The 72089-nt window shown below is 41.1% G+C and overlaps 2 long non-coding RNA genes across 2 annotated transcripts; both read left to right on the top strand.

Moving 5' to 3' along the window:
• The first annotated feature begins 5083 nt into the window (after nt 1-5083).
• LOC128811523 (uncharacterized) lies at nt 5084-13894 on the top strand. Its single transcript, XR_008438373.1, has 4 exons — nt 5084-5209; nt 9617-9731; nt 11408-11519; nt 13819-13894. It is a non-coding gene; the product is annotated as an uncharacterized LOC128811523 (long non-coding RNA).
• Nucleotides 13895-15813: 1919 nt separating this feature from the next.
• LOC128811522 (uncharacterized) lies at nt 15814-71047 on the top strand. The gene is made up of 6 exons (XR_008438372.1): nt 15814-15989; nt 17703-17818; nt 19324-19459; nt 52828-52899; nt 68809-68998; nt 70643-71047. It is a non-coding gene; the product is annotated as an uncharacterized LOC128811522 (long non-coding RNA).
• The last annotated feature ends 1042 nt before the right edge of the window (nt 71048-72089 follow it).

Genomic DNA, 72089 nt, shown 5'->3' with positions numbered 1-72089 from the left:
TGACTGACAGTTTAATATCTATTTATTTTCACATCTGACTCTGGTATAGACAGGCTGGCATCCTGAATGTCAGGATATTGTGCTGACAACTGTGTTTTTTCATTACTACGGAGAAAAAAAAGGGATTCTTCATAAGTAAAGAGGTTCTTTTCAAGCTCAGCAACTGTAATAAAGACCAAATTATACTTCATATAAATTTGGTAGTAACAAGTGATATGTTATGTGTACATATTTATGTAGGAACAAGGGCACACAGCTTTCAACTTTCTGGTAATCTGTCTCTTCCATCCTGTGAAATGCCATGTAATCGTATTGTTTAAATAGCTGGAACAACTGCCTTTACCACAGGCTCTCATAAGCAGCACGATCTTTGCTTAAATTAGATATTTAAAATTGCTCTCTTATTTTGATCCAGTTTTGTTTGCTTTCTAAACAGAAACAAGTGGCTTATCCTATCTAAATTCTACAATATTGGAATTATTTAAGAGGCTATTTTGAGAAAAGAGAAGTTTGTGTGTTCTGGTGAGGCTGTGTTGATGTTTAGAGAAAAAAGGGTAAAACTGCTTTCGTATTGGGCACTGGCCAAATGGCTGATGACTCCGTAATAATGTTCTCCAGATGTTAGGCAGTTAAACCAGACCAAAATGCTGTTGCTAACTTATTGTTATTCAGCATTTACTATATAAACGGAAAATTTGTATTTAATTCCATTTTAGTTCAATGGATTGTGATTAATATTGTAATTACCCCAATTCAGAGAACTTTTTAGACCAGACTCCTGGTTTTCTCAGAGCATAGCACACCATACATCAGCCCTAATTATATGGTGTATCTGACTGGGATCTGCCCTGTAATCACATGCCCTAGTGTTCCCTGAACTACTGGGTGTTGTGTCAGCAAGGAGGAGACACAACTGCACTCTGTGAAACATTTCAAGATGCTGCAATTAAATTGCATCTTATCTGGGAAAAAAAAAAAATGCTCTCAATATTCACAGCCATTAGCTGGTCATCAGGTGACAGGAAACCATCTGAACTTATTTGATTTCTCAGCAGTCACGGCATTAATTACTTTCATTAATGAAACACCTTGCTTATGATTTTTGAAGATTTTTCATCCTGCCTAAGTGCCTTATCTCTGATTCAGGGTGTAGTCACTCTTACTCCACCACGTCTGGCCTCCCTTGCCCAGCCCTGGCTTGGTCCGTGCACTCATCTTCAGCCTGGCCTGTTGCTCTTGAGCACGGGTAGAAATCTAGGCTGGATTGTCTTTAAGGGTGGAAATCCAGGATACTCCTGCTGCTGGAGAGGCACATCAGTGCCCACAGTGGGTTTCTGCATTGCACTTCCAGAAATCATAGCACAGCTTGCACACTTGGAGAGCCTTGGGGGTCACACATGCCTTCAGGAGCCCGCTGGAGGTGACAGCATGCCTCGCTTTCCCCACTGTGCACCTGGGACTGGGCACCTCACTGCTCTTAGACACTTCAAAATCCTCAAAAATCACTCCTCTGGCACATGTTGGGTGCTTTGCTGTTGCCACGCTGTACAAATACAGATGCACAGAGAACCACCTTGGTGGTCAAAGGTAAAGAGAACATAGTGTTTGTACCTTGTGGAGTATATAATCATCAGGGTCAGATTTTGCATGACAAAAGCAAAACTGGTTTCTGTGCAGCCAATCAAAGGGGCAATATCTTAAGCCCTGGTAAGGGCTTTGTGCTCTGCTTCCATTTACAGCAATGTCAAGAGTATAGCAAGGACAAATGGGAATCATGCGTGATCATAATGTTCCTATTTATATACACATAAAATAGAACAGGCTTTTAAAAGCCAATACAATTTTCTATTATAATGATAACCTTAATAACAATATGGTTTTACTGCAAAGATATCAACAAATATAATAGAAATTGAGATAATGCCATAAAATGGATGCATTATTTTTGGAATTTGAAGGACACCTGCCAGAAAACATTTACCAACTTGTGCAATCCACAGCAAATGAAATAAAAACTTACCTTCTGCTGTTGCCTGGTTATGACATATTTACTGTGCAGTTTTCTTATCACTGTGGATTTCTAAGATAATTAGTTGTTGTTGTTTAGTGCAAAATATCTGACCTAGAATTTACCAGGACTCACTAAACAAATATTGAAATAAGAAAAGAGATAATACTCTTTTTAAAATTCATTGGAAGATGCAAAACTGATAAATAATACGTTTCCACAGTGGAACCCTACATGAGCTAGATATCCTATGATTGTCTCAAGCATTTTATTGAAGTCTTCTGTTTAGATTTTGCATGTACTTTGCTGCTAGCTCAATTGAAATGAACTGCAGTACCAAAGTAAAAATTAGGTTTGTCTCCTCTAATTGCTAATGCCAAAAGTATTGTGAATTAAGGAAGAGCTCACCAAAACACATCCTGTGAACATTGTATCTATGTATCTAGAATGTGTTTTTAGAAAATACTACAGATTTTGTTTATGACATTAGCCTTCTTCCACTTATGACATAATTTCTCTCTATCTTTACTTCTTTTGCTGAAATCACAGAATACTAAAATTCTCATAAGACATTGGTTTTCTTTGTAGCTTTCATTTCAGTTCTTTGCTGATTGTGTATGTGTTCCTTTTAATCAGCTAGCAGTCTTTTGTCACATTTATGGCCAGTCTTTCCTCTTGCATTATGAAATACCATAACCATGAATGCCAAAGTGGATTGCTGGATGATGTTTACTATCATGTGTTACTTTACCATGTCTTTACTTTCGCACATTCTTGGCACATTGGTAATTTGCTGATTTTCCCTCCTCTCGGCGCTGAAGGATGTCTGGGGAAAAGGACCCATCTCCCACAGATCCCAAGGTAGCTGAGCTGTAACGTGTGGTAGCCAGGGGAGGAAGGTCCAAGGAGTGGAAAATGCAGGGTAAGAAAATGCAGAATTTAAAAAAGTCAAGGATGGCTTATGTCTTCATTGTTGCTGGGTGACTCCTGCTTTCTGTCCATTTTAAGGGTGTCAGAACTTGAACTTCTTCCTCTTATGCATGACAGGAGCAAGAAGGAATGAGAAATGTTTGTTTCTTGTTTTCTCAAGCATGGTTTATGATGCCAAATACATTTGGAGGTGTGCTTGGAGTATGTGGCAGGGGATGGAGGACCTGGAGGCCAGAACTGTCTCACCAGTGTAGGAAAATTGGCTCTGCAAAGAGCTGGAAAGGGAGGAGTGCTGAGTTGCTGTGTCTGCTGGGGGTCTGGGGCAGCAAGTGGGGTGTCAGGGCACAAGGCTGCACACACAACCCCTGGGGCAGCAGCCAGGGCTCCAGCACACCAAGACACACTGCTGCCCTAAGCAGTGGCAACTTGGGCACAGCTGTGTCTGAAATGGGCCCTGGGAAATGGTTGCAACATAGGCAGAATTAATACATCTACCTTTACTTGAGTCCCACTGCCTTTCCCCCGCCAAGTAATGTGTGGGGTTTTTTTCTGGTGCTGCCAGTTGTCCGGATTTCAGAGATTATCAGGGCAATATACCATAGATGCTTTCATTACTATAGGAAAGGCAGTTACACATGTAAAATGTCAGTCTGAATGCTTCCTTTACCTGTGTGATGGAGGTTTAAATCTTGAGCAGGGCATATGATTTCAACTTGCCTTGAGTGTAATAAGGGAGTAATTACTCAGCTATTGAGAAAGGTCCTAATATCATTACAGATAGCCTGAATGTCTAGGCAATATCTGCCTATTATTTGAAATGGTTTCAAAATACTTTGGAAGAAAAAAAACCCAAACCCTCACATTCAAGTCACATGGGGAGAATACGAGTTATTATAAAAAAGTGTTATGAGATAATTCTAAATGTCAGTTTAGCATATTTTAGCCTATTGGATCTTTATATTGAGTTGAGTAACATCTTCCATGAAGTAAATGTCTTTTTGGTAAACTGAAAGGGACAATAATATTTAAAGGTCAGTTAACATGGAGAGTTGGTTCTAGTTATTATTATTAAAGATCCAGCTGTATTACCTTTACACAACATTACCCCACAAATCCTTATTAAAACTGCAAAAGCAAACCACATCTTTCCTTTTTTTCCTCCCTGCCCCTCCTTCCTGCCACGATCCTGAGATCCTTGATTCTGCCTTCTCTTTATATGTAACAATTTCTCTAGTGAATAGCACTGGATGATCCTCACCCTGCTTCTGCCACGCTGCATCTGAAAGAGTCATACATTTTAGTTGCTGTCAGTGCTGCCAACCAGAAAAAACCCTCTCATTTCTACATTACATTTCAGCCTCCCACGTATGACATGAGCTACCCTGCAAACAGTTGTTTAATAGTTTTCAGCTGCTTAGGAAATGGTAGTTGATTTCAAAGGGGTTTTTATTCAAGAAGAAGTTGCAGTAGTGTGTTGTGTGACTGCTACTGTGTTTAATTGGAAGCAGGCAGGCTGTCTGCCCATTGCACTGCCCACCCAGCCGTGACCAACTGGTGATAATAGGCTGCACAATGAGATGGTTCATTTGTGCACGAGCACCCCCTTTCCAGAAAACTCTCCTGGGAGGGTTTCTGTCACAGGGTGCGTGTCTCCCAGGGCTGGGGGCTTGGGGGGCTGTGCTGCAGGCTGGCAGCACGGGGCGGGCACAGGGCTCTGTGCCCCTACATGCCATGAGGTGACTGTCCTGGGGGTATGGCTGGGGGCTTCCTCCCACAGCCCTCTGCCGGTGCTCAAGCTGTGCTCTGCTTGGGTAGGTCTCCTCTTGTCTCTTAGCCACTACTCACAGTAGTGAGCTGTGAGGCGGGTCTGGTGCATGGGATGGAAGAGTTTGCTCTGTGTTGATATCTGCATCTGGACTCTTCTCTGGGCTGTGCTCGCAGCCCTTTTGTTACCAAGATGGCCTGAACAAAGAGGCAGTTAGCTGGTTTTGCTGAGGATCCCAGAGGGGAAGTTGCTGCCAGGGTTTGGTGCTGCAGAGGAGATGTTGGTATGAGTGGGGTAGCTGGCCAGGAAATGAAACAGAAGTGGAAAAGCAATGACCAAAATATTATTATTTTTCTTCACAGTACTGGAGGTAGAGAAACCCAAGTGATTTGGGAGCCCTTTCAGTCAAGGTGAACACAGAGCAGGGCTGGGGCTGGCTGCTTCTGGGCATGCAGAGGATGAGCAGCGACAGGATGTGCCAGGCCCTGGTCCCTACATCCTAAGATGTAAGCCTCATATTTTAACATATAGAGAGAGTTTAGGTAAAGACATGTGAACCGTGCTGTGTCTGATGGTGGCAGTGCATGGGGCAGCCTGGCAGCCCTTTCCTGCAGTAATGAAGATGTGTGTGCCCAGAAACAGCCAAGGATGATTGCACAATGTTCAGTTCAGAGTATTTCTCTGTGCTGAACAGCTCTACTAAATGCAATATGCAGTTGGTAAAAGGGCTTCCATGGAGAGACTGCAAAAGCTGAGTGTCAGATTTTTTTATCCTAAGAAACCTCAAAAAAAAATGTGCCACAGTTTCTAATTTCCCAGAAGCAGAGATGTGATGTTGTACAAACAGAATGGTTTGCTGCAAGCTGTGGCTTTGATGAGACAAACCCATGCCGTTACCTAATGTCTTTTTACTGCTCATGTGAACATGAGGATTTGATGGGTAGTGAACCCATGACCAGGGACTCCAGGGTTGTTGGTCAGGGCAGATCACCACTTTGCCTGTAAAATGTTTTTCCAGGTTCAGGACAGGTCCTTGGATACAAGTTAATTACCCAAATTGCCTCATGGTGACAACCAGGAAAATCACCTGCTTGGAAGAAGACCCTGTAGACCTAGAGTGACTGCTTTCATACAGTCTTGTCCAGGAGCTGATTGTGGCTTTGGGAGAGGGAGGAGGACTTGAGAGCTTCCAGGCATCTCCTCTGCTCCATCAGATGCCTTGCTTCCCCAAGAGCTGCCTTCACATCAGAGAGCAGTCTGAAAGGTTTGGTCTCCTGGACATAGCAGCTTTTGAGTATCAGGTGAACACATCCAGGCCACTCTCTGGGCCACACAGGACACTGAGTGCTTGAGTTGCTAATGCCTGTACTGTGCCATCTCCAGCCAGCTCTGCTCCTCTCAGCACTGCACAGCAGCCAATTCTAGCCTGAGCACAGGCTGCTGTTAAGGCAGCCAGGTTAGTGGCAGGCATGCAGGTAACAACAGCACAGGCTGGGCAGGGTGGAGGGCAGCTCTGTTGGGAAGTTATTCGCCCTCAGTTACTTTTTACACACCATTAGGCTTGAGGCTGCAGAGATCCAGAGTTAGCACTGGTGGGACACTGCAGAAATATCCCCTTTCCATTGCCGTGGGAAGTTCCAGAGTGCAAAACTTTGTGATGCGACTCTAGTAAACAGTAAAAGCATAGGGAAGCATTCAGTCTCCTGTTTTTCACTGTTCTGGGCTCCTTCATGACCTCTACATCCATAGTTATACCCCTGTAAGAAAATGTGCCTTCCTGTTTGTTTTGTTTTCAGAGCATCCTAACTTCCTTTCTTTCCTTGTTTCATTTCTGGATGAAAATCCAAACCCACACAAGCACTTAGTTTTCCCTGTTTCTGGTGTCCTTGGTTCTCTCTAAGTGAAAGGCTTTAAAAGGCTATCTTCCCAGTTTAGTATTCTCTCCCCTCTTGTGCTGGTTCACTGATGACCTCTGTGGTCTAAATATAGGCTCACCTCCCCCAGGCACAGGAGAGCAGGGCCACACTGCAGCTGTGGAGGTGATGGAAGTGTTGCCTTCCCTTTTACCAGCTATGTTGGCTTCCATAGCCTCACCTTCTCCAAGCCTGCTGCAGCCAAGGTTTCGTGCTGCAGAGCAGGGTGTCTTCAGAAGTGCTCCTGCCCTGCCTTCGTGCCCTGGCTGGGGGCCTGTGGCAGGCGGAGGTTTGGAGCTGGCCATAAGAGATGGATGGGGTGGGAAGGCAGGGCTGGGGTGGGACGTGTCTGCCTGCTGGGGAGGAAGGCTGGCTGCTGCACAGCTCCTACAGGAGGAGGTTTGTGGTGGGGAAGGAGGTGGGGACAGCATCTCTGGCGCCTTGGAGGGCTCTTCTTCCTGAGGAAACACAGAAAGCTGAAAGATGCTCCACCTGTTCTTTACCCCTTCAATAAATATTCTGCCCTATGCCCTCTAGATGTGAGAAAGAAAATGTGATTTAAAAGGTAAAATGCTTTTATTTGTGAAATATTAGCTTTGTGTAATATGTATTCAAAAGCAGATACTAATTTAAAGGTTATATTTAATATAGCTCTGCTCCAGTTTTTCTTTTTTATTATTTTCTTATACATCTTTTCACTTTCTAAGGCAATGCTCCAGTGACTACTGCAATATAATAGCTGCTTTCTCTCTCAGTACACAATTTGACAGCATTTATTCTTTCCTTCAGTGAACATAATTACTTCACATATGGAACCTGTGATAGCCTACAGGCATCTGAGAGAAACCAGAATCATACAATCTGTCCCCTTTGTGAGCTTAATTTACATTCACAAGTGTCATTTTAATAGTGCTGGCAACATGTAGGATAAAAATTACAGGTCAGCTGCAGCATGTCACAGGGAACTGTGCTTAAGTCAATAACATGGTATTATTACATTCTGGATAATTTTACAAGGTAGATCTCACAGAAGGAATTTGACCCCTATTTCTTTAGTTTTCTGCCTTTTGGTTTCCTTCATAAGGTAATTCACTTAGAAATGGATGTTGCAAAACTGCAAACATGTTGACAAAGAGGTTAGACTGGAGCAGGCATTTCCAAATCTGAAAGCAACACCTTTCCCTTGCTGTAACTTGTAGCCGCGCTTAGAATTGCCATGCTCTGGCATATTTAAAAATTTGCACCATTAATTCTTGAAATTTGTTTTCCTGATCCATGTAGTAAAAATACTGAGGGGCATAGCCTTCTGCCTTCTCATTTCATACAGTTGACAGAAGTTTGAGCTTTCTGCAAGTGATTATTTTTTAGCCAGCAAAAGCAGTCTCCAGCTAGGCATCTTACAGACATTTTGTACAAGAAAAATAGTGACTGCCACAGAGACATGCTGCATACAGACCTATGTGTGATTAATGATTTAATGTATATATTTATAAGACCTAAAAATAATAGCTCATTTTTTATATGGGCATCTGTAATATAGATAAAGGTGCAATAAATAATCTAGTAAACATCAGGTGATTTTTTTTTTTGGTGAACACTTGTTTTGGGGAAGAGCACTCAATTCAAATATAAAATCAATCTTGTTTTCTGTTTTTACAAACCCCATAATTTACTGCATTTTGAGCTTTCAAAGTTAGTTTAGGGCTTGGAAAGTTTGCCCATAGTACTATGACATTGAAAAAGTCCATGTGTACACAAACAAGGCAAATACACCCCCAGGTGCCCCCCTGCACACATACCCAAACACATCCATTACCTGAACCACAGCCATTTACTCCTCCTGAAATTTGCATCCTTCTCTTGCTGTAAGCGTTTTTAATCATTTGAGAAACACAAGGGGGAAAACATCTTTTATATAACGATTTGTTTTCATATCACTGACAGTGTTGGAGTTTGAGTGAGTTTTTTAACTAAGCCCACGCACCTGCCCCACTCCCCCCAGCCCTCAAAAATAAAAGCATATTTTTCCTGTGAGGACATAGGTAGAACATACTTGAATCTACAGTAAAAAATATGATAAGCTAACAGCAAGGAAGTGGATGCATAAATACCTAAATGTAGTTAATATGCCCACTACCTGAATACTTGTAACATGGCTGAGAATGAAGCAAAAATGCATATAAACCCCTCAAATAATTGAGGTTAAAACCAGGAAAATTACAACTTGAGTACATCACATGTTTTTGAGAGTGAAGGTAGTTAGGCACAGAAGAGGATGCCTTTTAGGACTTGTGGAATGCCTATCAAAACTTTGTGTTTTTCTAAAGGATGTGTCCCACTCAACCAGTGGTCTGACTTGGGAAGTCAGTTTTGTTTCACTGTCTATGTTTAAGTCCACCCAGGCCTTAAATCCCCTAAAGCACACAGCCAACCTCTGAAGTCTAATGTCAGCCTTTACTTGGGAAAATATGTATTTGGGGCACTGGGAAATGTTTTCATGTAAGGAAAGTGTGTATTAGTCATGTTCTTCAGAGTCTGGCATAGGAGAGTGTTTGCATTTCACTCTTTACCCTAGCAGGAGGCTCTGGTTTTGTTTCAAGCTCTCAGTTGCTGCAAGGGTGTAGGCTGGGAAACAAGAGGCACAAAGGGCAAGCTGGAGGTGTTCATTCCACCTCTGGAGCTCTCCCACACACCCATCTTAGCATAAAAACTTCTGTCACTGATACACATGGCAACATATGTGCAAATATTCATGTTTTATGTGCCTGATGACTTGTTGATCAAACTCTTTTACCAGTGGAGTATTTGAAACATGACAATTTTCATTCTTTATGAGGAACTTGTATGAGCTACAGTTCAGTTGCAGAAAAGTCTCATTCCACTGGAGATTTGCTGGAGTGTCTTGTCTGCCTCTCCTCAGCTTCTGTCCTCTCCCTCAGCTGATATGAAGTTTATTATTTGATTGATTAATGATTGCCATATCTGTTTTTTCTATTTTAGATGAAGAAAAATAAAAGAGGGGAAAAAGAGTGTTTACAGGGGAGACTTTGCAGACAGAAGGAAGCTGGGTGCAAGGCCCTATCTATGAATGGAGATTACTTCTGCTTCTTAAAAGGTAAGGGATCAACAATCAAGTTTTTGGCCTGACATCCTCTTTTCACCAGCAGAACACAATTGTGCTGATAATGTTTGGTAGAAGAGGCTGAACATGCCTAGATGAATTCTGATGATGAACATGAATAGATGAATTCTGTTCTTTGGCCTAGAACTTGAGCCTTTGAGCTCTCTCTTTTTGTCAGCTTGTGATGCTGGGCTCTAGAAGTCCTTTTTCTGTGACCTCCTGTTGAGCGGATGTTTATTGGTGAGAAAACTTATCTTAAGAGCTGTTAAGGTTTCATCAACATAGTTTGGAAAAAGGTTTTGTGTTTCATCACCAATGCTTTTGAACAATATTGAAATCTTTGTGGGTTGGTTTCAGGGAAGTTGCCAGGCAACTAGGAGGTTATAGCTTGTAGTCATACCTGCTGGCTTGTGGATATAATCAGTTGTTTTTTATTTGCAAAGTAAAGTAAGAAATTGCTATAGTAAGATTACCCAAAACGGAGTTTTTGCCATATTGGGAAGGAGTTCTGTGCTTGGCTGGGATGATGGTGCTTGGCCATTCTTGCCCAGTGGCACCTGGGGCTCCCTCCATGTGCTGCAGGCAGCACAGTGCCTCAGTTCAGCCCCTCTGCCCCAGTGTGCAGCATCAGGACAGATGCAGGAGCCTAGATTAGTGCAGACAGTCTTTCATATTACATTTTCTGAGTGAAGGGTAAAGGAGCAAATCTACAGATTGCATGTGTGCTGTTTTAATTTACCACTTAGAGGATGAAGCAGAACAGAGTCTGTGGTTAATACAAATTTTAAAAAGATAATGAGATGTTTTGCCTCCCAAGCTGGCATAGAATCTTATTTTCTTTACTCCTCCTCTTCCAAAAAAAAAAACCCTACCAAGCTCTTGTCTCCGATTTGTTCATAAATACAATATCAAACACCTCCTGTGTGCCTCTGATGTGCGCTCGAAGCGTGTGCCACTGTGTTGATTCATCTGGAGGATGCCCAGCGTGTGAGTGGTTTGGCACAGTATGGTACAGGGAGGAATCTGATAGTGAGAAAGGCAGAGGCAATGGCATAATTATGAAGGATTTCTTCCCCTCATACTGCTTCTTGTTATTTATTCTTCTCTCCATGTTTCCCCTGGTTATTTCTCTTCCTGAAATGAAAATAACCTGGCAAGAAAACAATGTTTCCACTCCCATCATTTTTAGGCAAGGAACACCAGGCATGTATTTTTTTTTAGCGTTGCTAACTGACGGATGATTATTCACCAATATTTTTTGTTGAAGCAAGCAGGCTTGTTAACTGTGGTGACATTTTTAGTGATGCTATGATATCCCAGTGTCATTGTTGCTTGATTTATCAGTGTCTAAAGGATTATTTTGTTGAAAAACCTACCATGGATCTTGTGTTTAAGGCTGACTTTATATGCGTATGACTACAAGTGTGTGAATTTGTATGAAAATAAGGAACAGAACTGTTAAGATGCTTCTTCTGTTTTGGGCTTTTGGCTCTGTGTCATAAAATACAAACTGGAGCCTTGAATTTCTGTGCTTTAAAATGGCATACTTAAACTGAGAAATACTGTAATTGAGATCGGCTCAGCCATAGCCATCCTACAGTTTGCATCTATTTACTCCCCATCTTCTCCAAATTCCTGACTCACCTTCTCTTATTCCTATACTTCTACAGGACTATTACTTGCAACCTCTGCCCCCTCCAGCTATAGACACAGGCTATCCTTGACCTCCTCAGCTTGTTCAGCACCACCTGCTAACCAGGCACACCCGGACCCACTGCTGAGGTTTGGCACGTGGCTGCTGGGGTCTTTGAAGGGTTACAGCCAGCGTGGCTGGACTAGTGGGATGCTGGGAGTCTGTGGGGTCACCCTGACTAGAAAGGGGTGAGGACAAGTAGGAATCCCATTCCCTTGAAGAGAGAACACTTGGTGAGAAATCCCTTGGAGCAAAGCATTGCTGAAGGGTTGGGGACGAGAAGCCCAGGAGCATTACCCTGCTCCAATCATTTCTTACACAGGAATGCAAGGGTACAAGTCTGTGGGCACAGCTTGGTGCAGCCCTGGCAGCTGGAGTCTGAAGCAGTGGGTAGGATAATGTGAAGCTGGGTATCTGCTTGAGATGCAGCAACCGCAGACGGTTTGAAAAAACAAAAATTCAAAATGGAAAAGATGTGACCTTGATGCCTTTTAAACTCAGTGAAAGCGAATGTGCTTAGATTTCCTGGGAAAAAGATGCTATGGGAAATTCTGTGTAAGTGTAAATATATGAAAGCCAAAGGAGGTAAAGTTTTTTCCTAATTAGGATAATTAAAAAGAAAAGCAGTCAGTAAATTGAATGCCAGACAGAGAGCACCACAGCTCCTTTGCTAAAGCAGGAGCAGATTTATTCATGGAGAGATGTGTCCTGTTCCTTTTCTCTCTTCTGTCACCCTGGTTGCCCTACCTGGGCAAAACCTCTGCACTCTAGGCTGTGTAGTCCAGCTTGGGTTGTACAGCATTGCTGGTCAAGATTATGACATTTCCCCTTCTTTCCCCCCACTCTTCCCCCCTCCTAATTTTAGAGTGACAAAAACATGTGGTTCTGTCAGTCTTACTGTGGCTCAGCTCACCCATCACCTCCAGGTCCCCCAAAACTCTCTGGGAAATTCAGGTGCATTCCAGCTCTATGAAGCAGGTCCACAGGGTTTGAAACTGTATTAAATCCAGATCACAGTGTTAAAGTTACATAGATAGAAGGGACAAATATGCCTATTCTGGACAAGCCTGCAAAATCAGATCAACTGTCAAAAAATTGTTTTGTCCTGAAGAGAGATGGCAGAAAGGAAAGGCAGAGCACATTTTAGGGCCACTTGGGAGCCCTTTATGTGGGTTCTGGCCATTTAGTCTTCAATAAAACATGAATGCTAACCATAGCAACCACATTAGCCCCCTTCGAGAGAGCCTCTGCTTGAATAGAGATGGGGTTCACTGAAGAAAGCCTAACACAAGTAGACCTTTTACAGAGCTGTTCAAGAAAACAATCTGACTTGAAGGAGCAGACATATTTTCCCAGGAAGCATGTAAGAGGTAATGCAATATGCTGCTAGCTTTCCCTGCCTCTGCTCCCTGCCTGCTCCAGGGAATTGCTGCTATTTGGGTGGTGCAGGGGGGTACAGTAATGGCAAAGGGGTGGACAAGCCCCACGGCCCTGCTACCTGCACTGCTGGGAGGGCTCATGGCCCAAAATGTTTTAGATCCTTGCCCATTAAAGCTTCTCCCAAAGTCCACACATGCACATTGAGTCACTGTTTTCCTGAAATCTTCTGCCTGGTAGGTATTTTCCTGAAGTGCATCCTTTTGCTTTAATCCCTGCTTAATCTTACAGAAAGATGCGAACAATTTTGTAACATCTCTGCCTTGGGAAGTCTCAGGGAGTTCAACAAACTCTCCTGTAGCTCTTAATTCACGTGCCCCAAGAGCAGACTGGGGTCCCCTCCCAAGTCTGCAGGTTTGGATATAAAATACAACTAGATCAACCTTCTGGAAAGAGGATGCTTTGATTTGTAAAACTGGAGAGAAAATATTTATCTGGGCAGTATTAGATTAGTCACAGATTAATTACAATTGAAAAGTATTATTCATCTGTAATAAGAGTGAATTCTTCACTCAAGATTCATAGCAAAATAACATTATTTTTCAAATAGAAGTAATTTAAATTGAAGTAAGACCTTCTAATGCCACCATCTGTACAAGTAAATTACTTCAGAGTAATTAAATATGCATATCTGGGCTGTGTACTGTACTGATGAACCAAGTTTTATGGAAGCAATATGCTTAAAAATCCCTTAGGTATTAAAGATGAAGAACCCATGGCATTTTGCATTCATATAACCATGAATAAGAAAAAATATTTTCTCTGCTGCATAATTTTGGGGAATATATTTTTATTAACTTTTCCAGGTTAATTAATACTTTTGCCAAATAGCAAATACGATCATCATATTTATTAGTCTGACATTTCACAGGGACTTAAAGCTCTATAAGAAGATGCAGCACTGTGTGTGTCTGAATTTATGATTGTGACACAGTCACTCATCTTCTGCAGATTCCCAGGAAGCAGAGCAGTGCAGTGAAACCGAAATCATTATGTTGACTGAATTCATTACTGCCGGACTTGTCCCTCCATGAAATAGCACTGCTCAGCCAATTGGGATTCATGGTCACAACCCTTCATGGGATCATCAGGGTTTATAGTCCATAACAAATACAAATACAGCCAGGAACAATAACAGTCTGATACACCTGATCTATTTCCCCACCTTGTGAGACTGTCGCGAGGACCAGAGGCAGCGACCAACCGCGTGTTTTCCCTTGTGCAGATGAATGGCACAGCCGTGGAAGCAGAGGCTGTGCCTCAGAACACAGCACTCACAGCGTGCTCTTCGGTGACTAAAACCCGTCTTTATGCTGGCAACACAATGTTTGTGACTGGCGTGTAGGAAAGCTTTGAACATTTGCTGGAAGCATCTGAACACTACAGAAATTCTTGGTTAAAGAAATACCTGAAGTCAGTTCTGTGGAGCACTTCAGAAGAAGTCTGAAATCCCAGCTCAACCCTTTCAAAGCAGCAAATAGAGCTGTCTACATGCTACCAAAATGCAAGAGCAAATTCAAGCATAAAGACACACAGTCGGCACAATCTCTGCAAGTCAGCCACTGCATGCTGCATCTGATATGTATTTTATGTCAATGTAACATTGCTTATAAAATGTGCAGAGGTTCCCCGACATCAAGAGATTTAGTCAACCTGCAGCACTTTCACAAGTATCTCCTCAGATTAATTGCAGGAGTCTGACAACAGATGGAGGGCAATAGATCAATTCTTCCTGCACCCCAAAAGTGAAATAAGAAATGGTGACCTGAAACACAGAAAAGAAATGATGAAAGCTTCATTTCTCTACTCTCAGCCCCGTGCTAACGCATGTGAATTAGTATGTTGTGTCCACCCTTTGGGACCTGCTTATGTGTGTTGTAGATCATGCTTTGTGATAGATGGAGATGGAGTTTATGTAGCCAAGAGGAGAACCATTAGAAATGTTCTAATCTGGGAGGTATTGAAGCTTGGATGATGTAAGTTCTCACTTAGTATAAGGCAGTAGTTTGGTGACAGGTTCAGGTTCATTAGATCCAGTCTGATCGTGCATAGATATAATGCTGGAGGTAGCCTGTGTGAGTTTGCTTAAATTCTCTTTGGGTGTCTTGTCACCTTTGTCTCTTTTCTGTCCCTGAACCTCAGTTCATGCCCAGTCTGCAAACCCCAGCATCTGCAACATGCTCTGCTTTCAGCAGTTCATTTGCTGCCCCTACCACTGGAAGACAACACGTTTTTTAGCAAATTTTCTGTGAGGGTTGAGGTTGAAAGAGGACAAAAGTGGGAATTTAGGTGTGAAAGTGCTGAGTGAATCTTTGACAAAGGGGCTTTTGGCTTTGTGGGATGGCTCCTAACAGGGTTGCATATGAAAGGCTTTTATAGTACTCCTGAGAAGACCTGATTTTCAGGTCAAGGTTTGACCCGGAACAGACAATATTTACACAATGCTTATTGCTTTTGGGCAGCAAATTGCTTTTGGGAATTTAGGAATTATAGCAATAATGCAAAAGAAACTCTGCATAGTCTAAAAGAAACAATTGAAATGTGACTCAGTTCAGCTTCTGAATGAGGCCACTTTGCCACGTCTAAGTCTGTGTTTATGCTAAAACAGACTAGCATTATTAGCATAATGTAACACATTTCCCAATAATTGGAAAGTGGATCTTCCATGTGTTTGAAAATGACAAGGTAGGACAAGGACATTAAAATCATCTTTTCTTCCTGTGTAACAGTGTCTTGTGTTCAGTGTGTCTCCAATTCTCAGAGGCTGGAGCATTATTTTTCACACCCTTTTCCCCCCATTTAGCTTCTAGTTACTTAGACAAAATCGAGAGAACTTTTTTACTTGCCATGCTTTTAAAGCTTTAAAAGCTTTTGCTGAAAAGGTACCTATTTTCTTATCACTTTTTTTTTCTTTCTCTCTAGAAAAGAGCTTAATTTGAAGTTCTTTTTTGGCAGCTGTATTTCATTGTGATGCATTATGTCAGGGCACATCAGTCACATGAAGATTTATGGAAAAAAACATACCCTTTTTAGATGTCCCTCTCTGCAGTCCTTTCAAAACACGGTGTTTTTTCAAGAAACTCAACAGAAGCTATCAACAGTGTTATGATTCTTGAAACATTGTGAGTGTAACGGCTTCATCTTACTCAATTATATAAATGTTACTTGAAGAACAAATAGAGAATTTAATGTGGTGAACTTAGTAATTCTAAAAAGAATTTGACCATTTTCACCTATTAGTGATGTTTACTTTTTAGTGTTTAGCACTAAAGGGCTTCTCTTCTTTGTAACCAAGATAATCCTATGCTGTTCCTTATTTTACCATTAAATGAAATACATTCTGAATTCAGATGAAAATGAGGTACCTTGATGAAAGTGGGCTTCAGGTGTCGCACACTAAGCATTGTACATTTTTCTTTGCTCTGATCCTCCAGCACACATAAGATTTCACCTCTTCACCTTTGAACAAGATTGCACTAACTTTGATCTTTTCAATTTTGTTCAACTCCAGGGAAGGAGCAGATACTTGAAACATGTTATCATTTAGACTTTCAGAGGTTCTTTAAAAAAAAAAAAAAGAAAAAAAAAAAAAGGAGGGGAAAGAAAAAAAAAGCTTGAAAGCATGAACTAAAAGCTGTAGATTTTTATCTTGAGCATCAGCTTTTGTAGCTAGTGCGTAATGGTTTAATATCAAAAACAGTCTCCACATAGAACAAAACAAAATATAGATTTTAAAAGCACACAGAATTATTAAATACAAATTTCATTTTCAGTAAGCATTTTCTGCAGTAGTGATGTGGGTATCCTTTCCTAGGTCAAGGCATAAGCTTTGTGTTCTTGTTCTTTCGCCTATGGCTTAAACCTATTATTTGAGCCTCTGTACTTGTGTGATACTAATTCATGATACTGACAGTTAATCTATTTTTATAACTGTTATTATCAGAGCAAAATAAGGTTCTTCATTTTCTCTTCAAGTCTGAGAGCATGTAACAGTGGGGAGTAAAGTTAAAAGTATGATATTTTCAAGATCTTACATGGTTTAGCAATATTCTTAAAATGATTGTCACCATATGCCAATATAGTAGTTATTTTCCTATTATTTCAATATTATTTGGGTTTATATAGGTTTTTTTTGCCGTTACAAGACAGATTTTTCACCCAAATACTTAAGAATTTTAAATCACAGAACACTAGTGTACCAGCCCCAATGTGGCTCTAAAGTCCTAGGAAGTTTAATCAAAATTCTTAATGATTACTAAAAGTTTACATTTTTTTCCCATTGGCTCCTCTTTATTCTTGCCTAGTTTACTCAGATGTGCATTATTTCATCCCTGTCTTCTCTGCTGAGACTGCAGTTGTTTAGGGAGGCTCATGATAAGTAGCTCTTTGTGTCCATCCTCTTGCTTTATTTTGAGGTTTGCTTTGCACAACAGTACAAATGGGGGCAGTTTCTCCCTTCTTGGATGTGATTCTTATTGAACTGGTTTCCATTAACAAGCTGTTGGAAGCAAGTTAATGCCACATTAATTTACTCTTACATCTGATTTGTCCTGCCTATTCTAAGGGTTGCTTAGACAACAGATCATCCCCTAAATATCTCATAAAAGGTCTGAATTCCACTCCCTGCAAAAGTGGAATTATGATTAATAATTCAAAAGAATAATTTATACCACATTAAAACATTAATGACAAAAGAAATAAAAAAGATGTTGGCATGCAGGTGAAATTATTGGCAGAGCTGATCTCTGCAGAGATCCTTGACATGGTTACTCAGAGGGACTAAGTAATATATTGCTATTCATCAGCTGTTTATCCACTTTTCTTTTTCTTCACAGTTTTCTAGGTGTCAGACAATCCTGGAACTAAGAACCTCCAAACACATTTCATCTTCTGGTTTCCCTGAAACCTTTAGTTACACCTTGGAGTTACTGGAGTACATGTTCTGTTCAAGGTATTTGCCTACACACTCCTCTTCAAGAGCCTTTGAAGTATTGTGAAGTGAAGGTTCATTGAGACTTTCGTTTGTTACTTTTCATAACTCTGATTTCTTGAGGTTAATCAGATAACTTATTTTGAGATGTACTTGATTTTCTAGCCTCCCCATCAAATATGCCTTTTGCAAGTGAGCTTCAATTCTAAGCAACTTCTATAACAGCCAGTGCCTCATGTCACCACTTGACTGCCACCTACTCAAACATCTCTGTGGGAGGTTTGTGGTAAAGCTGTATGGGCTCTTTGGTCATACAGGACATTGGCAGGTGTAGCAGAAAACTTCAGCTTCTCTAATGATGATGGGGTTAGCACCAGTGTAAAATCAAAGTGGAAATGTCCTAAAGCAGAAGTACTGAAAGAGATATTAATCACTGCCAGTTCTGGGGAGAAAATATGACACCCTGAGAGGGCTGATCCTTTTAGTGTTGCCCAGGTAGCCAGCACAGCAGTGTGTGGTGAGAAATTACCTGTGAGTGAAACACAGGCTATTGCTTGTAGCCTTCAGGGCCAGGAAAATCGCTCATATCCCAGTGTCTGCTGGCTGTAGTTCCAGGCTCTCTCAGTGTTACAGGAGCAACCTGTCTTTAGTGTCCTTCTCCAGGCAGTTTGCTGCTGCCAGGAAGCACCCCCAGGAAGCACTGACATTTCCAAAGCACTCAAGCAATAAGCATAGCTAACAAACTCATAGATTTGTAAGGGTTTGAAATAGATGTCCCCATCCAGGTTTAATGACATCATTCTGCTCTACTTAAATGCTTCCATTTTCCTAATTTTTTCAGGAAAAAGGACAAACCCAGAATTTCAATCCTCAAATCAAAGATTTCTCATTGCAGAACAACATGAATTTTTTTAAGCAATACATTTGAATTTTAATTTTCTTGAATATATGCAAAACAATATAATTGTAGTATATTATAGGACAATACCTATCTTAAAGAACCTATTTTCTAGATAGATTTTCTTTTACAGTAGTTGGTAGTTGAAAGCTGTCCTTATTGCACCGAGGGAGTAAAATCCACACTTGTTAGGCTCTTATTTCATCCTCTTTCCTATGGTCTCACCTTTTTGGCTCTGCTAACTTTCATGTCCATAATGAACTCCATTTAGCTTCCCTGCAGCAGGACCTTGTCTTTGTTAATCACTGACCCAGCGGTGTGAAGCTGCATAGGAGAGCAGGTTATTTTTTTTTTTTTCTGGATTTTCTCTACTTCCTTCAGCAGTTGTAACTTCTAAGAAACTGCAGAACAAACAAGTATAAAAGATCAGGAAGATAGCCTGAAAAAATAATGTTTAAAAGATGTTTCATTGTACTCAGTTCTCCCGTAGCTGCCAGCTACAGACTGATGGCTGAAATCTTAGGAGAAGTTAATGAGATTAGGTCTTTGGCAACTGATTGCTTAATGCTGTCTTCTCATTGAGTGGTGTCATGTTTGAGGGTTTTTTTACTTTTTTTCTCTTTTTCAGTAACCATATATAAAATTGTCATGGAGATCAGCTGAGACCTCATGGCAGAAATCTCATTTGAAACAACTGGAAGTTACTTCACCTTGGCTCAAGCCACAGCACAACACATACTTTCTCCTCCTTCTCCAGCCCTGCTGTGAGTCAAAGACATTTTCAGGGCTGCTACTTTTCTGTGCTGAACAACCTTGAGCCTCTTCCTGTTGCCCCATCTTACTTGGCTCAGCATGTGCATCCCTTGCTCTTTTAAATATGTCTGCATGCTCACCTTTGCAGTCTTTCTTTTTCTCCACAGCTGAAGGTATTGGTCCTTTGTCAGGCTTTGAGACTCACATGTTTTAGTTCATAAATGCCTATAGTAATTCTCCATGCTTTTGATAGTGAGGATTTTTTCAGCTTATTAAAAGAATGTTGGTATTGTCAAATGCATAGTGCTTGCCTACTAGTATGTTTCCTCTCTGCCCATGCTTGCAGTGCAAGGGAAAATTTGGTAAAAAAGTAGAGTAGTAGCATTTTATACTTGTTTTGTTGGGACATAAATTTGCAGATTTGTGAAGCAGGGGAGAATCAGCCCACTGTGACTCACAGCACAAACACAGCACAGTCGGAAGAGCCCAGCTTGGGTTGTGTGTATCCTTACTAACAGGGAAAGCTGAAATGCTAATTGATGTTGCAATCTGCTTCAGGTCAGGTAAAGGTCATCAAACCCCTGCAAACGCTTAATCCTTCCCATAGAAGCTTTGTGGGATTCCCAAGGATACTACAAAAATAACCTTTATGTTTGTTTACGTGGAGAATCTCTGCAGGAAGCAGAGCTAGCAGAGTGGTGGCAGAGAGGCATGGAGATGACAGTGGTGTCAGAGAGATGGTGAGGCTGTGCAGAATCATCACCCTGTGCTCTTTTTTTCGTGTTAAACACCATGTAAATACTTTTGTAAAGCAAAGCTGCCACTCCTTGCTACCAATCATCTCTCAGATCTTCAGCCTTCTTGTAAAAGGCTGCATCAGCTTTTCCCAGAGATGAGCACTAGGATAGACTCAACCACAAGCTGAATGTAACAGGGTGTAAAATGGGGTAGACACAATACTGAGCACTGTGCAACTTCCAAACAGTGTGCTGAACCCAGTCCATAACTTCAGCAAGGTACTCTAGCACATGCATAACCTAAAAGCATGTCTTGCTGAAATACAGGGGCTGTGTATACACATACATGTGAATGCTGAAGTGTTCTGCTGGGTCGAGGCCAGGATGTTCAGCACTGTGCAGGCTTAGCCCTTCCAGATGTCTCCAGAGATAAAATGGAAAGAAAGTGACAGTCAGTCCCAGTTACATGGAACACAGCCCGGCTTTTAAAAGGCTACTTTTGATAATTAGGTATTCTGTGTACTGTGGCAAGATGTGAATTCCAAAACCCCTCATAATAATGTAGTTCAGTCAGGGTGGTCTTGAAATTAGACCCCTAGCAGAGAGGTTGCACTGCATAATGATAGTACAGTACCATTTGTTTCAACACATTTAGCAGTTCAGAGTGGGATTTTTTTGTTAAACACCAGATGTTCTAGTGACCCGAGTGCTGACTCTAAAAGAATACACAATAGAATAGTATGTCAAGGTCAATGGCACAAATTAATCTGTATTATCATGCTGTCATACTATACTGTATGCCCCATATGAGAAAAATCTATGGCTAGTTCCTTCTTTACGTGCAACTGTATGGGGTGTTGCAGTACACAGATTTTGAGTTTCCCAAGCCCTTAAACCCCCCTGAAAGAAATCTGATTCTTGCTTTGATAGTTTAAATTGTAAATGTGACATTCTTACAGCGGGTGAGGGCTGTGTGGGTATGTGACTGTAATCTCACAGAACCAGAGAGACGCGCAGAAGCACAGTGAGAATTATGTCTGTTAATTGTAAATTCTGCCTTTAACGACATCAAAATAATAACCTAGGTAGCTTGGTTTTTCCTTCTTAGGTAGCTGCATTTTTCCTTTGACTTAAAAATGTGATAAGGCACAAATGAATAATTGTTTACAAAATTTTAAATGATAGTTTATCTGCAGTAAATACTTTTGTCTTCATGAGTCCCCCATATCCCTTCTCCCTGCCCTGTGACTTCTAAGCTATTGCTGCAAGATGGCAGGATGTCAATGCCCCCCAAATTGAACCTGTGATTTGTTTTTCTTTGATTTATGGGCTTGTAGTCAATAAACTTTATAAAGGAAAGTATCAGACTGAGCAATCAATCAAAGATAAGCAGATTCTTGTCCTTTAAAAGCATTTCACCCCAGTAAGCAAGGGTCTCATTCATCTTTTACAACCACTCTTGCAGCTTTCAGCTGAGAAAGGACTTGCTGCTGACTACATTCCCTTCTGCTGAAAACTCCCATGTTCTGAGCTGAGATTTTTAAAATTCATTGCAGCAGTACATTTCTTTCCCATGTTATTTGCTATCTCTAAAAGGGCAAATTGTTTGCCTGTTGTTACTAAAGGTAAATCTCCTTGCTCTGTAGATAAAAAAAGGCTTATGTTTTAAAGTATGAGAGGCGTGGACTGTTGTTTTACAGAAACAGTTTATTCATTTTCTTTGTTATTTTACAAAACAAAACATAAAAATAGGTTCCCATTTGTTTTTTAGTAGTATCTGAATTTCATTTTGAGTAAGGCAAATGTTATCCTGCATGTTTTGCTTCTCTGAAGCACAGATGGTGTGCATATGCAGATTGGTGATTTTTTAATCAAAACAGTGACACTTGGGAATATATGTAAGTATTGTAATAATGCATTAGTCAGGAGTGATGTTGTAACACACTGAGATCATACACATAAATCTAAGACACCATGTCTAGACACCCCAGGGAAGATGGCATGCCATGGGTTAGAGCAAGCATTAAGGAAGTGCAATATTTCAAATATGATGGGAAAATAATGCAATTTGCAGACTTTAATAAAACCATTGGGGAATTAATTTTACTAAGGACACACTCTCTCAAAAAACATCTATGTTTCTACATTTGCTTCGTAGATAATCAGAAGGCAAGACACTGTACCTGCTATCTCAGGCATAAGCACAGTATGGTATCTATGTATTGTGCTGTATCTTTAATGCTGAATATGAAAATAATCCCTTTATAGTGCTTTAGTAGTACAAAACTGCATTATGCAAACAATGCACAGACAGCATAAACCTTGGAGATTCAGAATTTGAAGAGCTTTTAAATTAATCTCATAAGTGTTGATTTGGGCATGTTCAGGGAGTGCGCTCAGCTGTAAAACTTGACTGACCTAACCCTCCCAGTTTTAATTATTAGCTTTTTGATTATCAAATATTAAATGAAGAGGTGCAATTTATGACTTATGCATGTATAATTTTGTCTGTAAAGGTTTTCTAATTTTTTTTTAAAGAATCCTTGCTGTCTTTGGCTGATTTTTGTTATTTGTTGTCTTGTATACCTCTTGGCATACAGTTTTAATCAGCCAACCGCCTTTTAAATTTTTGCCAGCTGATAACTACTCACAAGCAAGTAACTTGCAGTACTATGCCAGGAATGTTGTGATAAAAATGTCAATTTAAACCTGGCCAAGGATGACAATCATAACTATTTCCAAGTGAGAAACTTGAACAGAATACATAATACAATAGCACTTTTTACTTTCTGCTAGTGTAATACATGCAGGAACTTTAGAGATTCCCATAATGATAACCCTCACAGTCAAAACCCCACTTAAAAATTGGCTGCATTGGTAGCTCCATCAACCTCATCATCTCTTGTCATCTGAAAGGCTAATAGTAAAAAACCTTCAATACAACTGAACATTTTCAATTAAAATATCATCAACTCAAATGCTGGCTGTAATCAGTCCTGTAAATTCAGTAGCTATAGAAGTGAGTGAATGAGGGAACTCAGGTTTTGCCAGTACTGACAGTGGTTTATATCCTGACCAACTGAACTCTGTTTTAGAAAACTAGGTGCGTATGTTAGCATGGAGTAAACTCAAGCAATTCAATATTTGCCTTCCCCTCATCTGTCTTTTCCTCTCTGGGCTATAAAAAACACTCATCCAGAATCCTTTATTAGGACAATAATCCAGTGGGAAGACACTTTGAAACCAAAACCTGAAACATGATGGGTTGGGGCATAAGGGTCACTTTGAAAGTGTCAGGAGATTCTTGGAAAAGATGAGTTCACAGAGTTGGGGACAACACAGCGTGGTTGCAGTGTTGTGAGGCCTCTGCACACAGCCCACCTCCTTCTACAGAAAATTGTAAACCACCCCTTGTATTTAGCTCTTCCCATTTTAAAGCTAGATTTCATCTTCCAGGACATTCAGGAAATGTGAATGGGCCTCAGGGCTTGTGCAGGAGTAGAAATACGTCTGCAAAATAATAATAATTAGCAACTTTCAAAATCTCCATGGAGATTTCTTCCCTTTGAGCATCTTCCAAGGTCTTTGCCACAGTCAGGGCAGAATATCTCTGGTTTTAGACCAGTCTTCCTGTTGCCCTTTGCCTCTTCCCATCTAGCTAGTGCTACACAAATATTACTAATGCATATTATATTTATTATATATTCATTTTTCTTTCTCTTTCCTTCATATTCTCTTACTCTGAAACTTGATCTTTATTGAATTTCTGCTGTTTCCACCAGCACTTCATCTGTGTTATTTTTTGTCATCCTTTATATTACAGTATTACATCCTTCATTCTTTATAATGCATTCTACCCAAAGTCTACCCACTTTAAACAGTATCACATAAAAATGCACTCATGTTGTAATTTCAAGATGGTGTTGCTAATATCAGTTCTTGTGAATGAAATGTATTAGAGTCAATAAATATAATCCTTACTGTTTGCTAGAACAGAACCCAAATCCTGGGTTCTTCTGTTCTGTGGAAGCTGCTGCAGTTTACTTTTAGCATTTTCCCCCGATTAGATGGATCTTTTCTCTATATCTTGGTACATATAAAGAGGTTCCATGCAGCAGCTCTGGGTCAGGTACATTTTTCTTTATAACTCCTGGCTGCATCCCACTATGGCTGATCTTCAGCAGCACACTTGGACTGCTCCTCCTCCTCATGGAGATCCACAGCAGAGAGAATGGGGTGAGGAAGGTGGGCTTACCTTCTCTCCTGGTGCATACCCACGTGTGGTTTGTCAGAACATCCTATAGATCTAATTCTCCAGCTGTGGGGGTGTAGATGATGGCACTGTGGTTAGACTGAGCTCAGCAGAGGGTCAGCCATGTTTGGGTGCGATGGGGACGGGCAGCTCCCGGTGCCTCCCTGCTGTGAGTGCACAGCCTTCACTGGGCAGTCCGAGATGGTCATTGAACCTGGCCGTGGAGAAGAGCTTGTCATCCTGCAGGAGTATCAGAGCTAGACAGACCACTTTAACCTTGCTTAACCTTTCACTGTGCTCCTCAGCTAATGAGATGAATGAGAGTTTTATTGGTGTTTCTTGACCTAGATCTTTTACATGACAGTTCCATGTATCTGAGCAGCCTAATGCCTTATGTTTTGTAAATCAATATAGCTTTATCTATTTTTTTAAAAGCTAGAAATGTTTATTTTAGGCCTACTGTCATATCCTATAAATAATATTGATTTTGTTTAGCCTGAAAAACTATTTAATTTTGAATTGGCTCACCTTGTTAGTCAAATACAGTTCTTGGGTAAGTCCGAGCATGATTCTCATTAGTTTTATCCCTATGGTGTTTGAAAACCTGGTGTCAATAAATTGAGACTGGGATTTCCTGTGCATAAACCACATCTAAGTTTTCAATTTATGGAAGTTTTTCAGACTCTGGGATTTAATGGGCAAACACAAGAAAGCAGTTATAGCAGTTATAACAGACTGCACAGCCTCATGTTACCTCAAATAATGCAAATGTCATAGGGCAGTGATGGGAATGTGCAACATTAAGCCAGCCTTTCATGGTGTTATGTTAATTGCACTGGCTCAGCTAAAAAGGAAAACTTAAAAATTTATTTTATATTTACATCTTCAACCCACACTTTTCCTAGTTATTATTTTGCTTCTATCCTTCCATCTTTGCCATCCTTCCATTGATTGAAGTACAAATACTCTCATTGCCATTTGCAATGCTCTGAAATGAAGATTTCAAGACAAGAGAACAAAATAGTGGTACTCAGGGTTAGGGTCATTGCTCCATCTGTTGTCTGCTGTGTTTGACACAACCAGTATTGTACTGCATGTGCAACTAGAAAGGACCAGTACAGTGATGTTTCTTGCAGGTTCTTCAGACACTTCTAAAGGCATTTTTGAACAGAACTTCTGACATTTCCTTCCCATGTGTTCACGACTTCTGTACCAGTACTTTTTCAGTTTCTGTTCTGAAATAAATTCCTATCTATTTACATGCTTGATGTAGGTAAATAAGATTTTCAAGACCGAGTTAAATGAGACAGTATATTAAAATGCATTTTTCATTGTCCAACTCTGTGATAAGATTCTTACACAAGCCTTTGGATTTCAGGGTAAATAGATACCCATTTGATCTGTTCACATATAAGACACAAAATCTGATTCAATTATGCTTTCATAGCAAAGGTTTGACACCTTAGGTACCAAATAGATGATACAAAGGTTGACTCTGAAAGTACAGGCTGAATTCATATACAAATGCAGGCATGATAATGATTTTCAGGCTCATTTTTTATGTTAGCATTACACAAATGCAACCAAAGAAGTGATTAGTACATTTCTCTGTTGAACTTCTGAGACATTAGTTTATGTATTATTACTAGCAACTAGATTTTCAATTTTACTATTATTTGCCTTTCTCACTTGGTAAGGACAAAATATCAGATTGATGATTTACATTTTATCTGGCAAAAAATAGGAACTGTGAGAGGTTGGTCTGTGAATTTTTGTAGAAACATCAGAGAAGCGAAACAGCTCTAGCTCTTCAGTTCCAGAAATTAATGTATAATATTATTTTCCAAAAATACAGTATCATCTCATGGCTTTAAAAATGACTGTGGGAAAAGCACATAAGCCTATTTTGTATAAAAATGAAACAGAAAGCATTAATTTCTGCTTGCAAGGATGCCCATATGAATTTGTGATAGGCGCCTAAATGCGGAGGTGAGTAATAAGCAGGTATTGACTTCTATTGAGATCAGTATCGAGATTTGTTGACCCAAAGAGGTTACAATTGACTGAAGAGTGGGGCAGTAAATCTTGTTATTGAACAAAAAGCTAAAGTCAATATATGTATTATTATAAACATTTTTCTTTTAGAAGAGATAATAAGGGTGGAGGGGTTTAAGACTTTAGATTTATATGGCCATGATAGCATACAGTTCTTTTTTTTAGTCAAAGGAGAAAAATGCCTGGGGGGAGGTTATGGTGGGGATTTTTTTTGGTGTTTTTTTGTGGGTTTTTTGGTGGGTTTTTCTTTTGTGTGCCTTTAAAAAAATAGTATTTATTTATTTTTAATACAGCTTCACCAATCATACCAAAGCAGTAAAGCCTGCATCAACTTTCAGATCATAAACCCTCATTCTCATTGTTTTATAACTCAGCTATAAAGGTTATTTTCAGATTGAAATTTGGCCTGCAAGCTCTTTGGCTAAGAATCATTTTTTCCCCAGAAGGGTGAAAGGAATAAAGATGATCTATTGAACTATTTATTGAATTTTAGAGGAGCACAGAAAATACGTGTTGTGATTTTTATATAATTCAAGATTTAGATTGTATTCCTTATTGAATATTATTTTCTGCATAAAGCTAGGATTTACTTGATCATAAAGGTGGGGGCTGAAAATGTTCTTTCAGTGCTTCCAAACACTTGCTAATGTTAATTCATGCCTTGTATTGTAGACAAGTATGATTTTTATATTTTAGTCCATTCTATTATGCTCTGGTCAGTACATTATATTTTAGGTTATTGCTTGAAAAAATGAAGAGGAGACAGAGCACAAAAGTAAACAGAAATCCATCCATCTGAAGACATTAAACTTATTAATTAAAATCACATACATCCTATAGTGAGTGACTGACTGATGAAATAGATGTTGAATTGCAATTTAATAACATTTATATATGTTAGTATCTTGACTGCCAGTAAAAATGATCCTTCAGTAACTCAAAAATCCTCTAACAAATATAATTTGTTGCTTTCCATTGCAGAAACCATCTGCCTCCTTCCTTAGTTCACAAGACCCTCTTATGTTTCTCTAGGATTCAGGAACTTGTACTAATTTAGGAGACTCACTGAATCTCTTTAGCAGCACAGGCTACGATAAATGCATCAAACATCATCATCTCTGCTCTTTGCACTGGTTTGCTGTGGATTTGAAAACAAACCCCAGGTTGGCACCCTTGTCTTGGAGCCATTTGCTGTCCTGGTGTCAGTGCCCAGGGGCTGCCCCAGGCTCGCAGTGGAGCCCTGGCTGCACCCAGCATGGCTGCACCGCGCTCTTTGGGGCAGGAGGGGAGCTTCCTTCTGCAGGGGGCAGAGAGGAATAACCACCCCATCCAAACCCCGGGCCCCAGCTCTGCTCTGCTGCCTGGTGAGGTTCTCCCTGCTGCTGGCACTTGATTCAGTTCCCTTCTGTGCTCCCACCCTGATGGCATCACTTGCAGTGGCATTCCGAGCTGGGAATTACTGCACTGTGGCTAATGGCCAGGACCTGTCCCTCCTTGGAGAAGTTTTCCTGCTGTCTCTGTATAACCTCATGGAAATATCAACATGGAAATAATCTGTTCTTCTGTCAGACCTCACTATGGTGGAAGAGACCTTGAGAAGTGTACCTCCCACAAGAGCAATATTTCCAAATGACCTGCAGAAAAAAATAGACTTATTTTGAATTGAATGCTATTTCCTCTCTCTACTTATGCAGTTTCTGTTCTGGAAATGTGTAGGAGGGAAGGGTAATTGTCTCATCCTCAGTTTTGCCCCATTTAAAATATGCATGCAGATAAACACTCTTTCTCTAACTAAAACTATGTGACCTGAGGCTTAGCTTTCCACAAGGCTGACCATTGCTTTGGGTCTTTTGACTTTTGTCCTTTAAGTAGCAAAGAGTGAAAACACAAAAAAACCATTTTGTAATCCCTAAATATGTCATAGCTACATTTTTCTCTATAATGTGGAGTGACCATTGTGCTCACGGTGCACCAGTAGTGCATCTGGCTGGGGATGCTGGTGGTGGTACACAGCGCAGTGGCCTTCCTCCCAGACATCAGTGAGAAGCTCAGCTTGCACTCTTACCCAGTATGGTCAAGCAGACTGGGACATTTTTGCTTATTTCATCACAATTAAATTAATTACTCTGTTTGAGTTGAGCCAGAGAAGGTTGCTATGAAGAAATTTGGCTTAGAGTACCTTAGGCTCCAATTGCCATCAACCAAATCTATTTGGTTGGATTTTTATGCTTTGTCTGAGGCATTTCATTCGCTGCAAGATAATGTACTTCCACACTGTCTCTATAGTGTATGAAGGAATATTTTCTTTTCCAAAGCACGCATGTCTCTGGAAGCATGCTTTCAGAAACCACAGCATCTGGCTATACTTTGCCCACCTTATTGCAGTTTCCGTCTGTAGATGCTGATGCATTTAAATTAGTTGCCATTTCAAGCTATTATAAAGGCTATAGATGAAAATCTTCTATAGCTACAAAGTGCCCACAGATTTATTCAAACCTACTGAAACTTCATTCATTTCCATTCCCAAGACAGTTTCCAGCCTTCCCCTATGGATATGCATGCTGTTTAATGGCACATGAATTAGCATGTCTGCTTGTTGGCACCAGTGTGGTAATGGTGGCAGTAGCTGATAAAGCTCATTAGATGGAAATAAAGGATCTCAAGTAAGTTAATGGTGAAAAACATCTGAATTTAATAGGAGCAGATCTGTGAACATAAAATGAATGTGTAATATATTGAGCTTCAGCATGGTCAGGCTCTGGCTTGTGGCTTCTTCTTGTGGGAAGATTTTTTTAAATTCAGTTTTTATGTAATTTTATTTTAGAAAATCACCTGCTTTTTGGTGTATGAGCTGTCTAAAAACTTTTCTGTTCTCTATTTAAAATGTGCTTATAGCAAGTGAATTGGAAGCTGGATTTCTGAAGTTGAAGGGAAAATCTACTTATGATGACATCCTTTTCCTAAAGCTTGTGCTGGCCAACTCTGCTGCTCCTGAATGAGATACACCTTTTTGAATATATACTATTTAAGCACAGTATTGTCAGATAATACAAAAATACATATTCAACCAATAAGCGTTAGGCTGAATGTCCCATGTGAAAATGACAGCTTCTTTTCCAGTTTGAAAATAGTTCTTCTGCACTCACTTTCCCATAAGTACACCTTTGCCTTCTTTGGTCATACTGAACTATTTTTTGTTTACCATACAAGGTAATATGGTGTCAGAAAGTGCCATGCCTATCTATAATGTGGTTTTTAGAAGAAATATGCTCAGGTGATTTATGTGGGGCTTATTAGTGATCACAAAGACAGCCAGATCATGATTGATTCGATCATAATTTGCTCCTTCTGATTTTCCACTATTCAAAAATTACTGTGTTTAAGCTAGAGATGTGCTGCTCTCACCACTGTTTGCCAGAGTGGGATTAATAGTAGAATAATGTCGAGCCAGACAAACTTAAGTGGCAAAGTTACTTACTTTTTAAAAAAGAGATGGAATTAGTGGGTTATGTGGGTGAAAATATTCCAGTATCACAAGCCTTGTAAGCCCAAAGAACATTTTTATTATAGTCAGTGGGGGATGTTCAAACAATGAGAAGTTGAAGAGCAAAATGTGATTCTAGCTGATTCTTGATCTTGCTGGGGGAGGCTGTGCTTTGATTTCTTTCAGGAAAGCACAGTGCACACCTGTGGTATTACATAAAACATTACATAATTATGAGAATAACACCCTGAATTTTCTCCCTCCAGCTCTGGCCTAGTCCACCTCTAATGAAGCAGCAAGTGTGTGGTGACTTTGGTTCAGATCTGTGTGCCTTAGCTTGCAAAGTGTATGAATTTGTACTTGTTGCCTTTGGCATTTATTTTCTGGTGTTGCTTTTGCTTATTTCAGAGAGAAAGACTACTAATATTCCCTCAAAATAAGTTTACTATTCAGGCCAGATTGTTGCCTTTTCTTTCCTACCATGCTTGCAGCCTAATTGTATTTAATATCACAGTTCAGGGCTTTCCTCTCTCTGCTCCTTGTCACTCAGAGGTATTTAAAAGAGGATTTAAACCAGCTATTTTTTGTACTTAATCCTTGATCCCTTCTGCCCGCCCCCTGCCCAAGCTTGCTCATTCACTGGAAATAGCAACCTATGTCCACATTTTACTGCTCTAGTTTATAGTAATTTTGTCTTATGCCTTTGGAGTATAAATGATTGTTCAATTCAGACATTCAAAATGAAAGTGAAGTTGCCAGTGGAAACGGGTGACTCATTATACAATGAGTGAGTACAAATAAAAAGGTGCCTGAGTATAATAATCAGAAGATATTGACTTTTGTTGAGGTCAGGATCACAATTTATTAACCCAAGAGGTAAATATTGACTGAAACTTTGGGCAGCTTTTTTTTCCCCCCTCTTTTCCTTGTAGCTGAGAGAGGATTGTAGAGGATTTCCTAAATAACTCCATCTGCCTGCACAGTGAGATGGAGACTTTTGCATTTTGCCTGCAGTTTTATGCTCATCTTTTGTTCTGGCTCTCCCAAGGGCAAAACGATTTATAGCGTATTTTAGAGGAATATATAAAATCATGCTAATTGCTGTTTCTTTGTCATTAATTCTGCTCTTGACAAGCCAGAATCCTTCTCCTGAAACAGGTTTTGCTTCTGAGTAGTTCTTCAGATGATCCCAGCCCCAGACTGGCTGTCTGCATTTTCTCTTCAGTCCTGGCCACTGCCCTCTCTGATGTCTTGGGGATAATTTTTTTTGGTGTGCGTGTGTGTCTGAAAACACCAGGGTACTGAAGCAGCCATCAGATGCCCTTGGGAATGGTGACTCCTTGTGCTGCTGACATTCTGTTCACTCTCTAGAAGGGGCTGTACAATCAAATTATTTGCCAGAGCAGAAGCAGCTCCCTTGTTTGGCTAAAATAAGCACCCTGAAATGGCTATTCTGCTGTCTTACTTGGAAAACCAGGCTTTTCCAGGTTTCCTCCCTCTCTGACTGCTCTGTGCCTTCTAAGGACTACACAGTTTGTGCTGAAGGATATGTTTGGGATTTATGTTTGGCAGTTGAGCCTTTTCTGAGCAGGGCACTTACCTGCTTTTCATTCAGTCACGTTTTTTGTTTGTGCTTACTTGTTGGGTTTGGTTTTTTTTTACTAGTCACATGACTGACATTTTGCAGTGGGTCTGGTCCTGCCTCAGTTGCCACACGGGTGCAGAGCTCCCACGGGGCTGGCTGGGGACCAAGGGGTGTTGACTGCTGGATGCCACCTCACAGCTGCTGCCACCACACCTGGGCACCATTTGGAGCCCTTGTCCTTGCTGTCTTCCAAGCTAAAAGAGATGGTGTAGAGAGAATTAATGTGACTTTCTACTCTTAAAGGCTAATTTCTAGATTTGCTTCTTTTCTGTCCTGCCTTTTCTCCCTCTCCTGCTCCTTCCCCAGTCTTTTATTTTGTCAAATAATCTTCTTTTTCAGTGTTCTCATTGCCCATGGTCTTGTGATTTTGTCCTGCATCCTCCTCAGAGTAAGATCTTTTTCTGTTTAGAGTCTGATTTACATGAATAATGCCTCAGGATAATCAGGCAGGATTGAATTTTCACACAATTTTAAATATTACAAAAGCTCCACTGAGCTTTTAGCAGGAGAGGGCTGCTTAGTGAGCATTGGAAAAGTGTTCTGAACCTGTTGATAAAATTTATCTGTGAAAAAAGGACTGCAAAGTATTAGTATCAAATTGTTATATATGGGAGCAAAGTCTTAAATCAAACTTTGTAATCCGTGGATTTTGGTGGAGATGTGGAAATCTGCATAGCAAACATAAGCCTACTGAAAATACCTCACTACCTCTGCAGAGCCTTCAGAATGGATCCACAGATTCCTGAGCATTCATGGACCCCAGAGTGGAAGCCACAGCATAAAATCAGATTAATGTTCTGGGAGGATCTTCCCTGCTGAAGCTCAGCTTTGCTGAGCTGGGAACCTGCCCCAAATGGTGACACAGGCTGATTTAACAGTGCTTAAATCACTCTGTTAGAGACTCTAGTGCTTCTGCTGCATCTTGGAGACTCCAAGTCTGCTCTGCACACTTGTACGTGTGTGACTTGTGTCTGGTGTAATGCAGCCTGCATGACCCGATCCACGGACTCCCATTCCCTCTACCAGTGAGGCCCATAAAATACTTTTGGGCTCAGACCAAAGGAAAAGGGACAGAGGAAATGAGTTTAAAAGCCTGAGCACATCTCCCAGTGGACATAACAGTCCACATCAGAAAATTTATATACATAATTTAAAATAATTGGCAACTTTAGGAAGCAAAGCAAAGAGCAAAATGGAGCTACTTTAGCTGATTATTTATGACCACCTTTTGTCTCAGATGTTTCTGTAAGGAAAATCTTGCCTGTTTGGTAGTTCAAATCACTAATGCTGAACCTGAACTACTCTGTTCTCTGCTCTAAATGAGAATCACACATTTGCTGTCTATTTAACAAGTGCATTTGCTGTATTTTTAAATTTAAATGATGTCTCCCTATATTTCCCAATGCTTAGGTGAAGACTCTGTCCCCAGACTCTGCTACCTCTCTATTGCCCTCTAAGTACTTCATATGAAAGGTCACAGGCTCACAATACTGACTCCTTGCAAAGTTCAACTGGCTCTCTTTTGTAGGCTAAAGCCATTCCCCATCTCTGTAGCAAGGGAGGTCCCCTGGCAGCAAAACAAATGTGGTTAGTTATGTGTGGCATGAACCTCAGCTGCACTGGGAGCTGAGCTCCGGAAAACATGTAATGGTAATGTATTGAGAATTACAAGGCTAACCCATCAGCCTCTCTCAAGAAATTTAACTCTGAAATGTTTTATTTTGCCTAGGGAAAGTCTATTTGGGTCTGTCACCTGGTTTCCAGGAAGGTCCAGCACTCCCCCCTCCCCTGCTCCTTAGCAGGACGGATGGCATATAAAGAGGTCAAAGAGACTACCAGTGTCATGCCATAAATCAGTGGTTCAGCTTAGAGGAGAGCCCAAAAGGCTTCTGCTCATCTGGTGTAAACTGACTCATTCTGCTGCAGTCAACAGAGGATCTGACAGCAGCAGATTCACCTCAAGATCTTCAGAAGTCTCACTTTAGGTTTATCTAACTGGTATTTCAGACATTCTTTCTCTGTTGTCAATGGCAGAGATTTTATTAATATCTTAATAAATATATTTCAACTACTGCTTCACAGAATATCCAAACTTCCCTCCCTGCCCACAAATAAGATGTTAAGTATATGTGATTATAAAAATACCAGTAGCCAATTTAGTTTAATTTAAATTTAGATTTTGCCCTAAACAAATACTGGTGTGCCCCGTATATTTTTACTGCTAGATCATGATTTACTAACTCCGTTTTGGGGGTTAAAGAGAGTATGACCTTGGCCCATATTAATATTTAAAGATTACCATGCACATGAAATCGGATGCTGACACAAGTCTCAAAGGACTAAGAGGTTTTTAATCTTTAGAAGAAGCAGTGCCACACTGAAATATGTATTACTACATTCAAAACAGAGCATGTAACAAATGTCCCACTAGCAGGCATCAGAGACTGCAAATTTCATTCAGTGTAATATGGTCCACAAATACCAACTTGTTTCCGGAAGGGAAATTGCAATGCCACTAAGGCTGATGCTTGACACCATAGCAAAGGCCAGCAGCGGCATCTCAAACACTGCAGTAAAAGAGTTTGCCATCCAGTTCTAAATGCAGGAACCATTTAGTGCCCTTTTCAAGGCAATACATAGATTTTACTCTTTCAAAAAGGTGAAAGTTTGTGTACATTTCTTTTCAAATGCAATTTAGAACAATTTAGGAACCACGCAATTCTTTGTTTTTACAACAGCACAAACCTAAAACATTAAAACCTCCTGATTTTCTTTTAATGCAGTAAAAAAGAAAGCCAGAGCTGTTTTAATATAAAACAGAAACAGCTGATATTTAAGATAAATGAATAATTTTATGCCTTTTTTGAGCACAATTATTTTCTTTTAAAAAATTCAAGCTTAGCCTATCAGCATTTTTAACACACCTTTCCCCTACACCTAAGCTTCAAACAAAAATATGAACTAGCAAGCTGTAGAAGAGTCTAATTAGTTTCTCATTGCATTTTGAGTGTACTCAGTTTGTATGAAAATGCTGTCGGTGAGGTCTCTGATTACAATAGTTCCTGTGTTTTGATAACATCACGCAGGTGTTACAGGACTTGAAGAATCATGACTGATTGGCTCTATCCAGTCTCCTTTTTTGGTGAGTGACAGAGGTGGCAGCCTGGTGTCTTGTCATATTTCTGACAGGTAATTGCTGGTGCCTCTGGGAGCTTGCTATGGTGCTGCCAGAAAGCACTGGTATGGTTTGCAGCTAGTTCAACCAAAAGTTTAATAGATGTAGAAGAATTTGGGTACTAGAGGTTTCCAGCCCTGAGGAATTAGGAGCCTGTGAACATGTGTGTTCATTTCCCAAATCACCAGCTGAGGGTCACCACTATGTTTGCTGATGGGTGATGTCCACACCTCCACCACTGGCAGTAGTGATTAAAAGGAAAAGGAACCAGACCTGTTGTTTGGAAGTTAGGGAGGCAGTGCTGGAAAATCTGGTGCAAGGAGAGCAAGAGCATCCCTTCCTGGAGAGGCAGCTCTCCTTGCCATGGGGCATTGAAGGCTGACCATCCTCTCCATGTTGGCTGTGCTGTTGATGCAGCATTGTTGTAACCTAACTCTCACCTGGCCATTTCACAAGCAGGGTATGCTTTCTTTGTTCCCTTACAACCATTAAGACCTTTTAACCTTCCTTTTTCCTTACCATGCATGTCCCCGACCTATCCTCCTTCTGTTTGTCCTCTCCCTCAGCAAGGTTATGAGTCATGGGAGCAGATGCCAGTGTGTGTAAAAGGGGACAGAAAAACTGCATGGAGACTTCTGCTTTCAGTGCTTCCCCATGTGGTCTCACTTCAATACATTTGCCAGTCAGCTAATCTATTTCCCTCTAAATTTGGTTGTTTTGTCAGATTTTGTGGGGGACAATATTTATTGGAAGTTTTTTGGTCACTGTAAACAAAATTGGATCTATTTTATGCAAAATGAGTGTTTTTCTCTGCATGACTTACTGAGAACTTCATACTGCTAAGTCTCAAAAAAAGAATTTCAGTGAGTCATAAGTGCTGCAGGATGGCATGATGCCCTTCACAGAAATAACAACTACAGATGCGTAAAAAAAAATTAGAATTTGAGAATCTGAAGTTCTTTGCAAAATCTGCAACACTTTTATTATCAGCATTGCTGATAGTACAAATGAGGCTGAAGCGACAGATAAGTGTTCTGGTCCAATGAATTCACCTACTGCTTATGATCCTTCCAGTCGTATTTTTTAACTGTTTTGGCATTCCCCATTAAATCTCCCTAAACAGTCTTCTTGCTGGTTCAGTGCTCTCGACCAGGAAGCTTGTGAGTTTGTGAGGATTTGTACTTGATCATGAATGATTCATGAAATGAGCTTAGAAAACTAAGTTTAACATCTTATTCAATGCTGACGAAAAAAAAGAGCATCTTCTCCCATACTCGTAACAACTTGGCTAAAAAGGAAGAGTCTCAATGTCTCATTTTAAACACTGAAATTCAGAGCATCTGTTGCCTTTCCAGCTAAATCTCATCTCTACTAAGAAGCAAGAGGAAGCATTTTAATTTACTACTGTAGCTGGTTTTGTTTTTCATTCTGCTGATACGTTTGACCACACCCCAGCAGCACGCACAGCCGGGCTATCGGGGCCTGTGCCACCATTTCTCGCTCCCATTTAACCATGTGTTGGACTTTTCTCTAAAAGCTATGTCTGAAATTGGTTGATCTTGTTTATATTTTGCAACTGATTCTACATGCTCCTTAGGACAACAGAAAGCTTAAACCCCAGAGTGTTATATTCTAGTGCCTCTCTCTCCTTCTCCTCTCCCTTGACCTCTGTGTGTGTGGCAGACAGAAGTGCCCCGTTTCCAAAGGGTGTGTATGGCACTCAGAGCCTGGGAACACACAGCACCATCTCCCTGCCCTGCCTATTCCATACAGACGGTATTCAAGTCTTGGCTTTCGCATCAGTGAAATGGGGATAATTGTGTTGCTTTGATTTGCTGATAAAAGTGAGAGCTAAATATTTCTTTGTGGAACATGCCATGGCATGCTTGGAAGCTCTGTATAGCAAAGGGTAGGAAGACAGCAGAGACATGGATCTGATGAAGAAAAAATCAGGCCAAAACAGAGAAGGAGCTCCATGGTTATTCCCTTGCTGTCCTTTGTCTTCTATGCTAGATCTGCAGGAGGATAAGGATTTTTTTCCACTTCCTTTGCTGAATGAAAAGATGACAACACAGCATACATCTAGGGACACCTGCTGAGAGAATAAAACACAATAAACATGAGCATGCTATGGTGAGAGACATATTTTGCTTGTACAATAGACATTTTTGATCCAGAGTTACAGAAAGTTTAAACCCGTAAATTAAAATCAATTCAAATGCTTTTGTTATTCAACCTGAGGTTTTTTTTCTTGTATTTTCCATTTTTTTTTTAAGCTGGAAAAAATTTGATCTCATGGTTAATAGAATTATGAAAAAGAAGAAAGTGCTTCTAAACAAGGTCTTCTAAGGTGTCCCCTGGGACTATGATTTGAAACTGGTCTTGCATTAATTGCAGTTTCTCTGGCTGTTTGTTAGGCCATTGCCATGCTGCGTTAAGGTCTCGATGCTTTTATCTAGCCCTCCCCTATTCCCTGTTTGTTCTTCAGCAAGGATAAGAGGAACCCTTACAGTATGCAAATACATAATGCTTTCTATGCTTCTTTCTTTAGAGACATAAAAGGATTTTTAAAAAAAGGCAAGTTGAATACATAGCAATAAAGACATAAATCTTCAGAAGCAGGCAAGCTACACTCCCTCTGCACTTCACAAATGAAGCATGGTTTTTGCAAAGAAAGAGTTTGTTAGGAGAACCAGAGGAAGCAGGATTTCCATAATGATTTGCAAGAAAAAATTCTGTAACACATGGCACCGTATTTCCTTCAGAACTGCAATCCCCTTGGGACCAAATTCTTTACTACTTAATCACTGCAGTAATTAGAGATGATGTTGGCAAGTGTTCATTGAACGTTGTGTCATTTTACATCTTAAAACATTTTGGCGTTACTTTCCATTTCCTTTATTTGGTGTGTTCTGGTCCATCCCCTGGATGATTAGACAAAGCTGGCCTTTGCTTTGGGACCAGGTCAGTTTTGCAATTAAGAGCTGTGTTGGTCTGCACTGATAAAAACAGGGACTAAATAGTTCTATTTATAGTTTCTAAATTACTTTTCCACCAAACATTTTTTATAATGACTTGTACACAAGAGACTTGATGTGAAACAAATCTGAGTGAAACAGAGCATTCCAGCCACAAAAAATGGCTCTGTCCTACAGTGAGCCTTCAAATGTGGAAAACTGCAGTAACAAAGTATGAATGAAGATCACACTGCATGAAGCAGAGCTCTGTAGATGGAGAATAATGTTGCAGCACCAAACCTGTGTGCAGAACGTGGCTATGATTATGAGGAGTGCTTGGGAGGTGTGGGCAGCAAGGGGCAACCATCAGCAGCATCTGCCTAATGCTGGTCCTTCCCTCTCTGCTGCTCTGTATAGGCTGGCCAGTGTGATGTCAGATGAGGAGAAAGGGCTGTTCAACCCCTAAATCTGTCAGTTGAAAATTCTGTTGGTAAGGTTGGGGGGACTGCACTTGAGGTGTTAATAATACATCTGGAAATAGTGCAGCCTGACTTCTCTGCTTTTCAGGTCTGTGCCTGTAGCTGTCACTTCAGAAAAGTAGGAAAGGTTCTTCTTGCAAGATATCATAATAGCTGAAAACTGCAGGTGTACCTTTCAGTTTTCTAAAATCCAAGCATCATTAACTATGTTGAGTGGCATATCAAGGCAACAGTGCACGGTGGAAGGTCCCTGCACTACTCTTGCAGGCTCAGATTGTCCTTTTACACTCCAGATCTTAATCTTCATTTTTCAAAATGTTCATGTGTCTGTTACTTTTTTTAAACAGGCTTTGATGAGGCACTGGAGCCTTTCAAAGGTTAAACGTGGAGGGTGCAGGAATGGCCTGGCTGTGATGCACACTTCTCCCTGGCCCTATGTGTTTGAACATCCTTTCAGCTGGGCAGGCATTGCAGTGCTGCTCATAATTGGGCTTGGTCTTGGATAAAGATTCTTTCCTCTTTCAGTCTCATTTTGTAGAGGCTGAAACAGAAAATTCATCAGATGTAAAGTTCAACTTAAATGACAATTTGTGTGACTAATGACCTTCTAAAAGACAAGGTGGTAGATCATAATGTCTTTGAAAATGCTTTCAGAGGAGAAAAACACACAATAAAAATTATATGACAAATATAAAAAAGGGAAAAGAAAACAAAGTTAGTAACATAAGCAAGCACTAGCAGCCATTATGCTTTTAAATTATCTCTCCACAGCCTACAAATCTTTACTTTGACTCACGCATACCATACATCTAGCAAAGAGAGAAATAATATTTTTTATTGCCACTCAATTATAATTGATATACTACTGTATCATTTTAAAACATGTGAAAGCTGAAAAGTACACACACACAAACAATTTAAATGGCAGGCAAAGAACAGCATATTAAAAGTGATAGAACTTTCTGAGCTAGTTTTACATACATCCCTTTCTCCCCTTATATGTATGTTCCAGGCAGACCAAAACTACTAATAAAAATTGGTAATGCGTAATAGCTCAAAACCGATTAAAGAAAATTACCTCTCCTTTTAATTCTGCTTACAAGCCTTTTCTGCAATATTGATTATTTTTCAGAGGTAAGTGATAGAATCTGTTCTTTCTGCAATTAATGTATATGTTCATTTTGCATAGTGGTTTTAGAAATCCTCTGAGGTCCAGAATTAGGATACTGGTAAGTCTAGAATAAAGCTAATTCTGTGACAGTTTCTAAGAAAAAATCTGGCCAAAGGCTGATTGTGCTGCTGCTGTGACAAAGACATCTATTAGTGTGCTAGTTGTCTGACATACTAGAGGACAGGTTCTGGTATAATTTGAAATTAGAATTCAGATTGCACCTGGCCAATTGCTTCCTTTCTCCACCACTAGCACTGAAAATTCCAGAGCTGCGGCTATATGGCAAATGCATGACAAAACCACTGTTTATTATTTTGTTTGCTACTCTTAAATAATTCTGATGTTCCTTTTTTTCTTCCATTTCAGAGCCTGTCACTTATGTATATCTTCCAAGAGATGATGCTAGTTTTGTGCTGAAAGTTGTATCTCTATCTTTGTTATATTCATCAAATATGCCAAACTGATACCAAAAGGGAGTATGTTTTCAAGCACTTTATGTAGACAATTCAAGCACTACTTTCTTTCTTATTTTTCCAGATCAAATGCTTCTAAGTCACCATGAGGCAGGAGGTATTATGGGATGCACCTTAAACAAAGTGCTGAACACAGTCTGAGTGGCTGCGAGGCCAGGTACCTTGATAGTCCAAATGGGAGTGTAAGAGCACTTCCCAAATCTAGTGGCAATGGTACAATATAGAAAAGTTTCTGTGTCTTACTTTACCTGGGTTTCCCTTCCTTTTAGTGCTTTTACATTCATTTAATGGATTAGTAACAACAGGATGTGCCAATCCCTGCTGTTCAGTCTGTCCAATATGACCAACCCTCCTTTTGTTTAGAAGAAAACTGAAAAGAGTAAACATGAGTGCTTACAGCTTGGCTTTGTCCTACAGGCCCTGTACTGGGCAAACTGTACATTAAGCAGCCTTTTGCAACCTTGGGGGCACAGGCTTTGTCCCAGGCTTGCTCCCTCATGATTCCCCCAGGAGCCAGCATCCAGCTGAATCCTAGAGGCAAGCCCAGTCCTTGCCTCTAGGAAGAAGGGCAGACTCTACTTTCTCCAGTGCTCTGCCATGCTGTGTTCTTGCCTTTTTTTTTTTTTTTTTTTGTAATAAGAATCGCCTTGTAACTCTTGAATGCTGAGTTTAAAATCAGCCTGGAAAGACAAATGGCAGAAATACAGCTGACCTCACCAGGTTTTCTGCTTTTAAGCTCAGGATGCAGTTTGTTACTAGCTATGGGAAAACAAAGCGAGCCAAGATACATCCTTTTCTCGTTGACATAAATGACCTATTTTCTCTTCTGAGGCTCAAGACACCCTGCTCCAGGCCTCCCCAAAAAGAATTTGTGTTCTATAGCAATGATAATTATAAACTGGCCTCTGCTTTTGGTCACTTAAAATCCACATGGTATTTCACACACTATTCTTTGTGCTGTCAGGCATACAGGAATTCTACCATGCTGCAAAAACCCCCCATACACTGTAAAAATGAGCTTCACATTTTAAGTCATGTCACAGTAAATTGCCTTTGAGTGCATTATAAAAAACTGTTATACTTTCTAGGAGAAAAGTTTTCTATTCTATATTTTATATTTCTGTCTGTTTCTTCAGAAGATAGAAAATCTGTAAAATTTGAAATTATGTTTGTCTATAAAAGCAGTATATTCAGAAATGTTCTTTGTATTTTAAATGTATTTTGCATGAAGTTATAAATTACAACAGTGCCACAATTTCCAGATGTGTTTTATATAAATATGGATTAAGACAAATGTAGCAGGTTGAGCTAAAATTACCAATCCAAATTCCACTGCTTTTGATTATTCAGTTTCTGGATAAGAGTTTAAGTGATGTATCCTTTAAAGAGGTATACCCTGAAATGAGGGATGCATATGCCTTCCAACTAGGAGACCAAGCACAGCACGGGTGAAAATCAGTAGCAATTGTGCAGTGGGCTCTGTCTGTGTAAGAGTTATTTATATCCCCATCATGCTGTCACAAGGAGTGCCCCTCTGCTTGGGAGCCTTAGCAGCGAGGTCACGGGCTCCAGGCACAGGTAGACTGAGTTTCCTTCTCAGGCTTTGATGGACTTTATCAGGTCTGTCTCTGTTACCATAGTTTCCATTTTGTTCTCTAGATAAGAAATGGAAATGTATAGTTCACAGAGGCCTAGATCAGTTGGTTGACATAGGGTCCCTGCCTGTGGTGAGGTTTAAGGGAATGAGAAGTAACTATGCAGAGTCCTGTTGTGTGCAGGTAAAAATCAGTCTTTTCTTTCCTCCTTCCTTTTTTTCTTTCCTTGTTTGCTTGCTTTTAGCCATATCTCTGTTCACAGAAACTTGGTGGGACATCTGAATCACCAGCTAGGTAAAAGGGTATCTTCACACAGTTTTACAAGAAGTATTATCTAATGATTGTGCATTTCAGAAACTCAGCTGTTGTGTGCCCTTTAGTGAGCTTGTTCAGCTCCACCCCTTTTGGCTATGGACATTTTATTGTGAGTCCTACTCACATCACTCTTTTTGCACCACTGTTCCCATTCTGTTCTTGGCCTTCCTGCACTTGCAGGTCCAGTCTGAAATTTCAGAGCAGCAAGGACAGTGTCTGTACTGAAGCACTAAGAAGTTATAAAAGCAGTGGCTGCAGTTAACCACCACTAATAATACCTCTCTCACAGAAACAATCATTGCCTTCAAATGTCCTCTCCCTGCCTAAAATCTCAGGGAAGAATCGCTGTTCTTTCCAGCACAAGAAAGGCTACAAGAAGGTTAGGAACGAGCCTCCACTGCCCATTACTCTCCCTATTTTACTGTCAATGGAAATTTCAGATCACTTTATTCCCATGCCAGTATCATTCCCCCTACTTTCTTCATCTCTGGGCAGTAGCCAGGACTTTGGAGTTAATGCAAGTATTGTTGTGCAGAACCAGTATTCTCTGTCACTGCTCCTTTTACCTTAATAAATAGATACTATCTGCAAGTAAAGGAAGGCAGTATGTGTTTTCTTTTAATTTATTTTGCAGGCTCTGTTAAAAGGTAGGGAACTCATTATGTTCCAGCCAGACAGGAAGTTTTATTTACAATTTCTTACCTCAGTGCGGCTGTGGCAAATTATATCAGCCCTTCAATTCGTGCATTATCATTATTTCTTCACTTTCATACCCTTTCTGGAATTACACTACCACTGACCTGATGAACCCATTTTCTTTTAAAATCACTCCTATTTTATGTTTAGAGATTGCTTGGGAAAACTCAACAGCAGTAGCTAAAAGAGCAGGCAAGTTGGCTGTGTATAATCAAAAGGTCAGTCTATTTTCAGGTACTTTTTCAGGGCTACTGCTGAAGAAAGCATGGAGCCATCTGTACCCATACAGGTGTCAGGAGTTTGTTCTCGCACACAGCACAAAAGGGCAAAGCCAGGGAAAAGAGCCACTGGCTCCCCTGATGCCTCCTGTTTGATCCTGGAGGCTGCAGGTGCCTGAGAAGATACTCATCCCAGGACACAACCAATTCACCTCCCACCTGCCCAGAAGCAGTGATTCACTTTTTGTGCTGTTGCTTTGAAGGAAGGGATTTCTTTCCCATGCACTGACAGCAGGACTCATAGATGGAGCTGAAGTGGATGGGTGGCAGTATGATAGGGATCAATGGCTCTTTGAGGGTTACTTACCTCTTCTGCAGAGTTCAAAACTTCTGCAGTTTACCCGTCTGTTCACCTATCCCTGCTAACTACATCATCATGGAACTATAATCCCAACCTCCAATTCTGTATTTGGGGGCTACACTTATAGAATAGAGCTCCAGCAACACAGGATCCCTTCCCTTTTCTTGTGGCTCCTTAGCCTACCTAAAAAACATGCTTTAACACCATAGATAGCACACCTCCAATTCTCCAGCTGAGTAAGGCAGCATATTAGGACAAAAAGCTTTGTCTTCTCTTGCATTTGCAATAGCTTTCCCTTCCAGCCCAAGTCCCTCTTTAGTTCCCTGCATCTCCATCTCCATTGTACATTTTGTGCTCCTATTACACAGTAATTAATATGCTAAAATATTAGAGAATATACTAGAGATATGTACTCTTTCCTTGAGTAAACTCTGAATTGCTGCTGCTCAGTTTGCTGTGAGTTGTAAATTTGCTCTGAGTTATTTTTAACACTGAGAATTGTTAGGCTTTATACCATGTTTTGCACAGGAACTCAGCTGCCCTTTCACTGCTGTGTTTGTAGTTCTTGTTCCAAGGAAGCTGCTTGCTGTTCCCAGGTTTCCCTTTCTTTCTCACTCTTAGTATCCTGTTTAAATACAAGAAATGCAAATAAATTATTTAAATTCTGTATTTTGCAGGGAAACTTCCTGCTGAGACTTCACTTAGGCCAACTGATATCTTCTGCCTGCCTGGAGAAAACCTTTGTCCTCGAGACTGAAGACAGGCACTTAAAAGTAAGCCTGTTTGGTCTGCCCCTATTAACCAGCAGTACTGACAGAGAAAATCGCTTTTCCCTGGTGTTCAGCACTTGAGAACCACAGGATTGAGACTGTTTATTCAGATTGCTTGATTCTTTGGTATCATCCAATGGGACAGGCTGAGTCCCTACTTGATTCTCATTTCTCTTCACCTGAAGGTTTCAGCTCCCTTGGACTGCCGTGAATCCCAAGCAGTGATCTTGGTTTTGTCCTGACAGCAACCCCCATGTTTCATTGGACTTCCTGGACTGGTGGTCAGAGAGGCTACTCCCCTGGGCTCTGAACTCCTCTGCTCGAGATGATGGGGGAAGGCATCAGCACAGGCTGCCAGATGGCACCACCTAGGAGATTTTATGTTACTTTTTGTGCTGCCCTTCTCTCAACAGGCAAGCCCTTGGGGCAGATAAGGATGTATTGAGTGACTGAAAGACATGCAATTGTCTCCTAAAAGGTGTCAATTTAGTATTGCTGTAGATGAGAGGCAACTGCTCTATTTCTGTCCTTAGTCTGAAATAATTTCATTGGGATTGCTGAAGGTCCTTCTTTGCTGAATGGGACCTTTGTGTAATGCTAAAAGGAATATTCTGTTTGATGTTCTGTTTCCCGGCCCTTTGTCTTTCCTTCACCCAAGATAACTGCCAGCATGTTCATGAGTTTTTCATTTGAATGAAATTTTGCTCTAGCTGTGGGCAGAATATAGAAAAAAATCAATAGCTATTAAGATACGTGATACTGCAGGATATGGGATCCTACTGGTAGAAAAAGCAAGGACCATTTATTTATTCACATACCCGAGTGCCTGCATTCATAATCTGACCTCACTGTCCAGGTCCTGCTCTTCTTCCAGGTTTTCAGTGGGGCTTTTTGTTGCCAAATGCTGAGCAGAGGATGTTGTGCCCATTGCATTCTGCTGTGTTCTGTGCTAGTTTCTTGTGAAAGAGCCTTCAGGTATTTTCCCAGGGCTCACATTTATTTGTTCAAGAACAAGTTAAGAAAGAAGAGTGACTGGAGGTTTTAAAACCCATTTTCTTTTTATCTAGTGTTCTGTTAAAGCTTTTCTCCTAAGCAGCTTACAATAATATAAACAACCTGCAGAAAAAAACTTCCTGTCAATCTACTGCTATAAATTCCTACAAGTCCAGGGGCTTCAGGAGCTGTATATTGCACCGAGAGCCCTTGGAGTCAGAGATAACTATCAGATAATTCACTCCTCTAAAAAATACTCCCCTATATTCAGAGTGAGTGGAGAGCATGAGGAGGGAAGAGAAGATGGGAGGGGGTGTGTGTAGAGGGGCAGGAGTGGGGTGCCTGGTGTGTGGGACAAGCATAGAGACCAGAGGGACACACAGGTGCAGCAGCTGAGCAAGTGCTTGCCTCTCCCAGTGCCCCTGGCTGTTGCTTTACCAGGCTCCTCGGCTGCACACCTTCTGGTTCGCATAAAACACACTTTTCTTTCTTCCAGCTTGTGTGGGTGCAGCACAGGATTCAGCCCCTGGGGCTGCTTTAGCACAGAGAGCAGCCATGGCTCTGTGCTGCTTTGGCTTTGGAGGGGCTCAGGAATAACGAGCAAAATCTAATTAAGAAGAGTGAAATACAGTAGGGTAAGTCAGCTGCATTGGAGTGTGAAATGGAGCCATTATAAAACAAAACACTGTACAGCAGCAGCTCAGGAGCTCCACAGCATTTCAGGGTGCTGACAGACTTCCCTGGCACCCGAGTGGGAATGCACCGATGGGAGCTGGTAATGTGTCAGACTGCCACTGCCATGGCAGCTCCGCTCCTTCTCCGAGGGGCAGCGGGAGAGGGGGCATGCCAGGCAGCACATGGCCTGGCCAGGCTGGCACAGGAGGGATGGGAAAGGCTGGTAATGGCTGTGAGAGCTGCTCTGCTCTGCTCTGCTCTGCTCTGCTCACAGGGTGCCACGCTGAGGGCGGGCGTGGGCCACCACTCTGCTCTGGGAAGGATTCAGCAGCTCCATGTGTGCGCAAATTTGCCTCTTTGGTGACAACTTTTTTTTGAAAAAAACTCCAAACAACACCTTCCCACAAATACGCACAATTTTGAGTTGGCAGTGTTCTGAGATCAACAAGTAAACCTTTAAAATGCAGAAGTTGTATTTGTTCTTCATGGTGCTAGAATTTATGAAATTATAGGACTAGCTCTATTATCTGAATTGAACTTTTTAAAAAAATGAAAAAAAATGATCTTGTTGGAAGAACATCTTTTGAAACAGGAAGGAATGGTTTCAGTACCCTTAAAATATTTTTAATAGTAATTGCTTACAGTTGCTTCTCTCTAAAAGATGGAGAAAGGGCATCTTGAATGCATTACAGTAAATTCAGCCCAAGTCAATCTGCTTTCAAGTATGCTATAAAGGATACCCACAGTAATAGGATTACTACAAAGAGAACTTGTTGTCTTTGTATTTAAAATCCTAAGGTTAATTTGTCTTAGTTCCACCCCTCCAAAAAATTTTGTAACAAATTTCTATTGCCAGTCATTACTTAATGATGTTTCACTGTTAAATGCTCACAAGAAATATCTAACACCTGCTGGGAAAAATTATCCGTAAAGGTTATCTCAGTAAGGCACGGATGTAAAATGTCAAAGGACAACTTCATCTCTTTCTCCTTCATCCCCCACCCTTTCAACAGGCAGGAAAACCAGGGGAACAGTTGCAAAGCTGTCTGACAGGCAGGAACCTGCTTCCCTCCAGCCTCTCTTCTCTCTCAAGAGAGCCTTGGGATGTACTTATTTAAGCTATCAGGGTGTCCAAAGGTAGAAAACTGAAGGCAGGGGAAATTAATAATTTACTGAGGTTTTGCTAGAGAACAGCAGACCACACCACCTGCCACTGTCACCTGAAGGACAACTGAACAATGAGGCCAAGAGGCACCACCTGCCTGTGTGGAGGGGAGCAGCGGCCAGGGACCCTGCTGTCACAGGGGCACAGGAACACAGGTAGCTTACCCCTGGCTTCAGAATAACAACTTGTTGCCTTCAGTCCCCTTTTCTTATGGTTTCAGCACTCTGCTATTCCCTTGGTCTGGAAAAAATGTGGCTAAACACTTCACTCTGTGACCCCCACAAACCTCGCTGTATTTAATGCACAGACTTCTGTCTCAGTGGTATGTAGTAGGGTTTCCAATCCTGCCCCCCAAAACCAAGATACTGCACACCAACTGAAAGATTCAGATTCAAATAGTGATTTTTTTTTTTCTTGATACATTTAGATGTTTTGGGTTTTTTTGTGTTTGATAACTGCTAGTATTTGTGAGTGCACCTGTTAATGTAGGTGGTAAAACTATGCACGAGATACAAGCTGCTCACAGAAAAATTTTTGCAGGATCAGTTTTATGTTATACCCCACATTTCTCCAAAGCAGCAAGAAAGAAAGTCTTTTTGCTTCTGAGATCAACATTCATTCTCCAGAATAGTCTAGGTGTTTGTTATTGATCATCTCTGTTACTAACCATCTGTGGTCTTTTTGTAGGATGGAGAACCAGCAGCAGCAATTATGATCAAGCCTGGCTGCAGTCTTTGGCCTTGTGAGCTGGTTTTGCCTGGGGTATAGAAAATCTTCTTCATCATACTTCCATGAAGCCAGCAGTCCAAAGTTTGATGCATTCTGTACTTTGCAGTGCTCTTTTTGAACCATGTCTCTCTTGCACCTTAGATCAGGAACTCCTGAAAGCTGAGTGTGCTCTTTGTCATTCCAACTCAGTGGCTTTGTGCAATTGTAGAGTCCCTTCACACAGTTGATCATTCTGGCACTTTGTTGTGGGTGCTAGCAAAGGCTCACAACTGGCCGTGCAGCTTTGCAGTGCAAACTGATTAAAACAGCAATGTCCTGGAAAGCAGAGAATCTGAGAGTCTGATGAAGGTCTGGCATTTGTGACTGCAGAGATTTTTCATTGGTAAATGCAGCCCATGGCAGGAGACACATTGGTCAAGGTCAGAACTTCAACTTTTTTGTCTTCTTTGTTCCTGGTGTTTCTCATATTGGTTTTACCTTTTCTGTTATTTGGGTTTCACATATTTGTTTACTTGGTCTCCTGTAGCCAATGAACAGAACAAGTGTCTGATTATCAGAGGTCTGATCACATTCAGTGGATGAATGTTACAGTCAGTGCTCTCTGCTCTTCCTCCTGAGTATACTGTGCTGTGTATTGATGGAACTGGGTAAAATACCTCTTGTGTATCTCCTGGAATCAGCCCAAGGCAGTTTTGCCAATGCAGTGTCTCTCTGTCAGTAACATCTTTCCTATCTTGATGTTTCTGTGACAAGATATTTTTTTCGCCTACACAGTATCTTGATAATGGGGTTTATTGACTCTATCTGATAGAGTCATTTTGCACCTATACCAAAGAATTTTGAAGAAAGAAAGTCTTTACAACCCCCCAGAAAACCTGTCCAGGTAAAGTTTGATGTGTGACACATGTATGCATGTTCCCATTCATTGTGATTTTAGATAAGTGTGTTCATGATGGGTAACAAAAGCATAGAAATACCTTGGGAGTATGAAGGGACTGTTTCTGTTCCTTAAGGCTTGATAACATGTTGACATCCTTAGTGAAACTACAGAAAGGTCAATATCCTTTGCTGTCTTTTCCAGTGACATGTTTTGGAATATTTTTCTTTTTGGTCACATGCCCTCTGTGTTCTCAGGTGAATACAGTTGTAGCTCTCTCTTATGGACAGCTCTTCTCTGTTTTGTGCTGTGTCATAGAGATACAGATATCTGACAGCTGCAAAACATGCCTCAGAAAATTCACTGAATCCTGGTGGTGTGACAAGCAAAACCCTTGAAAATCCCCACTGCTTTTGTAACTGCATAACAGGAAACCCCTGATGTTGGGTTCATAAAGGATGGCTTTGCAGGACTATGGGAAAATCCTTACTGTGGTTTTGGAGGTTTAAAAAAAAATCTCTGCTATTATTTTTGTAACAAAGTTTGCATCTCTTTCCAAGTTCATGACCTTGCCAACATAAATGCACATAAAACTTCATCACTGGGATGATACATTTTTTGTATTTTTTTTTTTTAAACAGTCATTTTCCCCTGCATCCTCATCCCTTATGCCAGTCTCCCCTGCTTCTTTTTTTTTTGCAATATGTGAAAGCATTGGCTCCAGCTGTTCTGTTGTTTGGAAAGACCTCAACACAGCTGGTGATTATAGAGAGAAATGTTGTTTAATGGGCACAAAAGGACCTGATGGCTGCTAGCAGATTCCTGGTCAGTGGGCAGCACTGCTGCCACCCTGCTGGGACAGGCCACGTGCCAGGGTCCTCTCTGGCTGTGCTGCAGGGCACAGCTCTGGCACAGTGGCACCAATGTCTGCTGCCACCCCTCAGCTCTGAGACACGAGCTCTTCCCAGCCTCAGTAAGTCCCTTCACTCTTCTAGTGCATGTGTTTCCCTGGGCTGCCTACAAACCTAACAAGAAAGGCAGATTATTATTCTGGACCCTCTTTTCAGTGTGAGTGTTGAGAAGGCGTAAGCACAACCTTTCCTGTGCTGGGACCACAGTGAGCACTGTTAACTGTGGTTTCTGACTTGGCACATTGTTTCCCTTTCCTGGATTAATCCCTAAAGTATAAAAAGGTTTCTAATAAGGCTGGTTGTGTTATCAGATGTCTTTGTAATTACAGGAGTGTGAGCTGTGGCATGCACATCTGTATCCCCCCAAATAACTCTACTGCAAAGAAAGTTTCTCATTATATTCTTAAGTAAGAAATCTTTTGCAGCCACCCCCATATTGTTAATATTCATCAGGGAAGGGATAGTCAACAGCAGAATCCACAGAAGGGTTGCATATATGGTCACAGAAGCAGAAGGGTTGTCTCTTAGAGCTGGAGCACTCTCTGTGTCCCATAAATGTCTCCTGAATCTGTGCATCAAGGCCATCCCTGAAAACTGGGGGTACTAAATGACCTCAAGCACAGATTCTCTGTTGCTCACCCACAGCTTTCAGGTGCTCATTCCCTTTTTTGCTCTTGATCTGCATGTATTTGTACCTACTGACTTGGAGGGGAAGGGCTTGTGTGTGGATGTGGTTTGCCAAGGAGCCAGCTTTCAGCACGCTCTCACAATGCAAAAGCTCCTCTTTCTGAGTGTTTTCTGCAAGAATAGTTGAGATAATCAAGCCTTCAAAGCAAATGGAGGGGAAAAAAAACAACCCTCAAACCAAACCTCAAAATTTTAGGCAGCGCTATTTCCAATTTCTGTCAGCAACACTTAAGTGAGCTGGAACTTCTCTGAGAGCAGAATATGTAGGTGGAAAAATTTCACCAAAAAAAAAAAAAGGAAAAGCATATGCACAGCAGGCCTGTGAAACAGCAGTGCTAGAAGACAATTTTTAAAGGTCAGAATTATTATAGGACATTAATTAGCAGACTGATAATGCTCAAATTGCCTTAGCAAATTTAGACACTGTGTAAGGCCACATGCTGCAAGGGCTGCAGCCACCTGAAAAGAATTTGGACACTTTAACAGAAAATATGTCCTGCTCAGAACAGAGCTAGAAGAATATAATGACAAAACAATATGACTTCCCTAAAGTGTTTAGGAGGTGGCAGTGAGAGTAAATAAGCTTTTGCAGAACACAGTGTTAGTGAACCAAATGAGAGCAAATAACTGTGTGCAGTGCAAGAAAGAGAAGGTAGCTAATCCTGGATTTTAACAGTGGTACTTGAGCCTGCTAGCAAAAAGCAAATGTGTCTTTGCAAAGGGGGGGAATTGCAAAACAGATTGAATATATTTACCAGTTCCTGATCCCAAACCATCAGAAGTCTGTAATGCATCAGTGAGGTCTTCATTTGGCCCCTATAGAGCTTGGGTAGGTTACATAGATGTCAGGGACAGTACTTTCCATGCATTTACATTTCTAAGAGAAATGAATAAAAAAAAATCTGAAACATATTTCTTTTTTCTTGCTCTTAAATTCAAAGTGGATCACGGCTGGACATGTATTCCTTACAATTCAGGAGTTATTTTACTACTTCTGTTTTGATAATATCATATTGGCTAAAGAAATACTTAGATACTTATTTAGGGGAGTTATCTGTTTATCTCATAATTTTGTGCATATTTTAACAAGATAGTAGCTGGAGGGGAGTAATAATTAAGTAATTTTAAGTTTTCTTCCTTTTTATGGGTGGCTGAACTGCAGAATTAAAACTGAATTTTGAAGATGGTTATATTTAGGGAATTGGCTTCATTCATTGTACACAGAGTATTTCTGAAACTTGGAGTAGTATTTGGCTTCCATCTCTAGCCTTTCAGCTTGTAAAAGTGCACAATGCAGGGTAGGTGTGTGCAGGTATTTGTACTCAACTTACCTATAAATATAAAGGCTTTATAGGCTTTGTGTATCATACATACATATGGAAGACATGTATGTGTATGAGAGAGATATATATGTGTGTGTATATGTATATATATGTATATATTCTTAGCAGTATTTGCCAAGAAATGGTTCTAGTACTGCAACATTATCTTAAATTACCTGTTAGAGGTAGTTGTGAAAACTATATCTAATTTGTCTTCTCAACTGCATGAAGAAAATTCTAGTTAATGTTTTACTGTGAGTTCTGTGATAGAGTATAAAAAGAGTTGGAAAGAGAACTGTGTCTAATATTTTTCCATTATGAATTTCCATTGAATTGGCTCAACAGCCCAAGATAAAGTCAGCTAAAGAATTCTTTTTTTTTTTTTCCTTCATTTTTGATGGGGACACGTAGATTGAAGTTAGAACTCTCCAAAGATTATCCGTGGAGTGCCAGCTTTTAATGAATCTCATTTGTTTTCTTGATTAAGTCTGCTATTACCCCTGTTTAGTCTTGTCACGAGCCCATTAGCCAGAATTTTCATATCATGGTTTAGAAGAAAAATTAGCTTAGAAGAGCAGCAGTCATCATCAGTCAATTTTCAGTGTATTTAATATAGTTTACAATTTATGAATTCAGGAACCTGTAGCCTCATACATATCTATTAAAAAAAACAACAACAACAACCCAAAAACCTGTTCTTTGTGGTGAAATTCACAAGTCAGTAAGGGCTGCAGTCAAATACCAAGTCATGGTGATAACATTGTGTATCACTAGTGTACACACAGCCACAAGGGCTGTTTGGTGAACCTGCATGTGACAGGCTATGTCAGGTCTATGATTTGTGCAACAGAAGCTTTTTTAGCAAGAATCAACTCTCAAAAGGTTTGGGCTCTTATTTTCAAATGTAAGTATACAGGAGGCTCACTGAGCCTTGTGGTCAGTCACAAAGTACTCAAGAGCTTTGGAAGTGCTTAAAAGCCATGTGATGGGTACAGTGAAAAGTGTACACAGGTATAGAAGAGTTTTTGAAATTCTTGACTTTCTTGAAAATGTTGTGAGAATAACCCTTTAGGAATTTAAATATCTCCTCCCTTTTCAGATTCTCTAAATGAAAAGAGCAGCATAGGTGAGGATTACTTTTTAAATGACATTTTGTAAATTTCAAGGGATGCCATTTCAGCCTCTCCTTGAAGTGTGAAAACTTGGACAGTGGAATTTGCAGAACTGCCACAGAAGTATTTCAGTGGTGAAAAGAGCCAGAATGAACTGCAGCTGAATCATGGGGTTGTGCTCTGCCATTATTCTGTAATGGGAAACATGACTTTGTCATGTGCATGGAAGCCAACATTGCAAATATTTGGACATAATGCCATTACTTAATATTACCCATTCAATGCCCTCTTTCTCTTTTCTTGTTTTCTTTGTGCCACTCTAAATGACTAGGCTGGCCTGCTGGCATTTCCCTTTTTCTTTCTGCTTTTTCTGTTTTCTGTCTCCTTTTCTGTAATGTCTGAAACTGAGTGGGATCTTGATGCTTAGAGCTTAGAGCTCCCACATCGCTTTGCATTGGATGAACAGTGTGAGAAACATCCAGTAATCAAAGTGAAAACAACTCCAATCATATCACTGTTCCACAGGAGCTCCTGAAGATGCCTGGAAGAATTTGCTGCATTTCTGGCCCCAGAGGCTGTTATGGAGAACACCAGTTGGTAATCACAGCTTTTTTTTTTTATTTCTTTCTTTTTTACTTTTCTTTTTTTCTTTTTTTCTTTTTTTTTTTATCTTAACCTATGGGAATTACTGAAGGGGAATAATTTCCCATATCCTTACCAGAGTTGGATCAAAACAGAAGGACCCATTTCATGACTAACCACATCCAAATTACTTAATTTCTTGGCTGGATGGCAGAGAAATATCTTTACAAAACTGGTAAATGACCATGACTACCTCTCCAAAAAATTAGCTCCTAAGAATAATTCAGATGCTGTAAGAGAAACGTACTCTCACAAAAAGCAGCTTTTCCAAACCCCTGTAGTCTCCCTGCACAATATTCTCTCCTAGCTGCAAGCCTCTCTTCCTTTAGTAAATGTATTATAACCCTTTCAGTCTGTTCTGCTTTACGTGCTCAACACCATGAATCTCTAACAAGGTTATGGGTGAGTAACAGTTTAAATTACTTTCAAATACAGCTGAAAAGCCTATTATAGATGCAACCTTGAACTTTAATTGTATAAAGACAGCTACTTCCTTAGCATTCACACTAAGTGATAAGAGTTTCTTGCTTGTAAGTCTGCCGGGACTTTCTGGCTGTGTTGGCAGCTATTTATTCTGCCTCTAGACTTTGAAAAAAGAAATGCATACATTTAAACATGGTAACATCACCATATCTATTGAAATTTGTAATGATGAAGGTTGTAACATATTTGAGTTGGAGAAGTCAGTCTGGTTAATTATATGTTATTCTTCCTGCTATTTTACTAGGCTACACAAGAGGTTGCTGAAATCCAGCATTTGTTTTCAGATATACGTTCATGCTTTTTAAGGGAATGATCATAAAGAGCCAGAGAACCTTTGAAATGATGTTGCTCAAAGATTTCCCAGCATTGGCACAACCTAAGCAAATAAGGATAAGCTCAAAGGATCCATGAAATGTAAACAAAGAATCTCCTTAAGGCTGGCTTATAGTTGGTAATGGAAAAATCTGGAAGTGCTTTTGTGGTCTCATAAGTGCTTTTGTGGTCTCATAGTTTCAAAGCTTTTGGTACTTCTGATTGATAAAATCACCACCAAAACAAAACAAGCAAGACCCAAACAAAACCCACCCAACCCCCCCCCCCCCCCCAAATCAGTGTATTGGACTGGAACACCTATAGACTGGAAGCTCTCTTCACAGCAACAGCACCTCTCCCATGGCCATAGGCATGGACTTGATCTGAAAGTTTGTACTTCATATCTAAAACATTTCCACTTTACAATGAGGGTAGCTGCAGCAGACATCTTGATGAAGGTGGAAATGAGGTTGCTGCTCATGCAGTGCAAACAGCTTACAAACACATCCCACACACTGGTATCAGCTCAGTCCTGCAGCAGCTGTGTAAAACACCAAGTGAAGTTTTATTTGTTATGTTTTTACCAACAATGAGCCATGCTATCTCATGTTTGTTAAGCATAGGTGTAAAAATTTTGTCTTGAATATATTTGATCAAATAATTCACATCTCCTTTAGATTAAAATACAATTATCAAACTAATTCACTTTAATTAAATCAAGGATAATGGAGTATGAGTATAGCTACAAGATGGAGAGCTCTGTAATCCTTCCACTGCATGCAATGTTCCTTGAGCCTCCAAGACACAAAGCAATGCTCTGAGCCACTGATCCCTCTGTCGGAGCATATTTGCTCTCCTTTAGCTGAAACTTTTAAAGGCATTTTTAGGCTTTAGAGTTTGATACTAACAGTCCATTTTAGCTAAGATATTCTAATTCAGACTATTAGAACACAAAGAGTAGCACTTGGAAAAAGAAAATTGGATTCAGAGTTGCACTGAAGTTTTGTGATCCCTAGGCAGAGATTTAAGATCTCTGTATTTCCTCTTCATTCAGAAAATGAGACGCAAATTTTAAAAATGAGACACATTTTGGAAGATTATTTTCTAATTTTATAATTCAGCTAATGAAATGCAGCTAAGTGAACACAGCACATGATACTAATTAACAGGAAGATGCATGTCCTCTTTAGGATACTTATCAACAGCATTGGTGAAGAGATGTCAGCAGGAGCATTGTGGTGATAGCATTGGGATATTATGTAATGTTGCATGGACCAATCCTGAGTAATATTGACTTATGCCAACTCCTAAATCAGCTCAGCCCCTTCCTCTTACCCAAAGCCTTCCTTATCTGAAAAACAGATTCATTCCTAGGAAGAATGGAATGAGACAGTCCTCATGGTATGGGCTTTTGACTGATTAAACAGTCATATGTCTAGTCCCTTTATGGTGCCACAGAAGGAAGAAAATAATTATAATTAATATACTACACTGAATAATAAACAGTGTAGCTTTCCTGCTATATAGTCAGCTACTAGAAATGTCTAAAAATGCAAAGAAACATTTTACTTCCTTAAACGTTTTTTCTTTTGAGCAATAAACAATTATGCATCTTAGAGGGGGTTAATTTTGTGAGCAGAATATTAATAATTTATGAATGTGTTAAAGGTATTGATCATACAAGGGTAGAAGCATTATGCTTGAGCTCCTGTAATCCATTAAAAAGGGAGTAAATTGCTTCAGTTTCATATTAAAATATGAGGCTAGCAGACTGTAGTTTAAAACATATGTAAAGTTGTTTTCCTGTTTAAACTGCAGTCATCCATCGTTGGTGTGGTGGTAACACACAAGGATTTGCTGGGACTTAGCCACAGACAGTCTGCCCAGAGGCTCTTTTTCCTTCCTCCAGTGCTCATGCCCCCTCCAGCCCTGCCTGCCTGACTGGCCCATGAGCCCACTCCTTGCTCTGGGCACCTTCAGGGTCTGATTTCTGCAGCCACAGCTGCTGGGCTCAGTTTCACCTGTTTGTGGCCTGTCTCTGGACTTGGGACACAACACTTGGAGGTCAACAGGAGTTATGTGAATTCTCCTGAAGAAATGGTGGGGAGATATCAACTGTGGAACCGGATCTACAGCTTGTCTTTTTTGTTTTTTACCCGCCCTACCATTTTTTCATGGTTGAGCACAAATACCATAAACATTGTATTTATGCAAGGTGAGTACTTGCAGCAAAATCCATGAGGTTTCTATGGATGCTATTTGACTGCATCAGGGACTTAGTGTGGCTTTGAATTGTTACCCCATTTTATCATGGCTGCATGAATAGAGCTTTAATCCTCAGGCTCAGGATTGTAGGGTGTTTCTGACAGGAAGGAACGTAGGCATTGAAACCAATGAGTGCAATCCCTCTCCTTCTATTCCTGTTCTAAGGTAGAAGAAAGAATGATATAAACCAGAGGAAATAAATAATTGGTGAATAATTTTATTAATCAAATTCCTTCTGGACCACCAATCTCATTATTTGTTTATCAGCCAGGCTTCTACTAAATCTATTCACAATTAAAAAAAAAATTACCAAGTGAACAGTATTGACCCAATCCTTAATTAGGGCAGCTTAGATGTCTTGTATAATTAACTGGACTTTGTTCATAATTATTTCCTGATAGTTGGAATTGTTTACCACAAGTAACAGAGCAATAGTAATGGTAACACCAAGGAATCTTTGATTTTTTAGAGTAGAATAATGGCTTGGCTTATTGTGCTTAAGTTGCATAAGACTTTTTTGTTCCCACTGATACCTAAAAGTAATCACATCAATTTGTCTGGGCCACATGGGGAGGTTTTACAAAATCAGTTCTTTCAATGTAGAAATAAGTATGCATCCAAATATTTGAAGGATGTCTTTTCTAACGTGTGTTTTATGATGGCCAGCCTGAGGTGACTCCTCAGACAACCACATGTGAATCTTGGTCCTTAACCAGAGAGAGAGAGATTAAAGATGGTGCCCACTATGACCATGCTGGGTCCTGCTCGGTGAAATAAATAACTGAAATCAGCTATCGCTGATACTACAGAGATTAAAAAGCTGCAACTCAACGAAGATCTTCCTGGGCCTCCTAACCAGCAGGGCCACTGAGTGAGCCTGTGGCTGGGGTGCAGGGATGAGGCTGCCCAGGAGGTGTGCCCACACTGGTGGCCACTCCACGCCACGCACCAGCACCGTGCACCCAGCCGCTGGCACAGCGCCCTGCCTGGAGGGACAGCGTGGAGCACGTGTTGCTTGGTGGCTCTAGAAACTGCTGAATTTAACAAGACCTCACAAACGTAAGTGATTCTTTGTGAGAAGCTGGAAACAAGGTAAACCGTTTTTATTCACAGTTTATCACTACTCCTTTAGTCCTGCCTTTTGAAGCTGGCTTAGGGCACAGTGTCAGAAAGCTGGAGGAATGCTGCAGGAATGCCATACATAGTCACTCTCATGTGGGAGTAACGCTGTGGGGAAGCTTCAGCAGGCTCCAATCTGTGGGCCCCTTGGAAAGAGGTGTTTGCTAAACCACTGCCCCTGATTTCAAGAGAATGAGTATCTGCTCTAATATGAGAAAATAGTAGTCATGTTACAACTCAGAGTTGTTTGGAATTCATTATGAAGCTGCGTGAAAGAGCATGTGGGTTAAACAGGTTCACTGCTAATTAACATGTTTACTCCTAACGAAGTAGCTCCTTGCTCCTGGGGTTAGACAGAGTGTGAGAGGAAAAAAAAGCAGGCAGTTGTCTGCAGGCTCTTTCAGGACTGAAACAGCAAATGAGTACGTGTAAAGTTTAGGGAGACAAGCACCAGCACAAGGTGTAACTCATTGTCACCAAACTTGCAACAGCCCTAAGGCAGCAGGGCTGAATGTGTATAATCAAAATAAGATTTTGTTTCTAAAACTCAAAAGTTCAGAAGAACAACAAGGGTTTTCTTTGTATAATTTTCTGTGAGATTTGCTTAATGTGAGTAGTCTTCCCACAAGAGGTCTTGGATGGTGCTGTGTTCAGGCTAGAAAACACAGAATGAGTTATGTCAATTATTCATCTGCCCCTGTCCTCTCTTCCTGGCAAAAATTCCTCTGAACTGCTCATTGATAAGGACCTGGTGAATTTGGGTCATTGATTTCAGATCACCCTGTTGCCACCAGTGTAGCCGAAGTCCATGAACAGTTGAACGCTTTCAGGATGTGAGCAGTGTGACTCCTGGAGGGTGGAAAGCGTGGTGTGCTGTGTTGCCCTGACAGCCATTCCTGTTTATGTCCTGTTCATGAATCCACTGACCCATTGCCTATGCATTTTGTGTTACTAACTAATGTCTAATTATTTTTTTCACTGTTGAATTCCTTGCGGCTCTCTTTAAAGTTTAGTAGGTAAGAAGATTAAAACATAAATGCCATTAAATATGCTTTAAATATCAGACCTATTGAAATACTTCCAGGTTCTGTATCCTCTTAAAAAATAATCCCTATTCAAAACAGAGAGGAAATGTCATCTGCATGAGTGTCTTCTGAGTTTAAGATTGGATTATGCAGGGAATTATGTAAAATAGCTTTGGAAATCTGATAATTAAAAAAAACTTTTGACTATTTTATTTATGACATTTTAAACCTCTGTAACATTTGGGGATGTTTTCTGTTCCGTACATGTGCTGTTAACCTCACGTGTAAAATTTTCTTGCATAACTTCATGTGAATTAATGGTGATAGAGTCTGAATTCAGATTCAGTCAAGCTGGATGTGCTGGGATTTGAAGGCAATTACTGGATATACATGAAGTTAAATCTGGGGTGTGTGCAGATCAGGATGTTGCTCTCAGCCACTTTGAGGGTTGTCCTCTGTCTCCATAGGGAAGTCAGGAAGAAAATAACCAGAGGCTATTGTTAGTTGAATTACTTAAGAATGTCCTCCGATATCATCCTGTGTTGGAGCCCCACAACATCCCCAAAGATAAGTCCTCAATATTTCAGTGCTCATTTATTAATGAGCACAGTTACTTCAGTGAGTCTCTCTGAAAAGGGCCAAGTAAAGTCCCATTACAGCCATTCCAGTTTGCACATTTAAGTGTTGTAGCACAAAAGGCAAACAGTCAGGACAGGGCTTCTTGTCTGCTCCAAGCCCTGCAGGTTGTCTGTGTCCAACACAGAATGCCAAAGCATCTGTAGGATGCTTTCTGTGGGTCCCAGCAGAGCTGGGAAACAAAGGGTTCCTTAGATCAGTGTGATGTGCCAGGGAACAGAGCTCATTTCTGGGAAGGATTTCTGGGAAGGATTTCTCTCCAAGGCTGGTAGATACTCTGCTTTGTGGGGCAGAAAGAAAAACCCTTACACCAACTTGGTTTTTTGCATCAATGCATACATAGTACAGGCTTTGGCAGAATGTCACAAGACCTGGAGGAGAGTACTGTGAGGGACCCTGGAGCCTGGGTGTGGCCTTGCCGTCTCTCTGTGCCAGCACACACCCATCCTGGGCCACACAAACCATGATGGCTCTGTCTCTGTGGTCACCTCCCCAGGGCCTTGTCCCTCACAGCAGCTCAGCTGGGAGCCATGTCCGCTTACATAGAAGTGCTGCTGATAAATATTGACCAAAGAATTTACCATAAATATGCAATGAATCTATGAGCTAGTGGGAAATGTTAAACCAAACACATTTAGGACAGAGGCTTTCAAAACAGGCCAGGAAAATTCTTTTTCCAGCAAGAGGTGATATGCGCCTATTCTTTCTTCAGCTGGCTAAGCAACAGCGGGAGTGTTTCCTACTAAACAGCCTCATTAGCATAAGAATAACTACAGGGTAAATTTTCAAGCTCATTCCAAATGAATTCAAAGGGAGGGGGGGAAATATTCTTTTAATATGCGCAACTCATGCAAACAATGATATGAAACTAATTCATTTCATCATATTATCACCATATCATATTAACTTAAAAGAAATAATAATGCAACATGGAAATGTTTGCATATTAGAGAGAACTCTCATTGTACCCTATTAGCACCATATCGTATTAGTATTAGTATTGCATTAGGCTATTATGCTACAGTGCTAAAATGATGAAATCCCACTGTGAAAACTGATATTGAATTCTTGTAATGTTTCGGAACCATTTTTAGCACTGAATATAAATAATTCATGGGAGCATATCTAATGAATTGATGAAAACCCCCTATCCCTTGACATTGTGAGAGTATTTATGAATGTAAAGTCATGAACAGGATTTTTTATTTATTTTTTTTTTTTTTTTTTTAGTGGAGATGGGCTGGGACTGAAATATCTGGCTTATCACTTGACCCAGTGTGCTTATGTCACACAGAGCATCAGGTTGAGTAGCCATGTTTCTCAGTTAACACGGCAAAGGTGGTGTCTAGGAGGAGGCCTGTTCCAGGATCAGGGGTGCACAGCTCACCTTTCCAGATGAGCTGTCTCCATGATGTACTAAGACCTGCAAGCAATGAGACCCTGCCCAGCCCAGGGCTGCTGCACTAATGCCACTCTGGTCCATCTGCATTGGCTTCTTGAGTTGTTAAGATCTGAGACTAATGGCTAAATGCAAATGAGGAAATATGTATTTACCTTGCAGGCTTTTATGGAATGATCCTTTCACTTACACAGCATTTGGTGCTATGCTGTGATTGCAAGGGTAGTTATTACCACAAGCAGTGCTGAACTTTGTTTTATGCAGATGTATTGCTGGCAGACTGGATCCCATGACTCTTTAGGAAGGTAGAGGGCTGTATGATGAACTAGTGAGAATTAACTCAGCCTTTAAGGGCCCCATGAGGAACAGCTGAAGCAGGCAGCATTGCCCCTCCCTGTGCCTGGGAAAAGAGGGAGTGGTTGTGCTGGCACAGGAAGCAGGTGAACTGTGTTCTGAGTTAGTCACTGATTTATGATCTAAATTACCATCACCTCGTTCCTTTCTTGCTGCTTTCCAGCATCTCTTGGCTTATGCTGCAGATCTCTCCTCTCTCTCCTCTGGCATCCTTCATTTGTGTCTGATTCCATGCAGCACTGATGAGCCTCAATCTAAACCATATTGCTGCATGACCTATAGGAGAAATGGTAACAGGGGACCCTTTCACAAATCCTTTAGTTTCTTTCTCACAGAGGTGTAAATTCAGACTAGGAGATGCAGGGAAATCAAAGCTGGATTACTGTTTCCTCTGCTTTCCAAAAGCACACGAGGATACCGGCGTGCTGCATACCCTGCCTGCCAGGCTCAGAGAGAAGAGCCCATGTATGCCATGTCTTGAAAGTTTACTGTGCTCTTCAGGCTTGTCCTTTCTTCAGCAGTCTGGGATGCATCTGTTGTGCTTGCAGTGAGAAACATCAATCAGGTGCGAGGAACAACTCTGGTTTCAGTGCAAGAGGCAGCGATGTGGGGGAAGTTTCTCTAAAGGTTATCAGGAGTCACACACTCTCAATACTTTCACCTAGTCTGGAGATTTCAAGAAAAAAAAAAATACAGCAGCAAGCCAGGGGATGTTTTTGGTTTTGCAGGATACAAGGTCACTGTATTGTGACCTTGTTCAGAGCAGAGAAGGAGCTGATGGAGAGTGAGATCCCAGGAACAGCATTATGCAGAGTAAGAGTAGGTGAAGAAATATGAACTGTATCCTGTAACCCTTGACAGATGTGTTATGCATATGGCTGTTTGCTTCACAACTGGCTTGAGCAATGGATGCCTTCAGGAGAAGTTTGATGGTGGGGTAGTGGGGGAGTGTTTGTTTTCTCTCTGTTCATTTTTTTCCCCACGCAAAGTTTTGGTTTTCTATCCTTTCCTCTAGAAAATACTGCTGTAATCACTGCAGAGATGGAGAGTTCTGCTTAGCTCCTATTTTTGTGTTCAAAACTGGAAAAATTACAAGTGCTTCAAGTTTATCCTGGCCAGTTCAGCTCCTAGTTTTCACTGGTGATATTAAATTACACATATGTTGCTAGTAAGAATAAAAGTTCTTCTTGTAGTCGGTGTATAAAGTGTATAAATAACATGTTTGAGAGCTGTTTTTTCTTTCTGTGCTGTATTTTTCTGCTAAGTAGAATACCAGACCTAACATTTATTTATAAGGTAGGTAGAAGAGACTTTTCCTCTGAGAATAGCAGAGACACTTCAGTATTCACTTAATTCATACTAAAAGCAATGGATTTTTTTGTGGATGGACCACAATAGCAACACATAGCATCTCTACACCAGCAAATAAAAACATGTGCTTATTTCACCATAATATTTTTTTACAGATAGATAGATAGGAAGGAAATGGACCCTAAGTTATCTAAACAGTCAGTATTTTTTTTTTTTTGCTGTGCTTCCAAAGTAGTATTTTAAATAGATTCAAGCAGCTTGTTGTGGCTTACTGAATTTGTTTATATGGGTCAGTATGGCCTAATTTTTCATGTGGAAGCTCTTCTCCAATTATACCTGTGAATAATTTAAGGTGAATGTGACAATTCATGAATTTTTCCATAGCTATAAATATTGGACATTTACAAAATGCACTTTAACCTCCAAACATTTACTCCTACAATTATCATCAAATGTTGTGGTAAGCTGGAAACACTTGTTGCTAGTGAAGATCACCACACTTTGTTGGAAAAGTGAGTGAGATTGTGGCTGAGATGCTCCCTGTGCCCAGGAAGGAAAGATCTGTGCTCCTGCTCCTGCAGGGAGGTAGGTCCTGGTCTTGGGACACAATCAGTGCCCAGGGATGGAGCCCACGGGGTGGTTTGCAGTCACTGTCTGCACTGGGGCTTGGTCTGAGCACTGTGGAGAGTACATCCCTGGCTGATTTCCCACCTGTCCTTGCTGGTGGCACCTGCCAGGCTGCAGAAGGGGGAGCTCCCATTCTGGGGAGATGCAATTGCCTCTGCCCATGACATAAACTGCCTTCTGTGAGCTGTTTGCCAGTCAACAGGTGTGGTGTATCCCAGCTTTAGGAAATGCCTTTTCCATTGTTAACTAAAAATTGCCATATGCTTTATTAAAATTCTCACTGTTGCAGTGAAATATCTAATAGAAAATATTATTGCAGATTGGACTGTTTCAGTGCTGGCATTATTTTTGACATTCATGAATAGTTCTTTCAGTAGCATATTGGATCTCCCACAGAGGCTGGTATTCAAACAGCCTACTGTTTTCTGGGCACAAGTGTTCATGTCTACTTGCCACTCTAGAACCCTACCTTAATCATGAGTTTGAAGCTTAGATTTTGTTTCTGCTGCCTGTGAATGAATAAGACTGCTGAGATTCTGCTTTTACACTTGCTTGCATTTGGCTGCTGTGGGGATAGGAATGGTTGCCGTATAAGTTAGCAGCTTCCAAACACGTTTCGTTATTTCAGTATTCCACAGCTCTCTGCTTCCTATCATCCCCCATAACTGAGAACTGCAGTCTTCTTCTTTGCTGCTGCAAGTTTTGGTCCCACTGCAGGTGAGGGAGACACATCTGCATGGCACATGGCAGTAGGGTATCAGGAATAGCCCAGTGAGGCTGTGAAAGAGCCATCAGATACACAGATTTCCCTTCTTTTTGGGTAACCTGAATCTCTGTACATTTCCCTGGGATGCAGAGACACACCAGTGATAGCTAAGTTGTATTGCTCTAGGAAAAGCTCTTCTTGGGTGTGCTGTACTCCTTCATCTTGCCAGGGATCACTGAGAGACCAGGGCAAGGGCCAATGTCCCAGACGGTTCCCCTGAATATCTGTCTGACCTTTTTTCTTCCGTACCTCTGATACATCTCCACCATACATCTTCTCTAGTCTTTGTTTCCCTGTTCATTCATGTTTCTGATGCCAAAAATCTAAAGCCAGACCCTCAGTAGTATTGACCTCCTTGTGCCTGTGTCTGTTTCTAAATAGCAGGGGGGAGAATTTCTATCAGAATCAGAAAGTACATGGGTTGAAGATGTCCGTAGCTGTGTGTGAGCTGGATTGAAAACAGCTCAGCTCCTTAAAAACTCAGTTGGGTTTATCATGGTGAATACAGCAAACTTGTGTTGTTTTCCAGAGCATCTCTCAAACAAGTGTGTGCTCAGCCAGCAAGGCAGGCCTCAACCTGAGCTTTTAGGCTGGGACTGTGAGCTGAGCTGGAGAAGCCTGGATCCAGTGTGATATTAGTGCCTCTATGCAAGGTGCAGCAGGAGGGAGGTGGTGTAGTGATGAGGTGGGAGACAGCCTCTCTTCCCAGCACCTGACAGGATGGTGAGAGTGAGTGAGCCCTGCCACCCAGGCAGGCAAATGGGACAGCACCATCACTGCTCCAAGGGGTAAAAATGGTGGGTCTGCAGAAGCTGCTTTTGGTTTTTGGAAAACAAAAGCCACAAACTTAGGAGGCTTCAGGAATGTGAGCAGTTCTTCAGAGCATTTGGTTTAGATAAGTAGAAGTCATCAGCATAATCTATTTTTTGTGGTAAGTGAGTGCTCATCTTATGAAATGCTCATCTGATGAAATGAGCTATGCCGCTACTGGAAAGATTTCTTTACATGGAGGAAGTTCTGAGTGCTCATTTACTGCACACAAAAATTTCTCAGATCAGTGACTGTCTCCAGCAGCTCTGGTATTTGAAATGAGCACCAAGATTGGTGCAGTGATAGAGAGAACCATATACTTGTGAACAGTCATGGATGTGACAGTGAGGGGGCAAAATCAGGGATATGAAATGAGTGTTAGGCAGATGTTGAGATGGTCAGTGAGCTGGAAGGTTAGTCTCGTAGAGGGATGGGAAGATTGTGCTGGTGCCCAGTTCATGAAGGGACCAAAGCTATGAGAGAGGTGCATGCACAGATCAGTGTGTGTGTGGGTGGACTTGGTGATACTGCTGGGCCCACAGTCAATCATGCCTGGACAGAATTTCTTGGCACTATGGAAGGGCACCCATACATGTAAAGAAAGCAATGGCTTGGGAAAGCAGGCCCAAAATTGTCATTGGAAGCTTAGTCCGAGTCATGGCCTGGCCCTGCTTTTGATGTACTCTGACCTGGGACAAGGTTTAACCCCAGCTCCTGAGACAGGATTCACTTGCCAGTGCAGGGGAACAGTCCATGCCCTGGCAGGACCCTGGCAGGCAGAAGATTCTCTACACCTTCTGCAGCACAAGGCTCTGCCAAGTAACATCAAAGGCAATGGTAGCATGCCTCTGGATTTCATGTGGATTTCATGTGACTTTAACAGGCTTCTGCACAGAGAAAACACCTTGCACTTGGCAGAATGGCTCAAAGTCCAATTACAATCAAATCTTGATAATTTGTGTCCATAAGTGGAGATTCAGTGAGAATAACAAAACTTTTGCAAGTTACGGAGTAAGTGGTACACACATTTTAAGAAGTGTGGCTAATGCATTACGGAATTCATTATCACCTTACAAACTTCTTCACACTCTGGAAAAAGATGAATGCTCTTAATTCATTTATTTTGACAAGGTTTGTTTCTTAAACATCTTTTGTTATAGCTGACAAGTTTGTACTGTTAAAAAAAGATGTAATGAATCATAAATAAGGAGACATTATAATAGCCCCTTCTTAGCAAGCCTGTGCCTTTTTTTTGGTTACAGCTTGTGGCAGGTGTGGATAGAAGTGATTGTGTGGCACTGCACTCTGCTCACAAAAGCTGCTGATGCAGCCAGTGCCTGGGAAGTCCTTTCTGCAAAATAACAATTGCAGTGACTCCATTTGTCCTTCTGTTTAGGAGCTGCTGCTTTTTACAAAATTGATAAAGTAAACAAACAAAATAGCTCTCATTTGGCATAATATCTTAGGGGAAAAAAAAAGTTAAAAAGGAATCTTTTCTGTCATGAGGAGGGTATCTCTGCCACTCTGACAATGTGCCCATGGAAAGGGTTTGACTGAATGTTTGTTGCTATTCTTAAAATCATACAATTTTGTTCACTGCTAACATATTGTATCTCACTGAATAAGAAATACAGTTTGGAGGAAAACAGATCAGATTTGCAGGTCAGAGGCTCTGCAGAAATGGGATTTGAACCTAAGCACAGCAACCTTGAGGCAAGGCTGCCCTTCCTAGAATGCCAGATGTGCAGTGAGGGTAATTACCACCGCCCACGCCAGCGCTCGGGTTCGGATGGCGAGCGAGGCAAAGGTCAGCTCCTGGCAGGAACCGTCATGCGGATACCTGGGCTGCCCCGGGCTGCAGACTGGCGTTTGTCTTTCTGCCAGCAGCACAGTGGTCACAGGTACCTGTGTCTGCCTGTGTGCTACTTGTGGGTCTATAACTAACTACCACAGGTTAAACAGACTGAGGAAATAACTGCAGTCTTCTGGAGGAAATGTGATTGTCAATATAGCAAGACCCCTGAATTTTGAATTCAGCAATGATTGCTGTTACAGAGATGGCATTAGATGAGTATCATTTTGTCAATTAACCTTTTACAATTCATAGTTTATTATAGCCTAGAACAATCCACTTTTAAATACTTTTTTTTAAACATGACTCTTGCTGCTTTAAATACTTACTACCTGCTCTTTAGCCTTTGAACATAGACTGTTATACTTGCTTAGCATAATGTATAACCCTAGGTCACAAAGCTAAAGAAAACCTGTTTAATTTATGGAGAATTTCATTGTAGCTGAATATTTTGAAGAATTTCCTAACTTTCTGATGGCATTCAGGCTGACCAAGGATACAAATGTATCTGTGTTCCTAGGTCCAACCACTTTACCCTACTATAATTTAAGCTTTTAATTTCACAACCTACAGTGCCCTGGCTACTTAGCAAAAGAAAAAAGCATTCTTAGTGAAGACTGTAATAGGGAATTCTTCTGCTACAGCAGATAAAATGACAATGACCAAGTAATTATCATAAAAGTTATTATTTTCTAAAAATACTCTACTTTAAAAATAAAAATCTCTATTGTAGGAAAGGGAACAGACAGTTTTGATGAAAAACACTTGAAAAACTGGTGATATGTTTCTTTGCTGTATAAATACAATTTTTTTTCCTAGAAATAGTGTTGCTGTAGCCGCAATGGTAAAAGGGTAGGAGAGAGGAAAGGTTTGCAGAGAGAAGTACTATTTTTTATTAGAACAGTTGATATAGATGAAAAAAAAACCAGAAATGCTTTCAGAGGGCTTGTGTGACAGAGAGCTTTTCCTTTTTTTTTTCCCAACTATATCAGCTCTCTCTGCCTGTAAACCTTACTATTTTTGTATATAGCTGTTTCTGTGCATGTGATTTGTCCACTGAGAGGACAAATAATTCTACAATTCAAAAAATGGTATATTAAGTAAAAGTTGATTATCAAATACTAAAAAAAATTAAATGCTTTGTTCAAATGCTGAGAACTTGGGCTTGGCTTTGTGTGTGAAAAAGGATAATTGTAACCTATGAAGGAACTACACACAAATAATAAAATGTGGTCAACTCTTCCTTTCAGCAGCTTTGAAGCAGCAGTAATCTAACAAAGCACCTTGCTCTTGCTGTGCTGACAATGAGTCCAGTGTACAAAAAAAGAAATTAAACAAAAAAAGACATTTTAATTTCAAGGTTCACTGGAAAAAACATGAAAAAAAAATCAATGTTTGCCAAAGAGAAAGACAAACTCTGAAGGGAAATGAAAAAATGTATTTACAAGATTCAAAGAGAACTCTATAAATAATGGGACAATAAAAAAAGGAAATAAAATATTTGTCCCTCTTAACTCTAAATATGCAGGTAATATTCCCAATAAATCTAGTACATGAAATGGCCTTAAGGACTCATCCAATTATATTGTTATCAAGAAATTATTAGGAAAAGCAAAATAACCTTCAGATCAAAGGAATATTTGGAGCAGTAACATCTCCAGTGCATGGCTGCATCACCCCAGGGCTCGAAGGAGGCTGTGGAAGCCCTGCAGGTTGCCCGCAGGACAGGCAGGGCTCCTGAGCAGCTCCGTGCCCTGGGAGTGGTGGCACAGGGCTCGTGGAGCAGCTCTGGACATGGTGGTCGTGCTTGAGAGGTCGAGACAGGCTCAAGCCCTTCTGCCCAGAGCTCCCAGTGCTCAGGCGTGCCCTTGGCCATGGGCTCCCTGGGGCCTCATGCCCAGCCACAGGGGACAAGGACAAAGTCAGCCCCATCTGTGCTCACCCCCTGGGGTGGCCGTGTGCCCGGGGCATGGCGCCCGTGCACACCCAGCCCTGGTGCCTGTGCACACCCAGCCCTGGTGCCCATGAAAATCCAGCCCTGGTGCCCATGCACACCCAGCCCTGGTGCCCGTGCACACCCAGCCCTGGTGCCCATGAACACCCAGCCCTGGTGCCCATGCACACCCAGCCCTGGTGCCCATGAACACCCAGCCCTGGTGCCCATGAACACCCAGCCCTGGTGCCCATGCACACCCAGCCCTGGTGCCCGTGCACACCCAGCCCTGGTGCCTGTCCATAGCCAGTGCCCATGGAGCCTGCAGCCTCAGCTGTGTGCCAGTGCAGCCCCACTGCTGCTCTGCTGCCTGCTCACAGCAGCCACTGGCACTGAACTCATTAGCACTGAATGCTTTATGGGAACCACCACCCTCGTGGCCATCCCCATGTTCCTGGAGCCATGTGAGAGTGAGGGCAGCAGCAGCAGCATCTCCTCAGCCCTGTGGACGGAGGCACATGGGGCTGGCTGCACAGTTCTGGTGTCTTCAATGCCATTCTGTGCCCCAACAGTGCCTGGGAGCCCAGCCTGAGCCTGCATGTTACCCATGACTGCATAATTAACTGCAAATGGGTTTTGATTAGATTCCCCCAACATGTGGTCTTTTCCCGTGGGTGATTCAGGGATGAGCAGAGTTAGTCTCAAGAGTGTAGTGAGAGGTGTTGGGGTAATGCCTTCTCTACCTACACCTTCCTCCCAAGGCTGCTTTCCTCTGAGAGTAAATTGATTTTCCACAAGCACTAGTGCCAAAGATCAGGCCTAGCCTCTCTGCCAGGTCTCTAATGCCTTTCTCCCTATTAGTTTTCTGATATTCAGCTATTGGAGCTTTCAGTAAGAATGTTTAGGTCTTATATATACTTTGTCTGACATGTAAAACATTTAATAAACTTTATCCATTTAATTCTCCTACAGTGTGCAGTGTGCTGAAGTGGCATTATCTTCACTTCACTGATAAGAAGATTTACATCCACAGAAAGCCAGACTGAAAGGTCTGGGGTAAGGACTGGGCCCAGAACTCCAGATGTTCCAGCTGGTGATAACCAGCTGCCTGCTTACGGTGGTAGCTCGAGTGGATCTGTGTCACCCCAGAGTGACCCTGAAGGTCAGGCTTGAACTCCCTTATTAAAGGCACCTTTTTGTTTCAGGTTTGGCTAAACCTCACTGAATGTGGGGGGTTGTATTGGCCCTAGCTTAAGGCTACCCCTCATTTCAGATAACAGAGCTTCCTTTGGAAACCAAAGGGGCTCGAAACTGAAAAGGAGGTATGGATCACCAGCTGCAATGATGGCATGTGTAAAATTATTCAGACATTATTTTCTAGGTACATATGCACAGTGATGCTTCTGTCTGTAAAAGAGAAAAAGAAGCAGCACAGCAGCTCAGGGAGGGTACAGTGCAAGTGTTGTCCACTAAATATTCCCATGACTGTGGCCTAGAGGACAGTGACAGGGATAGAATTTATAGGCTAACACCTGGCTCGTGGTAAAGAACTGTAAGAAGGACCTCATCTCTGGTATTTAAGTGGGTAAGTGGGAATTCATCCTGAACCCAAAACCCAAACCACTTCATTTGGTCTTCCTAACTCAAAAAAGCCAACTTAGTTTGGTTTTCCTTTCTTTTTTATTTTTTTGTTTTGTTTTGTTTTGTTTTGTTTTGTTTTGTTTTGTTTTCCTGGTGAATTGCATGTGTCAGAAGGGATCATAGTACTTTATTTATAGCCACTATGTTGGACTGCCTGATCAGCATCAAAACAGCATTTACAAACTGTAGGTTGACCTAAGCATATCAACTATGCTGTGCTGTCCTCAGCCCTCCAGAGCATGCATTGATGCTCTTAGGTTTGGAAATGGTGTTGGTGCTGCTTGGCTGGTTTGCATCTTAATCCAAGAAGCTTTTAAAGAACTCAGCTCCTGAGATAGACAGAAATTTAATGATTTAAGTGAAGCAATGTCGTGTCAGCTGAAGAGTTGGTTCAGGGTCTGTAAATATGATCAAATGCACTGAATATTGTTCAGCTTTGATTCACAGCTCTGGGAGGAGAAATCAGCTCTTACTGGACAAGGGGATTTTATACCCAATAATTAGGCTAAATGAAGCTGTTGCTCAGAATGGTGGCCCATTTTGTTGGCATGCTATAACATCACATAATACATGAATGTGTTGCAGTAGGTGCTGCTTTCTCCTTCCAAATTTTTTATTACAGCCCTAACCATTGACACTTCATTCCCTGCCAATTCCTCTGCTCCCTTCTCTCATGCTGGCAAAAATATAGCAGGAGACCTAAAGCTGTAGGCCTTGGCAGGATCATGTGAATCTGCTGAACACATACATGCTGATTAATTCATTGCCTTAGCAACTGGAAAGTCTCAGATTATTCTTCCTTGTTTATTGGCCCTTTCAGAGTTAATGTGAGCAGTGATGATCATGCACGGGCAAAATACAGCAACCGTTAACTGACTGCACCTGCAAGGGCCAAAAAACTCCTTTAATCCCAAAAGGTTACCTGTTTGACACAAGTCAGATAGGCATTCTCTGGAACACCAGCCCAACAGCCATACTACATATACTGACTGTACAGGTCACCCCGCTGAATTTTACACGGTGGCACAAGTGTCCATGTACAACAGTTTGCTTTGTGGGCACACACATGACTGCTCAGTGTGCAAGGGGGGAGGGAATCTGGCTTGTGGAAAGCAGTGTGCAGATGGAACCCTTGATTGTGCAATTCACCTTTTTGTCTTCTCAGAAAACTCGTGGATCTGTAGAGGAAGAGATGTCCAGGGTGTCACTTTAAGCAGGGCATGTCTGGGTGTATTGACCATTGGCAGCAGTCCCACATGATGTCACAAGTCCCACATGGTGTGCAAGGTGGCAGCTGGAGCTGGGTGACACAGCCTGTGCAGCGTGGGCCCGTGGCCGTGGCGGCCGTGCAGCCTTGGCTGCCGTGCTGCGAGAGGAGCTGTGCTGACAGCTCCCTGCTCCCCTGGCGCTCCCTTCCTAACGAGGGAAGTGCAGATGGGCCCGCTGGGTATTGAGTAAACACTGCGAAAGGAGCTGCTTCAATGGATGGGGATGTCTCTGTTCAAGTGCAAACATTATGTTTGTGTTTCATTCTTTTGATTTGGCTTTTATAGTGCTTATTAAAACAACATTCTTGGCCGAACCCTTGCTGCCTGATGAGCGTGTTCCTTGACTCAAAGTCCAAGAATGAAAATCTCTCCAGCTCTGCTGTAATGGATCGTGGCAGATCTAGACTACTTTTCATAGTCTTTTAGAACTTCTGCATGGTTTTCACTCGAGAGCGACACCCTGTCCCTCATTCAGGTCATTTTGTTACTGAGGGCATCTAAGAGAAGTAATTGGATTGCCTGATTCTCCAAGCTGTCTTCCATCTAGATCCAAAGGCTGTCACACGAGCATCTACACATACATCAGTCCTAATAGAAGCCCTGTCTGTTTCTTCAGGGAGACCTTCCAGAAAGTCCCCTTTTCTCACAATCTGCAGTTGTGGGCTCCCTGTGCAGCTGTCCTCACACATTGTATAGTGCTTTAAAACCTGAAAATACACAGGAAAAAAAGCACTCCCCCCTTTGCTTGGGCAACTTTCAAAACCTGCCAGCCCTGTAGCAGATTCTCCTGCCTGTTTTGGGGAGCCCACACCATCAAAGGGTCCTGTCATTCCCAAAAAGTACAGGAAGGTCCCAGAGCTCATGTTGCTTTTTTATGAAACCTACAACATTTTCACCACCTCTAAAGGAGCTGCTTCTCTCTTTTTCTATTTTTGTGTAAACACAAGCTGCCCATTGGTAAACTCTGAGCCTAAACGTCTAAGTGCTGTCAGGAGGAATCTACATTTGCTTCACGGCAATTAGGTGACTCATGGCTGTGTCCTTTCTTCAGCTGAGTGAAGCAAAGTCAAATCTCCCACGGCTGGATGAAGCCAACTCCCGGCCATCCCTCTATGAATAAGCCCAATACAAATGCCTAGAAACATTTCCCAGACTGAACTCAGAAATGTGCTCCTCGATACAGAGCCACCATATTAAAGGTGTTGAAGTGCAAGCTGTGTAAGCCTGAGGGAATGTACAGAGCTAATGAAAGGAATGCTGCATACTCCAGACTTTTTAGAGTACAACATGAAAGAGCATCTGGATTTCTTCACTGACTTTTTTTTTTTTTCATGTCTGTGAAAA

Source organism: Vidua macroura, chromosome 9 (genome assembly GCF_024509145.1).
Source record: "Vidua macroura isolate BioBank_ID:100142 chromosome 9, ASM2450914v1, whole genome shotgun sequence".
NCBI classification, from domain to species: Eukaryota; Metazoa; Chordata; class Aves; order Passeriformes; family Viduidae; genus Vidua; species Vidua macroura.
Note: the sequence above shows the minus strand (reverse complement) of the source record. Positions and strands in the feature narration are given on the sequence as shown.